Source organism: Bombina bombina, chromosome 11, assembly GCF_027579735.1.
Source record: "Bombina bombina isolate aBomBom1 chromosome 11, aBomBom1.pri, whole genome shotgun sequence".
NCBI lineage: Eukaryota > Metazoa > Chordata > Amphibia > Anura > Bombinatoridae > Bombina > Bombina bombina.
Window position 1 is genome coordinate 115,732,000 of NC_069509.1, and position 72,089 is coordinate 115,804,088.

Here is a 72,089-nt window from a genome sequence, read left to right on the forward strand (position 1 = left end):
CATGTAGAGCTCGCTAAAGTAAGTACTATTAGTGCCTTAAAAAATAAAGTAAATAAATGAATACTGATAATTTTCTTCAGTATTTTTTTGTTTTCTTGCATTTTTGTTGCGCATATTTGTTAAAACAAAAAAAAAAATTTGATTTTCGGGATGATTGTGCATTCGCACAAAAACAAATGCACATCTCTACTACTCAAAATATTATTTTTCCTACTTGACTATATCTCTCTTAATTTAACCCATTATCGAATACAGGGCTAGATTACAAGTGGCGTGCTAACGTTAACGCGTGCGATATATAAGAATATCATGAGCGTGGTAATTTTTGCTCGTATTACAAGATGAAAGTAAACTTGAATGCGAGAGCACAATCGTATTTTATACTCGCTGGGTTAGTGTGAATGAACGCCTTGCGAAAAGGGTAGTAAGTTAAAAAAACATAACATAAATACAAATTACAGTTAGACTCAAATAAACACTATCTGATAAAAATTATTCAATTAACTATTTTTTTTAAAAAGTTTAAAGGGTATATGGTATATGGCCATGTATTTGACTGCAAAGGGCTATAATATATTTATATATATATATATATATATATATATATATATATATATACACAGTATATATAATGTGTGTGTGTCGGTTTAAATAATAATTCAAAATAATATTTAATGTGTTTTGCTGTGTAATTACTGTAAATATTTATGGACCCACAGTTGTCATTCAGGGATATTTTTTACTGAATAGTTGGACTGTTCATCTCAGGTTTATTGCTCTTGTGCCCCCATCAGAGCAATTTTTTTTAAGCCGACGTTCCCTTCTTTCGAGAGATGCTCACGAGTGAGATAAATAGCTTTTAAATCAGGCCTCCATAGCGGTGAGAAACATATCTACATGGAAGATATACTCCCCTTCTTAAATGATGTTCCTGTGGGGCTATGGAGACTCTCCAAAGATATGTACTTCCTGGCTTTATTATTACTCTTTTAGATAACTTGCTGTTTGCATTTTAGTTTTTGTAATAGTCTAGAGCCATGATTGCTATGCTGGTGGCTTTTTAGTATGTGTTTCTATACCTATACCTTTTTTAATTTAGCTTGCTCTTCTGATTATTTATATTACATAGATATGAAACAACAGTTAAGCAACCTATTGTGCTAGTTTGCTCCTTTATGAGTTTTGGTATTCTATTTGTGATGGGGGCTCTACATTTAAGCTTTCCTAACATGTTCTTACATAATGTGTTATTGTTTCTCTCCGGGCTGCCCCTTTTAGATATTTTCTTAATGTTTTTAGGTTAACTCAGTAGCTGCACTGCAACCCTGGTTAAATTTAGACTTAATCACTTTATGAATAAGGTTATTTTAAGTTATTGTAAGTTGCACATGCTTCATCAACTGTTATCCTAACAGATCAATAGGACTTTACAGTTTGACTCACACACCAGGATAGCTCACTAAACTGCTTGCATGTTGTAGAACTTTTTATTTTTTATGCTAAATCTATAACTTATTATAGGAGCTTTTCTAGCTGAGACATAGATACTCGCCATGTTGTATTTATTAGATATGTGCATGGCAAAAAAATTCGGTTTGGTTCGGATCGATTCAGAAGTTTTCGAATTTAAGTTCGAATGGATTCGAATTCGGAGAAATTTGAATCGATTCGGTTCGGATTCGTTTCAGATTCATTTGGATTCGAAGAATTTGGCTGGATTCGGTTCGATTCGTTTCAAAAATTCAGAATTTCGGTAAGTGTTAGGTGGGATTACACTAGTATTATGTACAGTATATTAGGTGTAACCCATAGCAGAGTGATATAACCTAATATACTGTACAATACTCGTGTAATCCATGGCCATCCGAATCTACCGAATAAATCCAAACTAATTCAGATTTATTCGGTAGATTCGGCAGTATTTTAATTCAGAAATTCGGATCGATCTGAATCCCGAATTTTACGAATTCAGTCGAATTTCCGAATCGATCCGAAATGAATCGCACATGTCTAGTATTTATTGTAAGGGCTCCATGTACAAAGCAGATTAAACTGCTTTGGAGCCCTTGCAGGGCAGACTCACACATTTGAGCCTGCTTCCCACAATGTAAGAAGCAGCGGTCATTAGACCGCTGCTTCTTCCACTCTTTGCCACCTCAGTGATTGATTGTCAATCGGTCTCAGTGATTGACAGTCCCTTCTCTCTTGCGATTGGTCACGCGAGTGAAGGGGCAGCCATTAAACACCCATCGGAGTGTGTAATTATGCATACAGGCTAGCGGAGGAACAGATTTGCTGCTTGCTTTCAGCAAAGGCGTGCGGACAGCTTCTTAAAGGGACATGAAACCCCAAAATTTTATTCCATGATTCAGATAAAGAATACAATTTTAAACAACTTTCCAATTAACTTCTATTATTTAATTTAAATCCTTCTTTTGTTATCCTTTGCTGAAATGTTTATCTAGACAAGCCTAGGAGCAGCATAGAACCTAGTTGATTGGTGGCTGCATATATATGTCGATTGTGATTGGCTCACACATGTGTTCAGTTAAAAACCATTAGTGCATTGTTGCTCCTTCAACAAATTATACTAAGATAATTAAACAAATTAGATAATAGAAGTCAATTAGAAAGTTGTTTAAAATTATATTCTCTATCTGAATCATTAAAGAAAAATGTGGGTTTCATGTCCCTTTAAGTTAAGAAGCTGACTGCACACTTTTTAGTAAATTGGGGCATCAATGTCATATCTCCATTTCAATTATGCAGCCCATATGGGTTATGTTAGTTTGTTTGCTATGGGCAGACACTTAGTACCAGATTACAAGTGGAGGGGTATAAAATGCTTCAGTTTGCGTGCTAACTCCGGTAAAAGTAAGTTTTTTGCAAACATCGGGTAGCTTTCGTATTACAAGAGAAACTTAGAATATTGCATTCATGTTAACGTATTCCTCCATAGAAGTCAATGGAGCAAAAAAAGTGGAAAAAAACCTTGCTACCTACTAGCTCGCAAACACCATTGCATGTTCTTAAAGGGACATTATACACTAGATTTTTCTTTGGATAAATGTTTTGTAGATGATCTATTTATATAGCCTATACAGCTTTTCTTTTTTTAAAAATGTATAGTTTTGCTTATTTTTAAATAACATTGCACTGATATTCAGACTTCTAACCAAGCCTCAAAGTTTTAGGAGAATACTGATGTATTCCTACTCCAGCTTGTTCCTGTTTGTGTAAAGAGTCTTTTCATATGCAGATAAAGGGGAAGGGGGAGTGTCTATAGAACCACTTTCAGTGGGTGTTTCAGCTAACCCTTTCAAAAGAGCTAAACTGAGAGCTTCTAAGTAAGTTTTTAAATGGTTTTATACTGGATTTTTAGATTTTTAGATCAGTATCTGTGCATATTATTCTTTAAAGCAGTGTCTATTACATGCAGTTAAATGAAAATTGGTGTATACTGTCCCTTTAAGTGCGATAACCTGACATAAAAATATTACTACATACAGATAGAAGTGCACTCACAGGAACAAACTACCATTGTTAGCCTGTAGTATATCAATCTGATCCTGCCTATTACAGTCAGTCCATCGCCAAAATACCAGGCAAATCTTATCTGAACATGGAACACAGCAACCCCAGGCGATCGTTTCAACCTTCATTGGGCCTCACCAGTGAGTTGTAGCCATATTCCTCTATGCACACTGAGCAAGGAGTCCACGTCTGTTTGCCCCTTTTTCCCATAGGGAGACTGAATACATACAGATAAAAATACACTAACAGGAATGAACAACCAGCTCAATACCATTGCTAGCCTGATCTATGGTGATTGAAAATATTAATATGTTCTATTTATTTATAAATACATATTCCTAAATATATCTGATGGTATTTTGCTAAAATATACATCTATACCTGTATATATATATATATATATATATATATATATATATATATATATATATATATATATATATAAATAGTAGATAGGCCTGCCCTCACAGTTCAAGTTCATCCACCCAGGGTGCTTCCAAGAAATTGAGCAGAAAGAAAGGAAGCACTCTCCAGGATTTTCAAAGTTAGCCGTTTAATGTAACGGGTAACATTAAAAATCCTGGAGAGTGCATCCTTTCTTTCTGCATGCATATATATATATATAATCCACTAAAATAAGTGCACTCCCATGAACAGTAAATTTCAATTCTGCCAGGGTGCTATAGAAAGTTCAAATATCCAAGTTATAACACAAGCACTCACTGGACTTGATACAGGTGAAATAAAAAGTGTTTTATTCCATTTAAACTTGTGACGTTTCGGGGTGTTCACCCCTTCATCAGATCTGAAAAGACCCCGAAACGTCACCAGTTTATATGGAATAAAACACTTTTTATTTCACCTGTATCAAGTCCAGTGAGTGCTTGTGTTATAACTTGGATATATATATATACAGACAGAAGAGGGAAAGGGCGCACAGCAGAACTGGATCTGGGTGTAGTATGGTTGAATTTCACAAAGACAGGAACAACAAGCAAAATTTGTACTCACTTCTAATACCCTCAAATGTTATGAGGTATATAAACAGCACTGAAGCTCATCACAGCCAAGGCAAAACCGTGTGTTGAAATGTATCCACTGTTTAGTCCCACCTATATAATCACCAGCCCAGAGGATTCTTTCTTGAAGGTGCACCAGTCAAGATGCTAAAAACTCATGCACAGAGTTCTCTAAGGGCTTATAAGAGATTTAAACTTACAGCAGGTCTAAGGGACAGGTACAAAGTCTTTTAAAAAACTGATTTATTGAGGTGTCACAGCACACTCATAAATGCAAACACTCGCACAGCAAATAAAACAAACAGTGTGAAATACTGCAAGCTACTTAAAACTATAAAAAAACTGTCAACTTAATAGCACAAGCCGGTCTGCCTGTTATGCAGAAGCTGAACCACAAAACCAAGCAGCTGATCGGCTATTTTGACCGAGTTAGCGTGTGATGCCGGGGGGGTGGAGCCTGACGCGTTTCACAACTCTATTGGTTGCTTCTTCAGAGGTGGGTGCCGCCCCCCCCCACAACTCTTAATTTATGCATCAATACTCATGGGCTAAGGAACGCCCAACTATTAAATATGAATAAATGGTTAAGCATAGTTATTAGACAGCCAATCTAAAAAAGCATCTACACATTACCAAAATAATGTTAAAAGGTTGTTTCTACAACCTCCTATGAGCTAAAGTGAAGGTAAAGGTATCCGGTATTTCAGCTAACCAACCATTTCTCAATAGTACCTTAAGTTATTCACCAAGTTTTTTTTATTACTGGTATATTTATCCGTAAAAATATATTTCACATTCCCTTACCATTTGGCCGCTGATTCCTCCCAAGCCCTACTTCCCTGTTCTGCAAGTTGTGACGACTTGAGCGGTCCCACCCTCTCTCAACAGCTCGTTCATGATTTGGAATTGAACTGCGCATGCGCTACTCTACAATGCTGCCTACCTGTAACATACTCTGTTCCTTTAACAGCCGTTCATCCTAGCCTTCTTTTCACTCACCTTCCCCCTTATAAGGCACACCCACATAACCTTCATTGCTTGGTATTGAAGGTAATACTGCTCCGTCAAGCCTCTTTGTTATCATAGCAGAATCCTGTCTAAGGTATCTCTCTGTCCCTTTCCCTCCTGCACAATAACAACTTAACTTTGGATCCTGAACCCTGAAGCTGCAAAGAAGCACTTCTCCTCAGCAAACCCAGTTTCTTCACGAAGACGCTGCTCCGCTCTGACTTCCAGCTGATTGGCGGTGACGTCACCTCAGCTGCTGCCTGACACTTCCGTGTTCGCCAGGCACACGCTACCAGCCACAGATCTTTCAGCTGCATTGTCAAAAGGTACCATCGAAACTTACCATATTATTCTTACCTTTCATAAATACTTGCCACTCATATCCTTTGCCAACGCTTGGTAAGGTTTAACATTTCAATTCAGATAATCTTACATTTTTTCATCTATATGCGCACCGTATTTTTTCTCATGCTAGCTATCTTGAGAGTCATATTTCATGTTTTCTGATCTATAATGTTAAAGTGTGGATAACATTAGCATCAAGTCAATGTTAATGTGTTTGCAAAAAACTATATTGTTTTTTTCCTACATTCAAGCAGTATAGAGTTAAGCCTGCCTCTAGACTGCTAGATATAGGAAACACACCTATTTTTATAACTAGCAATATAGTAGCTAGTCAATGCGCTCTTGAATAAGTGGGCGGATGACGTCTAGTGATGGTCGTCTAATGGCCTACATTTCAATAGGACAATAAAAAAACGTGATCAATAGTTAAAAAAAATATATATATTTTCGGGTTGACTAAAAATGTTTAATAAATTGCCTTAAAACAGTTTATAACTTGGTTATTACGGAGAAAAGAATGATGAATGAAACCTATATTTATTTGACTCCATAAACGGAATACTGGATAGAGACTAAGGTAACTTTACCTTCACTTTAATGAATGCTGTCTAGTAATTGATGTCTTTTACAATTAGAATTCCTATACAGAGTTCCCAATAAAAGATGTATATATAAAATGTATATAAAAGTGTATGTAAAAATATGTATAAAAGTGGAGGGAGGTGAGAGAGGGGTCAAAAATCTTCAATCTGTATATATGCGTGTGAACCAAGTACATAGTTAAAAAATATCCCATACCCTAAAAACAGTAATGAATTAATTAAAGATTTTTGCCCCTACAAGCGGTCTTTTACTTTATCTGTGTATTAAAGAGATCCTTAAATCTACAAAAATCTGCAAAAAAGCTGCAAGATCAATGTCCTTGTTCAGACCTAATGGACCCAGGCTATCTAGAGCGTGGATCCAAAAGGTCTCCCTTTTTCTAAGGGACAGTGATCTACTACCCCCCCCCCCCAGGACCTACTTGCACTTGTTTGATAGCCTTAAAGGGACACTAACCCACATTTTTTCTTTTTTTTCTTTCCTGATTCAGGTAGAGAGTACAATTTTAAGCAACATTCTCATTTACTTCTATTATCTAATTTGCTTCTTTCTTTAGATATCCTTTGCTGAAGAAATAGCAATGCACATGGGTGAGCCAATCACACCAGGCATCTATGTGCAGCCACCAATCAGCAGCTACTAAGCCTATCTAGAATAGATATGCTTTTCAGCAAAGTATATCAAGAGAATGAAGCAAAATAGATAATAGAAGTAAATTAGAAAGTTGTTTAAAATTGCATGCTCTTTCTCAAGTATGAAAAAAATGTTTGGGTTTCATGTCCCTTTAAAGTGAAAGTGTGTGGGATCACTATTATGAAAATCTTTAAAATGTCTAACTAATGGATTTTTTAGGACTCCTGCCTCAATGTTTTTAAACATTGCTTGTGCAATGTTAAATGCAGACAGACATTGATAAACCGTCCCCTTACTGTTTGTTTCTAGATAAGGGTAAGGGCCTATCTGCCAGTTCTCTGAAGAGGCAGATTTCTGCTCTTTCAGTTTTGCTTAACAGAAATATTGCTAATATTTCTGATGTTCATACTTTTGTTCAGGCTCTGGTTCGTATTAAACCTGTTATCAAGCCTATTTATCCCCATGGAATCTTAACCTGGGGTTAAGGGTGTTGCAGACCCCTCCTTTTGAACCTATGCATTAAACTGGAAATTAAAATACTTTCTTGGAAATTGTTATTTAATTTGGCTATTTCTTCTGCTAAAATAGTTTCTGAGTTATCTGCTCTTTCTTGTGAACCTCTGTATCTGATTTTTCATCAGGATAAGGCTGTTTTTTAGACGTCTTAATTTTTGCTTAAAATGTTTTTTTCTGATATCATTAGCAGAGAGATAGTTGTTCCTTCTTTGTGTCCTAATCTTAAGAATTATTATGAGAGATCTTTGCATTAATTGGATGTTGTTAGGGCATTTAAGTATTTCATTGATGCTACTAAGGATTTTAGGAAAACTTCCAGTTTGTTTGTTCTTTTTACTGGTCCTAGGAAGGGTCAGAAGGCTTCTGCTGTTTCTTTAGCCTTTTGGTTAAAACTTTTGATTCACAAAGCTTATTTGGACGCAGGTCATTCTACTAGGTCAGTTGCAACTTCTTGGGCTTTCAAGAATAAGTATTCTGTTGATCACATTTGCAAGGCAGTTACTTGGTCTTCTTTGCATACTTTTACTAAATTCTACTATTTTGATGTTTTGGCTTCTTCTGAAGCAGCCTTTGGTAGAAAGGTTCTTCAGGCAATTGTCTCAGTATGATTTTTTGCCTATTTGCTTATTTTAAGTGCATATATAAAAACTATATATATATATATATATATATATATATATATATATATATATATATATATATATATATATATATATATATATATATATATATATATATTATAATATGTAATATAACAAGAGAACTCATCCTGGAAAGTAACCAGGTTGAAAAAAAGACAGGGAAACAGCACTCTTTTGAAAATAGTCAATATTTACTAGCACAATTTGTATACATAAGTAGTAGAGGAGATGGCATTCTGGAGTCCTGCCTCCACCCTTGCACCGCAAGGATAGGAAAAATACACTGTGTGTGAAGTACAAAATCGGTTTGCAACAGTAATATTCATCAAAAGGAAACAAATACTATGGGACCTTTCGAGTCCAATAGACAGAACCTGACCGGTCAGGGGATGTGCGGAGCAAGTTGCCAAATATAAAAATACAGCACAATACAAAGCTGACTTTAAGTAAAGCCTGTCACACTTCCTACACCCAGCTGCTCACAGCACCTCTGTGAAGAGGTAGTTGCTGGGCAGGTGAAAGCGTAAAAAGGGATCTAAGAAAGTGATGACAGCTTTATTACATGCGGGATATACTAGTCAAACGTACCTTGCAATCTGTACATTGAAGAAATTATATTCAGAGGGGAAGTGTATACCAGAGATCAACTACACCCTGCTGCATCCGACACCTCACTCAGGAGGTATAGCAGTCGGGCAGGTAGAGTAATGGGATCTAAGTGATCAAGTGGAGACACGCCCTCAGGATATGTACAAAAATAGATAAACAAGACATTTCAATCTTCATGTATGGATAACATGTTTTGCAGACAAGGTATTAATAAGCACATTTAAGCAGACAGCGTAATAGCATGCTATGCAGGGAAGCAGATGAGTGTGTTAGTATTAAGCATGTATCTGTCCATTTGTTTATTCGATAAACTGTGATCCTAGTAAGTTCCTAGAAAAAGCTGCGCCCCCTCTCGACAGAGTGGCGTTTGCCAAGTGCGAAATTCATGCACATAAGCCAGGGCTGATTAATGCGGTTAGCGGCAAGGAATCTAGTAACAATATGGAACCATACGACCTGATAGCTTCAGTGACAAATCGGCCGTGCCGAATAGCTGTGAGTCAATGACCATGGAAGCCAAAAGATGCCGAGTATAGGTCCTGACTTTGCTTTAAATGTGCCTGGTAGAAAACCGCAGGACTTGTTTGCAGGTTCTTTGCTTTGAGATCCTCATACGCACATCACGTGATCCGGTCGGCTGGACCTATGCCGACGCGCGTTTCACCCGTGCGTCCAAATTGCTTAACGGGCTTCGTCAGGGCGTGATATCCAGGGTGCACCTGTCACCCTATTTATACGCAGTATCGTTATGCGCCTCTACTGACGGGTGAAAATATTGCAGGTATATACAAAGTATCAACAATTGGAAAAAAGACACAAAGTGTCGATATTCAAACAAAAAGTATTAAAGGGACATATCCTACTTTACATTGCATGTTTTAAGAAATGTAAAAGAGAAAAATATAAATATATTAATGTTGCAAACATCTATTGATTTATGATTAACCGAATTTATCTAGCTATAATACAAGACGCAAGAGAATGTATCCAATTATAAAAAGCAGGCCATATCCAATTTATCATTGAGGCCTGCAGGAAGCTGTGTACCCAAAACTGAGATCCACCTGCATTCCTTTTGGAGGAGAATTTTGTCGTTATCCCCCCCTCTATTATTGGTTATACCCCTATCTATACCGATAAAGGAGAGAGAGTCAGGATTACTGTCATGCATGTGTTCGTAATGTTTAGCAACATTACTTTTCTGGTTCTTATATTTCACATCGTCCCGGTGCTCTGTTATCCGGTCTTTTATGGCCCTTCTCGTTTTTCCCACGTAATAACGCGGACAGCTACATGAAAGAAGGTAGATAACCCCTTCCGTGTTGCAGTTCACAAAGTGTTTAAGAGTATATGTTTTTCCTGTGTGTGTTGCAAATTGTTTGGTTTTAACCATATACTTGCATGCAACACATTTACCACAGGGGTGGTTGCCATAGGATCTATGTTTGGACAGCCAGTTCTGTTGTTTAGGAGTCGACAAATATTGGCTCCTCACCAATTTGTCTTTTAGATTCGGTGCCCTTTTGGCTGTGATGTTTGGAAAATCCCCAACATCACGTGAAACAGCTTCATCACTAATCAAAGTGTGCCAATTGTGTGCCAAGATCTGTTTTAATGATGTCCAGTGGCAGTTATACTCAGTCACCAATCTAATTTTTGATTCACCAGTCTTGTCTTTGGGTACCAGAAGGCTATCTCTATTCAGATGAGCCGCACCGGTTAGGGCCTGTTTCACTATCCTCTTTGAATATCCCCTATTCAAAACCTTTTTTCCATCTCAGCCGCATGTTGATAGTACTTCCCTTTTGTGGAACAATTTCGGCGTAGCCTAAGAAATTGGCCCTTGGGGATGCCTCTTTTAAGGTGACTAGGGTGATGACTGGAAGCGTGAAGAAGGCTATTGGTGGCCGTACTTTTGCGGTAGTTTTCTGTCATTAAACAGCCATCTTTAATCTTCACATTTATATCCAAAAAGGATATTTCTTCCTTACTAAACTGTAAGGTAAGTGAGATATTGCTCTTGTTCATATTTAAAGAATTCACAAATTCTTTCAGGTTCTGCTCCGAGCCTTCCCAGACGAGGAAAACATCATCCACATATCGTAGCCATATGTGAATGTTCTCGTCGAAGAGGGGATTCTGGTACACTTCTTCCATTTCCCAGATGCCTAGATGGAGACACGCATAAGTGGGAGCACATGTCTACTACTTATGTATACAAATTGTGCTAGTAAATATTGACTATTTTCAAAAGAGTGCTGTTTCCCTGTCTTTTTTTCAACCTGGTTACTTTCCAGGATGAGTTCTCTTGTTATATTACATATTATAATACTATATAAGGGCCTGCACCATAAGTATTTATGAATTAAACAAGGACCGATTTGAGGTAACCTTGTACACTAGCCTATATATATAGCATTTGCTTCTCTCCCGTATCTATTTCTCGATAATATATATATATAATATATATATATATATATATATATATATATATTTATTATTATTTTTATTGAGGTTGTGAATTTAATTTCTCAGTGAAAGAAGATATTTTAAAATCTCTCCCTTACTTTAATTACTTGTGGACTCCACAGCTTGGGTATTGGTTCCAAAGAGTAAAGGATTTTGGACTCTCACCACCTGTATGATAGAAAACATAATTTATGCTTGCCCGATAAATTAATCATTTAATATAAGACAAATACTGAGCAGCACATATGCTAAATATTCAAAGTATTTTGAATATTCGGAACAAAAGATTCAGCCCAACAAAAAAAATTCACGTCTACTGAGTTTCTTCACAAATGCAAATTTGAGACAAAACATTGATTTTCATTTAGTTTTCGCAAAAGGAATAACCAAACTAAAGCATCAACTAATCCTCAGAGGTTAAAATATTTACCTCTAGCGTGCTGAATTGCTGTTCTAATGCCGGCACTTCTGCACAGGCTGCCCTAATAGGAAGCTTGGTGAGGTGGATCTCAGGGTCTTGGTTAAAGGAGACGGTCCTTAAGCTAAGGCCCTGGGATCCAACTCTCTAAGCCTCTTATTAGCAAGGCTTGTGGCTCTGTGAACTTTTACCTGTAGTAAAGGAACATTTACATTTGTTTACTGAAAACAAATGTAAATGTTCCACAACTATTCATTTTAAATGAAATTTAAATGAAAATTAATTGTGAATAGCACGGTATCCAAATATTAAGAAAACTAATATTTCTGAATATTCAGTCCGAAAAGATTCGGCCAAACCAATTTTGTGCCTGTGCACATGTCTAATGCTGAGTAATAACCGTGCTACTTTAATTGTGCCCAGCAGTTTAATGTCCCTTAAATGGTTGTTGTAGGTTCAAAGTGCAACCACAGTGTCCGTATTACTGCTTTTCAGTGAAGCACATTTAAATGGATTAGTTATAGACTTTCCAGTGGTGTTTGTCTCAATGTCGGCAAGTGAGCTTACATGTTTAGCCTAAATACAGAACTAAAAATACATTTTATATATAAGTTTACATATTCAACCACTTCTTATAAACATCTTTTCCACTTCTCTTCTAGCCTTGCTGCTGTTCACTCACTATAGCTACCACCCTAATCAACACAAAACACATCAAGCCCCAACCTTAGAATTCCAAATAAATTCCAAATAAACTTGCTACCTCTAACAATTGATGAATTATGCTTGCAAGTTAAAGGGACATAATACTCATATGCTAAATCACTTGAAAATGATGCAGTATAACTGTTAAAAGCTGACAGGAAAATATAACCTGAGCATCTATATGTAAAAAAAGAAGATATTTTACCTCACAACTTCCTCAGCTCAGCAGAGTAAGTTCTGTGCAAAAAGTTATACTCAGCTGCAGGTGAACAATAACAATAAATGAAGAAATAAACTGCAGCCAATCAGCATCAGCAGTGCTGAGGTCATGAACTCTTTTACTGTGATCTCATGAGATTTGACTTAACTCTCATGAGATTTCATTGTTACACTGAATAGGGAAATAACATGAGAGTGCATGAGGCTCATCCTTTCAGCTGTCCCGGGACAGACATACTAATATGCTGCTTAGAAATCCTTTACAATGGGATGTGGCTACTGAGGAACTTTTGAGGTAAAATATCTTTCTTTTTTACATAGAGATGTTCACTTTCAAGTGTTTAAACATTTGGGTATTATGGCCCTTTAACTTTCTCCATTACAAATTTATGTTATGTCATACTTTACTATCTTTACCCTATCTAAGCAAATCTATTTCTATATAATTGCTCCCAATTCTGAAAACCAAACGCCTCTACATTTAAGACTGTCCTCTGCCCACTGGTGTCCCTTCTCCACTTGACAAAGCTCTTGCCTCACACTTTCAGACAAAAATATACTGCTTCCAACTTTTGACAGAAGATGAGATGCCCACTCTTTTTGCCATCCTCTAAAATCACAAATAGTTCCCTTAATCGTGTTCCATTATACCTCATTTCCTCTCTCTCTGCCTCTCTTACTTGGGTTCTTATCTATCTATTTAACCTCTATTATAATTTCACCGCAGTTCAAACATACACTCATAACACTATCTTGAGAAAACCCTTCCTCGACCTAGCTTCTCTTTTACTTTTGTCTGATGTTTCTATTTCTTCTTGCCTCTAAAATTCCATAATAACTATTCTAAAGCCTTCTTACCGACAACTGTCTTCCAACATCTGGCTACACCATCTACAATGTGCCTTTTGACTACAACACTTTACTGAGATGGCCCTCTCTAAAGTTTTAAATTATTTTCTCACTGCCAATACCAACATATAATTCTCAGTACTTATTCTCCTTTACCTATCTGCTGCCTTTGATATTGTTAATCACCCTATCCTACTGGACATTCACTCTCTTGGCCTGTGTGACACTGCCATTTCATGGATCAAATCTTACCTGTCCAACCATTCCTCCAGCGTCTCCTCTAAAACAAAATCTCAGCACAGCAGAAATTCTTTACAAACATTAAAAATTAAAATTGAGGCTGCAACCAAAGTTTTAATGTGGTTAATTTGTTTGTCATATATTTTTAATTTGTCATTAACAAATTGTGGGCATTTGTTTTTGTTGTTGTTATATAATGTCCTTTATTTAGTCTCTTGGCCTACAAAGTCTAAAATATTTACCAACTATGCCTTACCAGATAAAGCTTGACAACCCCTGTTCCAGAATATGACTTAATGAATATATCTAAGACTAAAATTGTACTTATTTTCCCTTCTCTTAATTCCCCAACAGCTGAAAATGCCATCAATGTCAACAAAGCATTTCTAAAATTTGGGCTAAATAATGCTTCTCCCAGGTGGTGAACCACCAAAGTACAAGCTACTCTGCAATCGTTTGTTACTGGTTGAGCACTTCTCTCTCTCTCTCTCTCTGAATATTTATATTATGACCCTGGGGAAAGTCTCTTTAAGGGTGGTGGGGGAAATTGATCATCTGGGGTTGCCATTTTCCGAGTTTGGAGAAGGACTGCCTGATATTTTGTTGCTGGATTATCCTTTTTATGTGGGCAAGATTTATATACTTCTCCAATGTTCTCCTAATTGAAAGGCACAATTGGGCTTCTCCCAGGTGGTGCCCCCCAAAGAATAAGATATTGAGATTGTTTCTGATTAAGCACTTTCTTTGTGTAGATTGCTAAAATATGTCTATTCATCACTGGACACACAACAAAATTCTGCTCCACTAACGTATCATGTCTTTTCTACTGAAACACCCTTCTAATTGGTTCATCTCCTCAACAGACTCCCTCCACTTAAAGCTAACCTAAATTATACTGCTCAAAGTTCTTACTCTGCTACTCCTCTATGACAGTCAATACACTGTCTTCCACTATTCTAACCATAGCCTACAAACTTCTCTAAAAACAAATCACTCTGTTATATCTCTAACGACATCTCTAGATACTATTATAGATGCATATTTTGCTCTACTTTTGACCTACTCCTCTCAGTTTCTCTTATCTTCCATCTTGTGGAAATGTCATTGTTTTTAAAGCTTAAATCCTCCTAACTTTATTGCTCATCCCGGACAAATTCTCCTAATCATACTACTCATCATCCCCTAAGGACCATGACCTACAGGGAGTGCAGAATTATTAGGCAAATGAGTATTTTGACCACATCATCCTCTTTATGCATGTTGTCTTACTCCAAGCTGTATAGGCTCGAAAGCCTACTACCAATTAAGCATATTAGGTGATGTGCATCTCTGTAATGAGAAGGGGTGTGGTCTAATGACATCAACACCCTATATCAGGTGTGCATAATTATTAGGCAACTTCCTTTCCTTTGGCAAAATGGGTCAAAAGAAGGACTTGACAGGCTCAGAAAAGTCAAAAATAGTGAGATATCTTGCAGAGGGATGCAGCACTCTTAATATTGCAAAGCTTCTGAAGCGTGATCATCGAACAATCAAGCGTTTCATTCAAAATAGTCAACAGGGTCGCAAGAAGCGTGTGGAAAAACCAAGGCGCAAAATAACTGCCCATGAACTGAGAAAAGTCAAGCGTGCAGCTGCCAAGATGCCACTTGCCACCAGTTTGGCCATATTTCAGAGCTGCAACATCACTGGAGTGCCCAAAAGCACAAGGTGTGCAATACTCAGAGACATGGCCAAGGTAAGAAAGGCTGAAAGACGACCACCACTGAACAAGACACACAAGCTGAAACGTCAAGACTGGGCCAAGAAATATCTCAAGACTGATTTTTCTAAGGTTTTATGGACTGATGAAATGAGAGTGAGTCTTGATGGGCCAGATGGATGGGCCCGTGGCTGGATTGGTAAAGGGCAGAGAGCTCCAGTCCGACTCAGACGCCAGCAAGGTGGAGGTGGAGTACTGGTTTGGGCTGGTATCATCAAAGATGAGCTTGTGGGGCCTTTTCGGGTTGAGGATGGAGTCAAGCTCAACTCCCAGTCCTACTGTCAGTTTCTGGAAGACACCTTCTTCAAGCAGTGGTACAGGAAGAAGTCTGCATCCTTCAAGAAAAACATGATTTTCATGCAGGACAATGCTCCATCACATGCGACCAAGTACTCCACAGCGTGGCTGGCAAGAAAGGGTATAAAAGAAGAAAATCTAATGACATGGCCTCCTTGTTCACCTGATCTGAACCCCATTGAGAACCTGTGGTCCATCATCAAATGTGAGATTTACAAGGAGGGAAAACAGTACACCTCTCTGAACAGTGTCTGGGAGGCTGTGGTTGCTGCTGCACGCAATGTTGATGGTGAACAGATCAAAACACTGACAGAATCCATGGATGGCAGGCTTTTGAGTGTCCTTGCAAAGAAAGGTGGCTATATTGGTCACTGATTTGTTTTTGTTTTGTTTTGAATGTCAGAAATGTATATTTGTGAATGTTGAGATGTTATATTGGTTTCACTGGTAAAAATAAATAATCGAAATGGGTATATATTTGTTTTTTGTTAAGTTGCCTAATAATTATGCACAGTAATAGTCACCTGCACACACAGATATCCCCCTAAAATAGCTATAACTAAAAACAAACTAAAAACTACTTCCAAAACTATTCAGCTTTGATATTAATGAGTTTTTTGGGGTTCATTGAGAACATGGTTGTTGTTCAATAATAAAATGAATCCTCAAAAATACAACTTGCCTAATAATTCTGCACTCCCTGTACAATCACAAACTACATACCACCTTTTTTTCTCTATTACTTAGATTATGAACCCTTTGGGCAGCTGGACCCTGTAATCCTTCAATCACAGTCTGCCTTTACTATCTTTATGTATTGTACCTCCTGAATAGGACTGCAAACTATGTAGGTGCATTACAACTACTACTACTATAATAATAATATCAACAAATAATAAATATCAATAATTATTGTGTGGCGATCGTACTGGTTTTTCTGTTATCTGTAAAATATAACTGAATGGGCCCTTGCATCCATTCTTTCAGATTAGGATTGTTTAGATTTGTAGACAACTAAAAGCATATTAATGTCCATGTATGATTGCAATTCAATATTCTAATATTTATATTTAAAAAAGGATAGTTGTAAGATTATGGAAATTACATGAAAAGTAAATTGCATATCTTAATTTGACATCATCGGTTAAATGAAAAACCTGTTATAAAACATATTAGGAAGTCATCATAGTATATCACTTAGCCACCATATGTTTTCTTTGGTTTTGTCTTGAGTGTTTTACTTCAGTAAATGTCTGCAGAAAAAATTTGTGAGAGACCACTGTAAAAGCCCTGTTTGAGATGAGGTTTGAACCCAATCAGCAATGCTCCTGATCAGTGCTTGAATTATGTGTCTAGCACTTTTTGGGCACATAAACCTGAGGATCGTATAGCTTTATGCTGGTTCTACGTGCAAGTGGTGGAATGTTACTCTTGTGTTCTTTACATTATGATTTGAACACTGTATGGCGGTGATCATATGAAGAGGACCCTCCACGCAGGATGTCATCGCCGTCCAGGATAGCTCCGCTCCGCACCGCCGGATGAATATAGAAGACGTCCTTGAGATGACCGGACTTCAGGAACCGTGAGTAGATTTTCTGGGGTTAGTGTTAGGTTTATTTTTTATTTTTTTTGTGGTGTTTTTTTTTTTTAGATTAGAGCTTTAATGGGCAGTTTAAAAGAGCTTAATGCCCTTTTAAGGGCAATGTAAAAGAGCTGAATGCCCATACAAATGCCCCTTTAGGGGCAATGGGTAGCTTAGGATTTTTTTAAGACAGGTTTTTTATTTTGGGGGTTGGTTGGGTGGTAGGTATTACTGTTATGGGGACTTTGTTTTTTTTTCTAGATAAACGAGCTGTTAAACTTAGGGCAATGCCATACAAAAGGGCCTTTTAAGGGCCATTGGTAGTTTTATGTAGGTTAGGGGGTGTTTTTATTTTGGGGGGCTTTTTATTTTTTTTCGTAGTATTAGTTGTTTTTTAAATTTGTAATTTAGGTTTTAATTTTTTTGTAGTGTTAGTTTTTTTCATGTAATTTAGGATTTTTAATTAGTAGTTTTTTTAATTTTATTAGAATAGTTATGTTAGGTTAATTTATAGTTTAAACTTAGTTTTTTTTATTTCACAGGTAAGTTTTTATTTAAGGATAGTTATATTGTAATTTTAATTTAAAGTTATGGGGGTGTTAGGTTTAGGGGTTATAGTTTAAATTTAGCGTTTTGCGGTGTGGGGGGCCAGTGGATTAGGGGTTAATAGGCTTAGTTTAGTAGTTACGATGTGTGGGTCTGGCTGTTTAGGGGTTAATAGGTTTATTTAGTGTCCACTATGTCGGGTGCGGCGGATTAGGGGTTAATAGGTTTATTTAATAGTCGCGATGTGGGTGGGTGGCAGATTAGGGGTTAATAAATTTAATATAGTATTTGTGATACAGGGGCATGGCAGTTTATGGGTTAATAGGTAGTTTATGGGTGTTAGTGTACCTTGTAACATTTTAGTTATGAGTTTTGTGAAACATTTTTGTTTCACAAAATCCTTAACTACTGGTCTCAGATGGCGGTATGGATCGTGTCGGTATAGGCTGTAATGCAAGCATTTTAGCCGGACCACACAACTTGTAATACAAGCGCTATGAAAATCATGCACTCAAACATCATTTTTTTGAGTGCAGATGAACGTTGCGTTACAGACTAAGATGCTTGCAGTATAGCTATACCGCCGCAACTTATAATATGCGTTACTGGCCATTCCAGCGCAATTACCCATTTTTCAGAGGTATAGCCATACCGCACCATAATGCAAAACTCGTAATCTAGGCCTGTTACTTAAAAAAGAAGCTGAATTTATCTATAGGATGAAAACACTCTTCCCAGCAGGTCTGAACTCGGAACTTGATGTAAAACCATTTATGTATGGATAAAAAAAAAAATCTTAAAATAAATAATTGCAGGATTGTTTATTTAAAGGGACAGTAAACACCAGAATTTTTGTTGTTTTAAAAGATAGATAATCCCTTAATTACCCATTCCAAAGTTTTGCATAACCAACACAGTTATAATAATATACTTTTTACCTCTGTAACTACCCTGTATCTAAGACTCTGCAAACTGCCCCCTTATTTCAATGCTTTTGACAGACTTTGCATTTTTAGCCAATCAGTGCTGACTCCTAGGAGCTTCACGTGTCTGAGCTCAATGTTATGTATATGAAACACATGAACTAATGCCTTCTAGTGGTGAAAAACTGTCAAAATGCTTTCAGATTTGAGGTGGCCTTCAAGGTCTAAGAAACTAGCATATATACATCCTAGGTTTAGCTTTTAACTAAGAATACCAAGAGAACAAAGCAAAATTGGTAATAAAGTAAATTGGAAAGTTGATTAAAATCACATGCCCTATCTCAATCATGATTTTTTTCTTTGCTTTACTGTCCCTTTAAGGTATTTGTATCTTTCTCTATTTTCTCTGTTGACCTTGATTTTTTAGAATTTCTTTTCTTCCCTTTTTGGAATTCTGATAAAAATTCTGATAAGTGACGTCAATTGTTTTACTGAGTAAAGATTGAATGTGCTAATAAAATTATTAAATATGGATATATAGAGAGTGAAAACACTTTTTTTAATGAGATTGTGCCCACATCAATATTTCTTTTATTTCTTTTATTGTGGCTTATGTTCGTCTGTTGGTGAAACCTAATTAGATCTTATTTTTTAGACATATGGGGGACAATTTATCAATGTCTGCATTTAACATTGTCAAGATTATCTTAGAAGACTTGTAAGTACTGTGAGGTTCCTTAAATAATTTTAGAATAACAAATTTTAGCTTAAACGTTGCCAATCTTACTATACAAGGCTCTGGATGTAAACTGGAGAATATAACATACAAGAATGATGTTGCATGTTTCTTTCTATTCCAGTGTGTTTTTGTCATTATGCCCAACATAATTTCCCTTTTGTAACAAAAATAGACACAGACACCTAAAGCCTAAGTTATCAGTGATCTTGGATAATATAAACATCCCTGGTATAGATAAAGAAACATTTAAAAAAATATATATGTTTCCAAATATTAGGCACAATACAAATATGGGCAGCTAGATGAATATATTAATTCCATCAAAAATATTTATATGAATTGTGTATGTTTGTTTATATGGACTGCATGTTCCAAAACAGATCAATGAATTCTTTGCACTATGTCATAAAAATAAGATCTTCAGCACAATTTAAAATGAGGTTTACCGTTTGAAAAGAATGAAAAAGTGTAATCCAAGATTTGTTCTGGAAGAATGCACAGCTTCTCAATTTTCGACTAACATGGTGAGTATTTTCAGAAAGATAATAGGCATAATACAGTAAACATATTATACCTTAATACTCTTTCACTAGCATCTGTAAATGCGTATGCTCCTGTGGATGGAAATGAACATACATCAAAAATAAAAAATGTCAAAAGTGTAAAAAAAAACACCATCACCACTCATAAAGAGGTATCATAATTATCTTAATTTATGATCATACTAAATTATGCAGTTGTTTAATCTCCAACGCTAAATAAATGCTATATAGAATAATGCATAACAAAAAAATATTAGTCTGACAATAACATGTAGATGTATTTTTTAAAGTTTCATTAACTGTTTAAATATTGACAAAATGGGCTCTATTTATAAAGCAGCGGATTCTGCTTCTGAGGCCCATTGTTTCAGGCTTGTCTGAAATGGAAATTAAGAAGCAGCGGTCGTAAGATCAGGATGATTGATGATTGGCCCGCCAATGAGACCTAGAAATGCTTGTGTAATGATAAATGCGAACAGCGTATGCTGTCTGCATTTAGCAATGTCGAGCAGACACGATTCGCTATAGCAAATCATGTCTGCTGGACAAATGATAAATCAACCCCAATAAGTTTTAATGTCTATAAAACAATGGGAGCTGCCATGTTGTAACTTAGGTTACCTTCTCTGCTGTGGCCAATTAGGGACAGTTATAAATAGGTCACTATAGTGTGCAGCCAATGGCTGTGTGGAATATAACAGTGTTCTGCACTTCTATTTGTAACATGAACTGAAAATCTTACAATTTCATAATGAATTACAGGAAAATGGGACAAAATAAATAATGAAAGTATATTGTAGAGTTTTAATCTATATATACAATTAGTCATTTTATATTACCATCTCAAAGAAAGAAAATATCTGTCCAGGTGTTTGAGCCATTTCAAGTTATCCATTAATGGAGTTTTTGAAATGCTGGATGTGTTGATAAAAAAATAAGGTTTAAGAGCCTTTAATGTTTTTCTAGAACTATAGGAACAGTAATATTAATTATCTGATGTTTATTATGGCTAGGCGGCACCTGAAGAGTGTTGATAATGCCACTTGTCGTACTGATTGCACAGTATTTTAAAAGAAAATATAGTAGTAACACAGTGGAAGAAATAAATTTATAGATAAATGCATACTCTCCTCCAAAGCTGTGACTGCAGCCGTCCCTCAGGTTTTCTCCAGGACTGATTTGAAAAATGTGCAAAGGTTTGGAGGCGCTGATTCACAGAGAAGGGCCTCACATTCAGGCTCAACCGGTTGTTCAACGTGGAAAGATTCACAGTCATGCAGTAACCACCAACTTATGTGGAAAGAGTAATATATACTCACAGGATAGAGTTGAGTGTTCAGTTGCTTAGTAAAAAACCAAGCATTTCCCTTGTAAGTTAAAAAAAGGTTTCTTTATTTCTCAATGCGTTTCAACGGCAAACAGTCCGTCTTTCTCAAGAGTGATTAAAATCAATAAAAGTATGCTGACAAAGTGCATACACATTTCCGCTAAAACAGTCGGTTTAAATAACATTAATTTCCGCGCTATCCATGATGTCCCTGGATTTACACCCACATCCTCTATCCCTAAATTTTCTGGTAGACAGCACAGTAAATGTATTAACAATATATAGCATGGAAAATGAGCATAAAACGATTGTATTTATACAAAAGATCAATTGATGAACAGCATTCAATATATAGTGACATTTTGACCAATCAGATCATCGACAGGGAGCTCCTCCTCATGCAATCTCCAGCTGCACACTGAAGATTGAATGCAAGGTACCCCTTTTATATAGGGGTACACTTGCATTCCTATTGGCTGATCAAATTCAAATCATCCAATAGGATGAAAGCTGAGTTCATCCTATTGGCTGATTTGAATTTGAAGAATCAAATCAGCCAATAGGAATGCAAGGGTACCAGAAGACTTTATAGCCACCACCAGGATGAAGATAGAAGATGGACCATGGCCTGATGAACAATGAAGAAGATGGTCCCGCGATGGATGAAGATGGAGTGCCGCCGGTATGAAGATGGAGCACCACCCTTCATTATTGGTGAGTACCAATTTTGGGGTTAGTGTAAGTTTTTTGGGGGTTAGGTTTTTTTTTTTTTTTTAATGGGCAGCAAAAGAGCTGATGCCCATCCAAATGCCCTTTTTGTGGCAATGGGTAGATTTTTTTTTTTTTTTTTTAGTAAGGATTATTTTATTTTGGGGGATTGGGAGGTGAGGGGTTGTAATGTTAGGGGGTAATTGTTTAATTTTGTTGCAAAAGAGCTGCTAGCTTTAGGGCAATACCATTTTTCTGTAATGGTAGGATTTTTTATTTTATTGTAATGGAGTTTTTTTAAATTTTTGTAATGTGGGATTTTTTTTTTTGTTTAAGCTTAGGTTTTAATTTTCTTTTACAGGTAAGTTTTTTTTTTCTTTTTAAGGTAGTATATGTTTAATTTATGTGTATTTAAATTGGGGTTAAGTTAGGGGGTGTTAGATTAGGGGTTTAGTTATTAGTTTAATACTTTGCATTGTGGGGGATAATAAATGTATTTATTGTTTGTGATGTGGGAGGATGGCAGTTTAAGGGTTAATAGATTTATTTATTGTTTTAATGTGGAATGCGAAAATGTGATGGTGATTTCGCAGTTGCGTTTGTAATGTTTCTTTTCAACATTTTTTCTCTATTGATCTCTAAGGGGAACACTTCCACGCCAAGCTCGAACTTGTTTTTTGTGTGGTATGCGGCATAATGTGCGCATTAAGTTTTTTTCTAACTTGTGATGGCAGCTCTATGCAAAATGCGAAAAAAGCCATATCGCACGCTGGGTTTTTGCAAAGCGATTTAGACATAGGTCTATGTGTATTATGTCTCCCTAAGGGAAAAAAAGGGCAACCAGTACAGAAAAGTTCTACTTTGTGAAAAGCATTACTGGACTTTTTTTTGGGACTTTTTTTTTATTAAAGTCCTTTTTTTTGTGGGATGGAAGTTGTTTAATGGATCACAATGTTTTAGGTAGGTTTTAATAGGAGGATTAGGGGGTTACTGATTTTAAGATTGTGAAGGAGAAACTAAACTTCAGGGGGTTATGGTTAATAAACAGACGAGGAGGTCATTTTGTTACAGGGCAGTACCACATGTACCTAGTATGCTATCTGTGTGTTATTGCAACAGAAGTAATTAACTCCTTCCAAATACCAACAAACATTATTATGTAGAGACCACAAACTGGGTTGATGCAATTGGGTTTTTATATAATAACTTCTGCAAAAGGATTAAATTGTAGCCCAATGAAAGCTATTAATCCTCCTCACTTCCACTGCGAAGTCACAGCCCAAGATTCCTAGACCACTACCTGCCTTTCCATTGCCCTTTCAATAGCTCCATATTTAACTAAAAATGAAATTGTATTCATGCAGAAAAGAGAACTACCATGTTAGCCAGTGTATTCAAAGAATATGCTTCTATCACTTTACTATGCTTTATTTAAAAAGTATTGCAGCAAACACAGTGTTAATATAATCAAAAATGTTTCATACTCAGATAGTATGTACATTTATTCAAATACTATAGAAAAGTTTTTAATTAAGACGTAGTTACCTCTATCTTTGTATCAAACACTACCTCTTAATAAAAATTATACTGAAGGCTGTTCCCTGCTTTCTAACACATTGTAAGACATTTGTGAAATAACTCCAATAAACAAAATTAAGTTCTTCCTAGTTCTGTTTAATATGTTGAAATCTTAATATACCTGTTTGAACCGCTACCTTTTTGGGTAACATAGGTTTAAGATAATTAAAAAGGGAAATCCTTGAGTTCGAATAGAAATGGTCTTCATATTCAATGTTATCTCATAATAAACTTATTCTTAAAACCAAAATGATTTTGATAACAGTTTCCCCCTGATTTTACATACATATTAGATATGTGCATGGCGAAAAAATTCAGTTCGGAATTTTTCGAATTTCGGTTCGGATTTGATTCAAATTCGGAAAATTTTGAATCGATTCGGTTCGGATTTAATTTCGGATTCATTCGGATTCGAAGAAATTCAGCTGGATTCGGTTTCAATTTGGTTCGGTTCGGTTCGGAAATTTGGAATTTCGGTATGTGTGCTGTGTATTAGACTAGTATTATGTACTGTATATTAGGTGTAACCCATAGCAGAGTGATATAACCTAAAATACTGTACAATACTAGTGTAATCCATGGCCATCCGAATCTTACCAAATAAATCCGAACTAATTCAAATTTATTCGGTAAATTCAGCAGTATTTTTAATTTGGTTCGATCCGAATCTCTGAATTAGCCGAATTTGCAGAATTTCCGAATCGATCCGAAACAAATTGCATATATCTAATAAATATATTCCTACCCCTAAATACATAATGATGATGAACAGAACATGGGTTTCTACATACACGTTACAAATCCTGTAGACAATTTGCTATTTTCTGGGGGGGGGGGGGTAGTTCATTTAGCATCGTTAACTTGGTATCATTTGTTGATGGAGCAGCAATGCACTACTGGTTTCTAACTGGACACATTGGTGAGCCAATGTCAATTGGTATATATATGCAGCCACCAATCGCAGCTAGAACCTAGGTTATTTGCTGCTCCTGAGCATACCTAGATAAACCTTTCAGCAAAGAATAACAGGAGAAGGAAGCAAATTGGAAAGTTGCTTAAAATTGTATGCTCTACGTCTAAATCATGAATGTCTAATTATGACTTTACTGTCCATTTAAATTTACTTCCATGATATTTCAACCCAATCTGGAGAAATCTCTCCTAAAAAGATACCTCACTAAAATCTAGGAATTATATTAATTTATTTTGTCCATGCCAGCCCCACTGTTAGATGACATTGGTATTTCCTTTGTCCCACCAATATAACTGTGAACCTGATGGTAAAAGGATCACCGTATCAATGAAAAATGGTAATTCTTGTCTTGCCAGTCTTAAAATATTATAGGAAGGGGTGGAGCCTACAGCTGTAGCAGCAGGACATGTCTTGTGGGAGCTCCTGGTTCTATTATAGAGCTTTATGTGATAGTTTATTGTTTTCCATCGAAAAAATATATAATTCTATGATCAGGGACCAGCAGAATGCTATAGGATTCAAGAAATTGATAATCCTGGGGGAAACTCTCTGGATTAACATCTTTGCCTATGCTGTGCAGTTAGGCCACGCGGCTGTTGCATCCATATAGTGTCTGGCAGTTTGTAGAACTGGGGCTATTGCATATTCCCCCCCCCCTAGGAGACTGGGGTTACGAGTGGTACTATTTACTACTACTACTGCAAATCATTCATACAACTACCCGTGTATATGAGGGCGCCTAGAAATGCCTGTTACTGCCCAGGACATGCAACGTATACTACACGAACATTGTTTGAGACTCTCTAAGAGTATGAATGAAGCCTGGAAAGAGTACTGCAAGGAACGATTTGGAAAAGGCTATGACTACTGAAGCATATACAGCACCCGAGAGCCCGAGGGAGACTAAGTGGATAACTGCAGTGCCGGGAACAAACAGAATGCTTTGCCGCACCTCCAGGGGTTGAAGTGATGAGACGACCTGTTTCTGTGAAGATGGCTGATCTGTTGGATGCAACAAGCCAAGCACCCGCAGGTATACCGGTAAATTACTGTAAGAAGGCTTGTTAAGCAACTCCAGCCCAGCATGGCTACAGCAACAGTGATGGGCCTATCTAAAACACTGACCAGAAATAGAAATACCGAACCTCAATTGAAGAGACTTCCTTCTTCTATTCCAAGACATCAAGGGAACCACTGTCTGGCGATTATAAAGAAAGGACATTTAACTGACCGATACATACTTACCACGTGGGCCCTCTGCAACAAGGTGTTGGGTAGGCTGTTCTTTCCATGGAAGATCAGATAATAGTCGAGCCTGGGTTACACTTATATTACTCAGATGGCTACACGGCAGGTACTAGCCCTTACAGTGACTCTATAAGAGAACTTTATTTAAAAACCACATTGGGACCTATTTCTCTTCTGCTTCACGTAACGTTACCCCTTGAGTGTAATTCTCCTGTCTCTAGAGATTTACTCTACACTAATGATGGCATTTTCGCCTGATGTTTGGGGGAATCTATACTCACTTTCTTGTTATATGGGTTTGTTTATTTACATGTTTGTTCAAATGGTTAATAGATTATAAGTATGTGTGTTGAAATATCATTTAGACCTTCCAGCTGTGCTAGGTCTTGCTTTTATATAGTTTACTATAAGAGATCGTTTGTAGTCTTATTTATATTTAATATGCTTACAGGACCATATCTGCAGCCCATAGTTCTGTTACTTCAATCATGCTAGGCCTAGCCTTTGTATATTTTACTATTGGAGATTACCTGTGTCTTTATTTGTGTATATTATGCTTAGAGTATCATACATGTATGAGCAGCCCCAAGGCCCTGATGCTCCTACCCTGCTAGGTTTTGCCTTTATATATCTTGCCCTAAAAGCCAAATAAGTGTTTTGTTGCCTCAAGTAGGTGTTACTCTCACAGCTGCAGTCTGTTATTGTTTAACTAAAAGGTGTCCCTGTACTACTGTATTTATTTATATCAGCTTGATGACACTACAATATATAGGTGGACACCAGTATATATTCCCACATCAATTAACTCTGGCCCCCCTATAGCCCACATGCCATTCTCATCCTTTCTACGCCTTTTGTGCTACTTGGACACTAGGGTTATGCTCAAAATGGTGGTTTAGGAGTGTTCCTGCTGCTTCTAAATATGGATTTTGCCCATGCCCATAACAACATTAGGCGCCCTGACCTAATTTCACTCTTTGTAACACTTAAGTGTAATATCAGTCGCTAACATTTATTAACTTTTTGGTCCAAAAGCGACCACTCTACATGTCAAAATTTGAATAATTAAGTTCTAAGGTCCAAAAGTGATCGTATGTATCATTAATGCCCCCCTTATTGAATCACTTATGTTTACATGGGTCCATGAGTGGCCTTTTGAGGTTTTGGGGGCGCACATATATTGTTAAAACCATAAACGAGGTCCGTTACTAGCGTTCAGTAGCTCTGTGTGACGATGTTAGGTTGCCTTCTAATTATTATAGTAATTCATTGCTTTGCATTTGCATGTCATAATCGTGCAACTCAATGTATATATGCTGTTTTTTGCTATTGAACATCTACTTGAAGCTGTATTTTTGAACAACCTCAATAAAAAATTATTTAAAAAAAAAAAAAATATTATAGAAAAAATGTATCTAATAACTTACCTCTGCAGAATTAAACACAGTCCCCACACTTCGCATGGACTGAGGTACAACCACTTTGACGGCCTGGGCTATAACCCATACTTTTTTGTGTACCAATGTTGGGGTTCCAGTCACAGATCATGAAGGCTGAATCCAAAAACTTAGTTGGGTGTTCACTATCTATTAGTTGGCGCATCTATCTATTAGTTAGCACATCTATCTATTAGTTGGCGCATCTATCTATTAGTTGGCGCATCTATCTATTAGTTGGCGCATCTATCTATTACAAGCATATACCAAACTGAAGAAGAAAGCCTCTTCCATGTGTCACCCATGTGGGAAGCATATATGGTTGTCTACAGAGCAGCTCTATTTAAATTAACCCGCGCTTAAACTGAAGCAAAAATATTTTGAAGCTTCCCATGTGATCTGCTGGATAAACTCGGCTGCTTACCAGTTTGCCCTGCTTGTCTTATTGAAGATACATCCACTATTTTATGTTTCTCTCCTTAGACATGTTTTTTTTTCTTCTTGCAGTTGCTTTACTCATTCTATTCACTGACCTGATCTTTGCCTAAATATTCAGTCACTGTCTACTGCTACAAAGCTCTCAAAGCAGCTTGGAGACACCACCACCTAAAGAAACGCATAGCAGGCAGGAATTTCCGAGGGGAAAACCTAGCTGCCAGGTACAAAAGGGCATATTTATCAAGCTCTGTATGGTTATGAAGCAGCGGTCTACAGACACTAGGGTTATGTTTCATAACCTTTCGCCGCCTGCTGAGGCGCGGACAGAAATCAACCTGATTGAATATGATTGGTTTGATTGACACCCCCTGCTAGCAGACAATTGGCTGGGAATCTGCAGGAGCGGCATTACTGCTGGTGCAATAATAAATGCCAACAGGGTCTGCTGTCTGCATTTATCGATGTGCAGCGGACATGATCAGCAATATCGGATCATGTCCGCTCGCACCATATAAAATAGGCCCCTTACAGTCAAGCTGAGTACAAAATAGTACATTTGTTTTTTCCCAAAGATAATTCTAGTTCCATTTTCATAATAATATATATAAAAAAATAATAAAAACAATTAAAATAAAGATATGACCTAATAATGAAACATCTAATCCTACATAAACCTAATGTTTATTGAATGATGCTTGATTAAAAAATATGAAATCAACTTTTGCTAACTAGTAATTAAACATTATGACAAGTTGAACTGAAACTCACAAGAATGGCATTTTTAATAAAGTCAGTGATGAGAAAAAAAATATATAATATATATATAACAAAAGCTGACACAATCATAGCAGTTTATTCATTATAGATGTGTTTTTAATGCTTTGTATGAAAGGGTCTTTGCAGAATTGATTTAGGAAAGTAAGTGAGGCTTTTAATGTTTCTCGATTAATCCCTTTGATATATTCCCTGAGATTTCATGCTGAAAAAAAAAATCCCTGCATGGTACTAGAGAATATCTTCAGCTTAGTGAACGCAAAACTGCAAAGCAAACTTAATTCAATGCAAACAATTTACATCAAATAAATCAATTCATGGTGTTCTGGGATGTTATTTTTAGATTAAAAACAGCAATTTAAGCAAAAGGACAACTTTCAAGTCTAAAAAAATAAATGACTTAGAATTTAATTGTGAAATACAAATCATGTAAGTATGTACAGGGAATTTACATAGTTAGCCGAAGAAATTGCTAAAAAGTATACATATTTCAGCACCAATAATTGCCATCGTGAAACTAGTAATTTTAAATAAAACGAAAAGGACCATTAAAAAAAAAAAAAAAAAAATAGAAAAATAAAATATTTAGGGCTAGTTTACAAGTGGGGTGTTAACTAAATTTTGAAAGTAAAGCTAGCACGGGAAAGTTCAATGCACAACAATTTCAGAACTTAGATATAGCAAGCAGCACTAACTTCTTCTATGGGGGTACGCTGTTAAAAAAACAAACTAACATCAATCGCTCGCGTGGTAACCATACACCACGTGAGACCAACTGAGCTATACTTGAAGATAGTTATGAATACTTTAAATTACAATTTTGTCATAGATAAAAAAATATTTCTAATTTTAAAAGATATAAATATATGTATATACATATATATATATATATATATATATATATATATATATATATATATATATATATATATATATATATATTTTATTTATTTTATTTATTTATAAAATATTTTACCAGGAAGGATACATCGAGATTTCTCTCGTTTTCAAGTATGTCCTGGTATATATGATTTATTTGTAAAAAATACATATCTATACCTATATACCTATACAGGACAGAAATATATTGTTTGTAACTGATGGGCACTAGTACCTGGTTGTAAGTTGGGGTACAGGCTAACCTTAGCATTAACAGGTCCCCCCCCCTCCCCGAGCAAGATATATTTGTGGGGCCCCTCAGCCCCAGGGTCCTTATTCCCCCCAACTTTATGCCCTGCTCCTTATATATCACCCACCCTTGTGCCAACATTAAGTGTTACCTATATAATGAATAACACAAAACAACATTAAACATTTCACGTAAACTAAATACAAAATATACTTTGCATCATCTCATAACCTCCACCTCTGACCTGAGGGCCCCCCGAAGAGCGGTGCCATGAGGGGTTCTCCTCTCGCCCTGCCCAAAGGACAGGCCTGGTCGGGTATTTGTGGCTTTAGTTAGTGCTACTTTTAATTTTTTTCCAGCAAGATGTGGATATTTCTATCTGTATTAATTTACTGTGTATACTTGACCAATGTAAAAGGATGGTTGATGATAATACAATTGAGACCTTTGTCTGTTAGCCAGAGTACATTGTAATATGATTTACACTTGCAAAGAAGTGGTTGCTTTATATACGTGGTCTATTAACACTGGCAAGTACTGATTGGCACTTATACATGATCACGATGGTCAATGATAAAATAATTGAGTCTATTTCAAAAGAGGACTGCACTCGCTGGGTTTAGTTTCAAAAAATGATAAATATTTATTAAGGTGACGTTTCAGGGTTCACAGACCCATTCCTCAGACCAGGTATCTAAACCCAGCGAGTGCAGTCTCTTTTGAAATAGACTGTTTGTATCATCAACTCAGCACCATGGTTGCGACCCTATTGCATTGAGAGTGCAGACAAACCACGGAGGTTTTATATATATATATATATATATATATATATTTATATATATATATATATATTATATATATATATATACTCACAGCTAGTTATAGAAATACCTATAAAGTTAAAGGAAATTATTTCTATGTGACGAACATTGGAATGTACATATTTACTATCCAAAACACAATATAGCACATTACAATTGAATACAAATTATATTGCATGTGTCAAGGTATTTGATTGGAAAGGTTCAAAAGTGTATGAATAATATATATATATATATATATATATACTGTATGGTGTGTGTATATATATAATATGTATAGTATATATATAATATATGTGTGTATGTGTATACATGTATTCTTATGTGTTTTTATGTATTTGTGGCAAATACATATTTGCACCTATAAACACATCAGTACACATGTATACACTGTGGTAAGGCCCTTTCAGGAATAGTTACTTCAGCGCAAAATATGGTTTCTTTAGGCTTTTATTTTTATAATGAATTTACATATGGGGGTACTCTTCCCTTTAAAGCAAACATAAAACAAACACAAAATCCTTCCTCTATAGGAGACTAACTAAACATTCAGTGGTTTTCTAACTAACCAGAAGTGGGCAGCTAATCTGGGACCCAGTCAACCAAACAAATTAAAAGAAGCAAAGTAAATGAGTATTTACTCAACAGTCTCTCTGTCTGTTATACAGCAAGGTTTCAGTTCTAGCGTAAGCCTGCACAATGAAACCCCAGATTGCCTCCACATAGCTGCATATAAAGGCGCAAGCTGGCCTAACAAGTATCAGTAGCAGGGAAAAAGTGACCTTGCCAATTTTGCTATTATCACTACTTCTCTCACCCTGTCACTCATTTCCTTCTCATCACCAGTGTGTGATGCAACAGCAGCGGTAAGCCAATGAAAGTGGATCAGCATTACCTTGGAACGAACCAGCTCCGTGCTTCACTACAGTGTTAATTGACTGTAAAAAGACAAAAACATCTATTTGTTGAACGTTTTTGTCTTTGTTGGTGTGCATCCATTTCAAAGGATCATGTTCTATACAAAGGGGGAAGCGCCTACCCAGCAAATAATACTGTACTACTATAAAAGTTTCCCATAGCCGACCTTAGGGATAGATTACAAGTGGTGCGCTAACTGTTGCGCACAAGCAAAAGGGGTTTATTGTGACTCTTTGCTTTCATCGGAAGTAAATGTCCGTATTGTGGGGTCGTTTATTAATGTGCGGACGGACATGCTCATATATATCGGATCATGTCCGCCGCATATCGATAAATGCCGAACAGCATATGCTGTCTGAATTTATCATTGCACCAGCAGTTCTTGTGAACTGCCTGGTGCAATACCACCCCCTGCAGATTGGCTGCTGCAGGGGGTGTTAATCAGCCCCAATCGAATTCGATCGGGGCGGATTGCTGTTCAGCCCGCCACCTCAAAGGTGGTGACCGAGGTTAAGGAGCAGCGGCCTTAGGACCGCTGCTCTTAACTTCAGCTTCAGCCGGAACATGAAGCGGAGTTGGGTCGGAGGCAGAATCTTAAATAGACCCCCATTAAGTGAAAGTTAATGTGTTCGTTTAAGCGCAATTCAATTTAACAGGCAGCAGGATAGCGCAACTTCAGTGCTCTAGTTAACTGTTTCGCTAGCCTAAAAAGTTGCAAAGAACACATCAAAAATAAATTGCACAGTACAGTTTACACTCAAATAACACTGTCTAATAAAAATATTTTAAAAACATATTCCTTAATAAGTTAAGGGCTCAGAAAGAAATGAGGGGGCTGATTTTCAAATATTGGGCATACATGATTCGCTGTAGCGAATTCTGTACGCCCCGACATCGATAACAATGCCGACAGCATACACTGGTCAGCATTTATCTTTGCCACAGCATTTCACAAGAACTGCTTGTGCAATGCCGCCCCCCCTGCACATTTGGTGGTGTCAATCATCCCGATAGTATTTGATCGGGATGATTGCAGTCCGCTGCAGCAGTCTAAGACCCGCTGCTTCTTAAGTCCTGTTTCCAGCGAACCAGAAAGTCTTGCGCAAGAATAAGCAGCATCCGCTGCTTGGTAAATATACCCAAGGTCTGAGGGTGTTAGAAGAAAACAAAACTGCAAAGAACGTTAACACTGAGATACACACACACAACACACCAATTATATATATTGTAGTATATATAAATATATATATAATATATATCAACACACATACTATATGTATTTATGTATTAATATGGTTATATATGTATTTACATATATGCACATATAAAAACATGAATATACATATATAGACATATATATAAGTGCATTGGAGCCCTTTGCTGTCAAGTAGCTGAAAACATGAATCATAATCATAATTATGCAATATAAATTTTTAATAAAGTGTATAACTGTGTATGTACTGTAAATATTTCACATTTACATTTACATTTTCTTCACATAGGTGAATATGTGCTAAGTATTTTTAAATAGATATTCATATACTGTGTGCATGTATGTATGTATATATATTTATATATATATATATATATATATTATAATATATTATATATTATAATAATATATATACAGTATATATATATTCCTTACCAGCTCTAATACTCAATATCATAATATATCGGAGAAACCTAGGAAAACCCTAAAATGTGTGTATCCTAGGGTGCATGGAAAGACACATAATTTACTCATATATCCAAAAGAAAGTGTGTTCTAGCCACAACATCTCATCAAAAAGCAAATAAAATTGCATTTTTTATATTAGGGGAGCGTTGGAGCAACCCACTAACCACAAAAAAAAACAAGTTTATTGATATAGTACTAATTTATTGTAATTAAGAATTTACCAATATCAGAAACAGTATAAACCTTAAAATTTACCAGCTAAAAAAACATTTTATATTTGGGATGTATGCTTGCATAGTTATAACTAACAACTCGCTAACATACAATTCTATTGTTGAACTTTACCTATCGCTTACTCCTAGTCTACAGCTGCCACATTTTTCTCCATATTCATCTATATTGCTATAATGACTTTTATCTATGTGCTTATGAGCTTCAATATCAAATGAATGGATGATACACATTTACTAATCTGGATGACTGTAGCTTTGCTAACGGGTGCTATTGCTTGCAATAATATCTGCAGAGACTTTTTTTCTTTCAGTGGCCATTGGCCATACTTTTAATCTTTATGTTTTTTAGGCAATAAATTTTAAGGTTAACACTGTTTTTGATATCGGTGTATTCTTTGATTACAATAAATTATTACTATATTAATGCACTTGTTTTTCTGTGGTTGGTGTGTTGTTCCAATGCTGCCCTAATGTAAAAAACACTTTTTTATTTGCTTTTTAATGAGATGTGCAGGCTAGGACACACTTCTTTTCTACTTTCTTTTATTTCTTTTCTTCTTTTTGGATATATATATATATATTTCATGTAATTGGCAAGAGTCCATGAGCTAGTGACGTATGGGATATATAATCCTACCAGGAGGGGCAAAGTTCCAAAAACCTCAAAATGCCTATAAATACACCCCTCACCACACCCACAATTCAGTTTTTACAAACTTTGCCTCCTATGAAGGTGGTGAAGTAAGTTTGTGCTAAGATTTCTACATTGATATGCGCTTCTCAGCATTTTGAAGCCCGATTCCTCTCAGAGTACAGTGAATGTAAGAGGGATGTGAAGGGAGTATCACCTATTGAATGCAATGGTTTTCCTCACGGGAGATCTCTTTCATAGGTTCTCTGTTATCGGTCATAGTGATTCATCTCCTACCTCCCTTTTCAGATCGACGATATACTCTCATATTCCATTACCTCTACTGATTACCGTTTAAGTACTGGTTTGGCTAGCTGCTATATGTGATGGGTGTCTTTTGGTAAGTATGTTTTCATTACTTAAGACACTCTCAGCTATGGTTTGGCACTTTATATATTTATAAAGATCTAAATATATGTATTGTACTTATATTTGCCATGATTCAGATTTTCAGTATATTTCCTTTTTGCAGACTGTCAGTTTCATATCTGGGAAATGCATTTTTTAGGAAAATTTATTTCTTACCTGGGGTTTAGTCTCTTTTTTCAAATTGACTGCAAAATTAGGCTCGCAAGGGTGCAAAATGCCAAGGTTTATTGCGTTATTCTTGGCGCGAGATTTTTTAGCGCAAAGTTACGTTCATGATGCAAATTCGTTATTTCCGGCATCTTAGTTGACGCTGAGTCTTTCACAAGGTTGCGTCATCTGTGTCATTTCCAGATGTTTTTTGGCCAAATATTTTCATTATTTAAGACCCCATTCCTATATGCCTCTTGCCTTTTCTCTATCAGAGGGCTATGCTGTTTGCATTTTTTCCCATTCCTGAAACTGCCATATAAGGAAATAGATCATTTTGCTTTATATGTTGTTTTTTTTTTTTTCTTACATTTGCAAGATGTCTCAATCTGATCCTGTCTCAGAAATCACTGTTGGAACTCTGCTGCATGATAACAGTTCTACCAAAGCTAAGTGCATTTGTTGTAAATTTGTGGAGGTTATACCTCCAGCTGTGGTTTGTAATAGTTGTCATGATAAATTTTTACATGCAGAGAATGTATCCATCAGTTATAGTTCATTACCTGTTGCTGTTCCCTCAACATCTAATGCACAAGATATACCTGTAAATTTAAAATAATTTATTTCTGATTCTATTCAGAAGGCTTTGTCTGCCATCCCACCTTCTAATAAACGTAAAAGGTCTTTTAAAACTTCTCATAAAGTTGATGAAATTTCAAATGACCGGCAACATGACTGCAGCCACTTCCAGCCTGCTCTCCTTCATGCTTGTCTCTCCCATGCCACAGCCACTGCCCTCCCCCCGCCTACCAGCACAGCACAGGTAACTCCCTTTGTTTAACTTTCTTCCTACAGCCACTGACCTGCCCCCCCCCCCCCCCCGGTACATGACTAAGATCCACATTGGCTTGAAACGTTGTATGTTTGGACCAGGATAAGAAAATAAAGGTCTTTTAACTGATATGGTGGCTGGAGTTTTTTTAAGTTTGTGATTGTGCTGTGGACCTGGCAAGTCTGCTGCTCCGTGCCCATAAGAGAAAAATTCAGGTGTGCTGTTTTCCACTTTTTGGATTTTGCTGCCCCCGCCTCCCAACCCTCCCACCTCCCAGCACATATTTAATGGAAGTTGCTGCGCGTCTTCACAGCGGGCGCGGCGGTGGGTGCGGCGCTGCTCGCCAAAAGCAAGCCCGTCTGTGCCCGTCCGTGCCTGGACCGCGTCCAGCGGCACTAACCCTGGCTCCCACACCACCGCCACTATGACGCCAGCTCCTCCATCTCAACACTAGTAGATCATCTGCCTGCCACCAGCATCCCCAACAAACACCATCGGACCCTTCACCTTCCGCAACTGCACCTTTCCTCCCTCTGAATCACTAACCTGCCAGTCACCTCTCACGCCTTCTCCTCCCTCCGAACCACTAACCTGCCAGTCACCTCATGCAAAAACAACCGCAACCACCTCAACTGCATCCTCCTCAACACCCGCTTCGTCCGCAAGCACGCCGTCGAAATCTGGAACCTGCTCAACTCCACCTCCCCGGACATTGCCTTCCTAACTGAAACCTGGCTGAACCCCACATCAATGCCGACATCGCCATCGCCATCCCCGATGGATACAAGATCTCCCACAAGGACTCGCAGCAACCAACCGGGAGGAGGCATCGCCATCGTCCACAAACATCCCTCCACGTCACAACCAGCTACGACTACACTCACCAGGCTTGGAACACCTACACTTCAAGATCCAGGTCAGCCTCAACACTACCCTCTGTGGCACCCTCATCTACAGAACTCCCGGACCTCATCCTGCCTTCTGTGACTCCATCACCGACCTCATTGCACCCCACGCCCTCCCCTCAACAGACTACATCCTCCTCGGTGACCTCAACTTCCACCTAGATAACCCCAATGACCACAACACTGCCAACCTCTTAGAAAACCTTGGAACAATCGGTCTAAAGCAACTCGTCAACTCCCCAACCCACTCAGCCGGACACACACTCAACCCTATCTTCTCTGCAGGCAACCACATCTCAGTCAACCACATCACCGAACTCCATTGGACCGACCACCATTGCATACATTTTTCCTTCAACAAACCCACCGCACACCTCCGGCAGCACCACCCACCCCGCAGAAACTGGAACAACATCACCGAAGACCAACTGCACTCCACCCTGAACAAGTGCCCCCAGCCACCTCCACAGATGCCAACTCCTCCACCCGCAACCTCCACCACTGGCTCACAGACTGCGCCAACACCCTCTACCCTCTCAAGAAACCGTCCAACCAACAAGGCTAGTTGGTTCACCCCTGCCCTCCAGGAATCCAAAAAGCCACTGCAGGCGATTGGAAAGGACCTGGAGATCCAGCAAGACCCCCTCAAATAAAACAGCCTACAAAGAAGCCATCACTACCCACCACCACCTCATCAAAACCACCAAGAAGACAGCCATCCAAGATAGAATCAATGCCAACGTCCACAACAGCAAGAAGCTGTTCACAGTAATCAAGGAATTCTCCAATCCCCACAGCAACCCCAATGACATCCCGCCCTCCCAGGACCTCTGCGATAACCTCGCAATGTACTTCCACCGCAAGATTGTCGACATCTATGACAGCTTCGTGCCCCAGAACTCACCCACCACCGCCTACCCATCAACTCCCACCGATACCTCACCCAAATACACCACCGCCTACCCCCCACTGACCATCTGGAGCCCCCTCACCACAGAGGACACCATCAGGATCATGAGATCGATTCACTCCGGAGCACCCTCGGACCCATGCCCGCATCACATTTTCAACAAAGCAGTTGACACCATCGCCCCCGAGCTCTGCAGCACCATCAACTGCTCCATCAAAACCGGCACCTTCCCGGATGACTAGAAGCACGCAGAATTAAAACCCTACTGAAAAAACCCACGGCTGACCCCAATGATCTGAAGAACTACCGCCAAATCTCTTTGCTCCCCTTTGCAGCCAAAGTCATCGAGAAGTCCATCAACGCGCAACTCGTTGACTACATTGAAGCCAACCACACCCTGGACCCATCCCAATCCAGTTTCAGGAGCAACCACAGCACTGAGACCGCCCTCCTCGCCGCCACAGACAACATCCTCGCCCTACTCGACCGAGGAGAGATCGCCGCCCTCATTCTCCTAGACCTCTCAGCAGCATTCGACACTGTCTCCCACCTCACCCTCCTCAACCGACTACACCATGCCGGCATACACGACAAAGCCCTGGAATGCAGCACCTCCTTCCTCACCGGCAGAACCCAGAAAGTTAGATTCCCACCCTTCACCGCCAAGCACACAGAAATCAGCTGAGGTGTACACCAAGGCTCTTCTCTGATCCCCACACTATTCAACATCTACATGGCCCCTCTCTCCGCCATTGCCCGATGACACAACCTCAACATCGTCTCCTATGCCGACGACACCCAGCTAATCATCTCACTCACCAGTGACCTCACCACCACCAAGAGAAACGTCCACGAAGGGCTGACAGCAGTCACCACCTGGATGAACTACAACTGTCTAAAGCTGAACGCAGACAAGACCGAAGTCCTCCTCCTCGGTCCCACCACATCCACGTGGAATAACTCCTGGTGGCCCACAGCCCTCGGACACCCTCCAACCCCCACCGACCATGCACAAAATCTAGGCGTCATCCTGGACTCATCGCTCTCCATGGACCGGCAAATCAACGCTGTCTCTTCTGCATACTTCCACACACTTCACCTGCTGCGAAAGATCTTCAAATGGATCCCAACCGAGACCAGGAAGACTGTCACTCACGCCCTCGTAAGCAGCCGACTGGACTATGGTAACGCACTCTACGCCGGCACCACCATCAAGCTCCAAAAGAGACTACAGCGCATCCAGAACTCCTCGGCCAGACTAATCCTTGACATCCCTCATCAATGCCACATCACCAAATACCAGCGGGACCTGCACTGGCTCCCCATCAACAAAAGAATAACCTTCAAGCTTCTCACCCATGCATTCAAGGCCCTCCACAACATCGGTCCCGAATACTTGAACCACCGCGTTACCTTCTACACCCCTGCTAGACAACTTCGATCGGCCGACCAAGCCCTCGCTGTCATCCCCGCATCAGGAAAACCACAGAGGGAAACAGATCCTTCTCTCACCTGGCTGCCAAGACTTGGAACACCCTCCCATTGCACCTTAGACAAGCTACTGCCCTAACTAAGTTCAGAAAGGACCTCAAGACCTGGCTCTTCGACTGAACTGCAACCCTCAGCGCCTTGAGACCCTTATGGGTGAATAGCCGCGCTTTACAAGAACCCAAGAGATAGATAGAATAGATAGATGGATAGAACATGCTGAATTATCCTGCTCTGATGAGGATCTATCTGGTTCAGAAAATTCTACCTCAGATATTGACACTGACATATCTTCTTATTTATTTAAAATGGAGTATATTCATTCTTTGTTAAAAGAAGTGTTGATTACTTTGGATATGGAGGAAACTAGTCCTCTTGATATTAAAACTAGTAAACGTTTAAATTCTGTTTATAAACCTCCTGTGGTTACTCCAGAGGTTTTTCCAGTTCCTGATGCTATTTCTGATATGATTTCTAAGTAATGGAATAGGCCTGGTACTTCTTTTATTCCTTCTTCGATATTTAACAATTTGTATCCTTTGCCAGCAGTTACTTTAGAGTTTTTGGAAAAGATCCCCAAAGTTGAGGCTATCTCTACTCTTGCTAAACGTACTACTACTCCTACAGAAGATAGTACTTCTTTTAAAGATCTTGAATCTTATCTAAGGAAAGCCTATTTATATTCAGGTCATCTTCTCAGGCCTGCAATTTCTTTGGCTGATGTTGCAGCTGCTTCAACATTTTGGTTAGAGACTTTAGCGCAATAAGTATTGGATCCTGAATTGTCTAGCATTGATAACTTGATTCAACATGCTAATAATTTTATTTGTGATGCCATTTTTGATATCATCAAAATTGATGCTAAATCTATGTCTTTAACTATTTTAGCAAGCTTTGTGGCTTAAATCTTGGAATGCTGACATGACTTCTAAGTCCAGATTGCTATCTCTTTCTTTTCAAGGTAATAAGTTATTTGGTTCTCCGTTGGATTCAATAATTTCAACTGTAACTGGGGGGAAGGAAGTTTTTTTGCCTCAGGATAAAAGACCTAAGGGTAAATCTAAAGCTTCTAACCGTTTTTGTTCCTTTCAACAAAATAAGGAACAGAAACCTAATCCTTCCCCCAAGGAATCTGTTTCCAATTGGAAGCCTTCCTCAAATTGGAATAAATCCAAGCCATTAAAGAGATCAAAGCCAGCCCCCCCGTCCGCATGAAGGTGCGGCCCTCATTCCAGCTCAGCTGGTAGGGGGCAGATTAAGATTTTTCAAAGATGTTTGGACCAATTTGGTTCAAAATCAATGGATTCAGAGTATTGTCTCTCAGGGGTACAGAATAGGATTCAGAGTAAGACCGCCTGTGAGAAGATTTTTTCTCTCACCAATTTCAGCAAACCCAGTAAGGCTTTCCTGAAGTGTGTTTCAGACCTGGAGTAATCATTGGTAATCATGCCAGTTCCTTTTCAGGAACAGGGTCTGGGGTTTTATTCAAATCTATTCATTGTCCCTAAGAAAGAAAATTCATTCAGACCAGTTCTGTATCTGAAAATTTTGAATCGTTATGTAAGAGTACCAACTTTCAAAATGGTGACTATAAGGACTATTCTGCCTTTTGTTCAGCAAGGGCATTATATGTCCACTATCACAACTAATATCCTTAAATCCCAATGTTCGACTATCTCTGACTTGGTGGTTAGATCACCATCGTATAGTTCTAGGGGCCTCTTTGGTTCATCCAACCTGGACTGTGATCACAACAGATGCGAGTCTTTCAGGTTGGGAAGCTGTTTGGGGATCTCTGACAGCACAAGGGGTTTGGAAATTTTAAGAGGTGAGATTACCAATCAATATTTTGGAACTCCGTGCAATTTTCAGGGCTCTTCAAGTTTGGCCTCTGTTGAAGAGAGAACAGTTCATTTGCTTTAAGACAGACATTATCACAGCGTTGGCATATGTCAATCATCAGGGTGGGACTTATAGTCCCCTAGCTATGAAAGAAGTATCTTGAATACTTTCCTGGGCAGAATCCAGCTCTTGTCTAATTTCTGCGGTACATATCCCAGGTGAAGACAATTGGGAAGCAGATTATCTCAGCCATCAGACTTTACATCCGGGGGAGTGATCCCTCCATCCAGATGTGTTTTCTCAGATTGTTCAGATGTGGGGTCTTCCAGAAATAGATCTGATGGCTTCTCATCTAAACAAGAAACTTCCCAGGTACCTGTCCAGGTCCAGGGATCTTCAGACAGAAGCAGTGGATGCATTGACACTTCCTTGGTGTTACCAACCTGCTTATATTTTCCCGCCTCTAGTTCTTCTTCCAAGAGTGATCTCCAAAATCATCATGGAACAATCGTTTTCTTGTTCAGATGTCCAGTTGCCAACCTTGGCCTCTTCCATTAAGGCTGGACCTTCTGTCTCAAGGTCCGTTTTTTTCATCAGGATCTCAAATCATTAACTTTGAAGGTATGGTAATTGAACGCCTAATGCTTAGTCATAGAGGTTTCTCTGACTCAGTGATTAATACTATGTTACAGGCTCGTAAATCTGTTTCTAGAAAGATTTATTATCGAGTTTGGAAGACTTATATTTCTTGGTGTTCTTCTCATAAATTCCCTTGGCATTCTTTCAGAATTCCTAGAATTTTACAGTTTCTTCAGGATGGTTTGGATAAGGGATTGTCTGCAAGTTCCTTGAAGGGACAAATCTCTGCTCCTTCTGTCTTATTTCACAGAAAGATTGCTAAGCTTCCTGATATTCACTTTTTTGTACAGGATTTGGTTCGTATCAAGCCTGTCATTAAATCAATCTCTCCTCCTTGGAGTCTTAATTTGGTTTTGAAGGCTTTACAGGCTCCTCCATTTGAGCCTATGCATTCTTTGGAAATTAAACTACTTTCTTGGAAAGTGTTGTTCCTTTTGGCCATCTCTTCTGCTAGAAGAGTTTCTGAATTATATGCTCTTTTTTGTGAATCTCCTTTTCTGATTTTTCATCAGGATAAGGTGGTTTTGCGGACTTAATTTAAATTCTTACCTAAGGTTGTGAATTCTAACAACATTAATAGAGAAATTGTTGTCCCTTCCTTGTGTCCTAATCCTAAGAATTCTTTGGAGAAATCCTTACATTCTTTGGATGTGGTAAGAGCTTTGAAATATTATGTTGAAGCTACTAAACATTTCAGGAAGACTTCTAGTCTATTTGTTATCTTTTCTGGTTCTAGGAAAGGTCAGAAGGCTTCTGCCGTTTCCTTGGCATTGTGGTTAAAACTTTTGATTCATCAAGCTTATTTGGAGTCGGGTCAGGCCCCGCCTAAGAGAATTACAGCGCATTCTACTAGATCAGTCTCCACTTCGTGGGCTTTTAAGAATGACGCTTCAATTGATCAGATTTGCAAAGCAGCAACTTGGTCTTCTTTGCATACATTTACTAAATTCTACCGTTTTGATGTATTCGCTTTTCTGAAGAAGTTTTTGCTAGAAAAGTTCTTCAGGCAGCTGTTTCAGTTTAATTCTTCTGCTTATGTTTTAAGTTTTCTCTTTTCATTTCATGAGAATTAACTTATATTTTGGGTTGTGGATTATTTTGTTCAGCGAAAAATGGCTGTTTTTATATTATCCCTCCCTCTCTAGTGACTCTTGTGTCGAGTTCAACATCTTGGGTATTGCTAGCCCATACGTCACTAGCTCATAGACTCTTGCCAATTACATGAAAGAAAACATAATTTATGTACGAACTTACCTGATAAATTCATTTCTTTCATATTGGCAAGAGTCCATGAGGCCCACCCTTTTTTATGGTGGTTATGATTTTTTTTGTATAAAGCACAATTATTTCCAAATTCCTTTGTTGATGCTTTTTACTCCTTTCTTTATCATCCCACGTCTTGGCTATTTGTTAAACTGAATTGTGGGTGTGGTAAGGGGTGTATTTATAGGCATTTTGAGGTTTGGGAAACTTTGTCCCTCCTGGTAGTATTGTATATCCCATTTTAAAAAGTAAGTTTTAATAAAAGTTAAAGGCCATTATAGAGCAGTAATGACATGCACACGCTCTATTTTGTTAGAGAATGAAATTGTAGTATTAGAGGCCCTGTAATTGTATGTGTGTAACTCCTGCAAAAACAAAGTTAAAGGGATATCAAACCCAGCATTTTTCTTCCATGATTCAGATAGAGCATGCAATTTTAAACAGCTTTCCAGTTTACCTCTATTATTTAAATTGTTTTATTCTTTAGGTGTTCATTTTTTAAAAGCATACCTAGGTAGGCACAGGAGGAGCAATACACTAGTGGGAGCTAGCTGTTGATTGGTGGTTTAACATAACTTCATCTTCTTATTGGCTCATCAGGTGTGTTCTGGCAGTTCCCAGTAGTTTATTGCTGCTGCTTCAATAAAGAATACAGAGAGAATGAAGCAAATTTGATAACAGTAGTAAATTGGAAAGTTGTTATTGTTTAAAATGTTATCTTCTGTCTAAATCATGAAAAAAAGATATTGGGGTTTTATGTCCCTTTAAAGTTCCACTCTGAAGCCACACAGAGAATCGTTGGAGCCAGAGCCGGATTGGGCCGCCGGGATACCAGGAAAAATCCTGGTGGGCCGCCGGCAGGCAGAGGACACTTAGCTGCAGTAGAGAGCAGCAATTTGCCAGCCCAGCAAGCAAGTAGAGTTGTGTAAGGGGGGCAGAGCGCAGAGTGCAATGGCAGCAGAGCCATAGGATAAGTGTACCTGAGTCCTGAAGTCAGTAATCCAGGTGCTGAGATGGCACAGAGAGGAGACCAGGGGACAGCCAGCTCATTACTGCTTGTCACTGTCACTAGCCAATTGGAGGAGCCATCCCCTATGACCAGCCCAAAGGAGGCCCAGCACACGTTGCTATTAGAGGGAAATGCAGAAGTTAGCCTGTAGCACAGAGAACGGAAGGCACTCATTCACATTTATTAATTGTGTTCCTGTTTTTGCCAGTGGTGAGAACCCCCAGATTTATTGTCCTGGTCCTGAAGCAGAAGGGATCCCTCAGCTCAGACATGAGTAAGTGCCATTGCAAGAAGGGGGGAGCTGATCCTGAAGAGCTGTCAGTGCAGAAGACTTCCCATGCATGTCCTATCTAGGCTATTTACTTTGCTCCTGTTCTTACAAGCCAGCAGCAAACAGGTTAAGGATCATTAACAAGCAAGGGAGTGATGATCTAATTTCATTTGCATGAGTCTTTATAAAAGCTGCTGTCTAAAGAATGTCACTAATTCCTGAACATAGGAGTCAGCATTGAGTAATAAACAACATATATTCTGCAAAGCGTTCCTTCTTTGCATTATGCATTAGGATATCTATGGCTGATGCTGTTTGTGCAATAAAGTGACTCATGGGCAGACATGTAGGTGTGTGATATAGAATGCATAATGCCCCTTCATGGCATCATTATATAGATCTCATATGGCACATGACTCTGTACAGCATATTAATGTGATCTACATTCCTATTCATTTCCCATGCAGCATTATTTCTTGCAAGTTTCAGAATTTGTATGGGCTGGGCTGGAGGGGGCGTGGTTGGGCTGGAGGGGGCAGGACTGGGCTGGTCTATACAAATTTCCAGAGCCGGTCAGATTTTCCAGTCCGGCCCTGGTTGGAGCTGACCAGAAACAACAGATCATCTACAATGATTTTCTTGGGGTGTGATTTGGAAGTAAAATTTCAAGTACTACTTTTCAGGAAGGTATAAAGATACATGCAAAATTCTTCCTGTTGAGGTTGTAATGAGAAATACAACAGATTAATTTATATGTAGGCTATCAATGAAAGGACATTAAACACTTTGAGATGGAAATAAAATGATAAATCATATATATATAGAAAAGAAAACTCTGCAATATACTGTAATAATTAATTTTGTCCCCTTTTCCTGTAATTCCATTCTGAAATTGTGAGCTTTTCAGTTCCTGTTAGAAATGAAAGTGCAGAACACTGTTATATTAAACACAGTCATTGGCTGCACACTCTAGTGACCTATTTATAGCTGTCCCTAATTGGCCACAGTAAAGAAGGTAGCCTAAGTTACAACATGGCAGCTCCCAGTGTTTTATAGACACTAAAACTTTACACTTATTTTGTCAATATTTAAACAGCTAATGAAACTTTAAAAACTACATCTACATGTTATTCTCAGACTAATATTTTCTTTGAATGCGCCATTCTATCTAACATCTATTTTGTAGTTAATGACCCTTTAAATATGATAATTAGTTTGGCTTAAAGGGATACTGAACCCAATTTTTTTCTTTCATGATTCAGATAGAGCATTAATTTTTAAGCAACTTTCTAATTTACTCCTATTATCAATTTTTCTTCGTTCTCTTGTTATCTTTACTTGAAAAAGAAGGCATCTAAGCTAAGGAGTCAGCAAATGTTTGGTTCAGACCATGGACAGCACTTGTTTATTAGTGTTGTCCAATCAGCAAGGACAACCCAGGATGTTACCAAAAATGGTCCAGCATCTAAACTTACATTCTTGCTTTTCAAATAAATATACCAAGAGAATAAAGAAAATTTGATAATAGGAGTAAATTAGAAAGATGCTTAAAATTGCATGCTCTGTCTGAATCATGAAAGAAAAAAATTGGGTTCAGTGTCCCTTTAAAGTTTTCTTCATCTGCTGTCAGAATATATTCAATATTTTTCGTGACTATCTAATTTATTTGCTAGGGTTTTTTTTTTCCTTCTAAATTTTCTACATGCTAATATTTAAGCCAGTCTTATTAGTTTGGCATTTTATACAGGTTTATAGAAATGTCAAAGTAATATTAGTCATTACTGTATATTTTAGCTAAAGGCTTAATTTTAACAACACAAAGTCTTGATTGGACATTTTTAGGCTAGACTATTCCTTACAGTATTCAAGGTCAAATGTATCACCGTTGTTCAGTGTTGCAATAAATAAATTTGACTGAAGCTTAGCCACCCGGGGCAAAGATTGCCATGTCTTTTTTGTACATTGCTTACCAGCATGGCTGGAAGGGAGTGCACATCTAGAAATTACTAATGAAGGCAAATAATGAGGCCGTGGTAAAAAAAAACAAACAGGGAATTAACAAAGTTTTGAAAGTCAGACCCAGAAGATTAAACAGAAAATGACACAAGTAATAATTACTGTGAATTTCAGTTCTGCACACATATTCTTAAATTATCTTAAACATCTACTGTTCTTGTTTCCATTGCTAGTCTGGTGAACATCAGAAAAATGACAAGTTTCATGTGTCAATATTATGGTCAACGAACAATGACTAGCCTTGGTGAGGACCTATATGTCCATATGAACAAAAAGCTCTAATATAATGTCAGTTATGTAGCTGCTCTACTAAGAAGAACCCCAATTGAGATGTTCTGCAGCCAGGTTCTAAATAGTGCAGTAGGTAGCATACTGAACTAAATAGCAGGAGACACGGGTTAAAGTCCAACATGTGTAGATGCCTTATACTTCTAAGACCAACTTTCAACTGGCTTAATTTAGGGTAAAAAAAAATCACTTTGGAAATTAGCTGAATTTCTTATAATTTAATGTATCAGGGATGCAAAGCCTCATTTGTGGTGTTTTAGTAGAGGTGGCAGGTGTTGAAGTGGAGCTCACCTGTACATTCTACGTGTGCTCACATACAAAAAGTGTAATGTTGCAGGACTTCATAAGCAGTTGTGGCTTAGTGATGTTTGCATGTGTATCATTATTATGACATCCTGACTACTTTTCTCAATTTAGCCCAGTTGTTTGTGAGAAAAGATGTCCTGGGTCTGCTTTGTAATTCTCTCTATTCATTGGGTTTGAAGACAGCTTCAGACTGACTACATTACTAACCTATGCCTGCTACATAACTACTCTCCTCCCATTGGAACAATATTCTCAGCCTCTAGGAACATGCCCTCTTCTGGAAGATCTGTATTACTTTGGGTCTCTCTGGTTAGAGGCAAATATATATTGAGCTCTTCTCTGTCAACCTATTACTACTTGCTAACAGGTAGTCCAGTGCACATTCCTAGATTGACCAGAGAAACAATCTTTACAATATGTAATAACCACACTAGGTTTTGTATGTTTGCCTGGTGTAGCTGTTGTCTAGAGTTTCTAAGTTGGACTTGAACCCATGTCTCCTGGTCTTTAGTTCAGTGTGCTACTTACTGAGCTATTCAGATACTGGCTTCAAAACAGCTCATTTGGGTGTCTGCTTAGTAAAGCATCTGATTGTTGTCTGCACAAACTTGTTTTTTACCAGGTGCATCTCATTACCATTAGGTTGCTATTTAAGGCAGCCAAACCCAGTAATCTGTAATTTGACATTGGATGTGTTTCCTACAAGAGATCTTTGCTGTTTGTGTCCTCCTGTATTTTGGACTTCAAATTTGTTTCTGGACTCCTTGGATTATCATTGCTGCTTAGGTGTGACTCTTCACATTTCTGATATTGCTGCTCGCTTGTTAACTGGGTATTATCATAGTTTTCCTGAGCTGGTTTGTATTTCACCTGCAGTGCTACAACAGTAATCTTGAGTTAAAGGGATACTGAACCCAATTTTTTTCTTTATTGATTCAGATAGAGCATGCAATTTTAAGCAACTTTCTATTTTACTACATTTATAATTTTTTCTTTGTTCTCTTGCTATCTTTATTTGAAAAGCAGGAATGTAACGCTTAGGAGCTGGTCAATTTTAGGTTCTGCACCCTGGATAGCTCTTGCTTATTGGTGGCTACATTTAGCCACCAATCAGCAAGTGCTACCCAGGTGCTGAGCAAAAAATGGGCCGGTTCCTATGATTTGCATTCCAGCTTTTCAAATAAAGATAGCAATAGAACAAAGAAAAATTGAAAATAGGAGTAAATTAAAAAGTTGCTAAAAATTGCGTATTCTTTCTGAATCATTAAAAAAAATGGGTTTAGTGTCCCTTTAAGCTTGTACCTCAAAACTGTATTTGTATCCAGTACCTGTATCCTGTTGGTACCTTTTGGCTGTGGTGTCCCTGTATCTTATCTGCATTACTGAACTGCTTCCCAAATCTGGGCATGTATCTTGCTGGCATCGCTGACCCTAGTACTCAGAAGTAAGTACAGATGTATTATGCCTAAGGGGTTTAAAGGGCCACTGTAAGTAAATATTTTCTATGCCTGTTACTAACTAACTACCCCAAATACGCTTTTTATCAATAGCATTTCATTAACATATCTCTACCGTATATCAGAAATCTTGTCTGCAAATTGTATTGTTTTCCAAACCCACTCCGTGCATATCCTTTGCTCTGTACCAATCCGTTTACAATACCTAGGTTTCAAAATGGTGCTTTAAACACAAAGTTATTGGTTTAAGTATTTTGAACACTGAGTGCTGAAAATAGTGGGCAGGATAACGTGACATCATCAGCGAATAAAAGATATAACTTTTAGAACGTTATGAAACTTCGTTTTGGAGAAAATATAGGTCAGTAGGTTTTAATTAATGTTTATTAACTTTAATATGTTAGTTGTTTACCTTAAAAATTATAACAGAAAGTAATCCTTTAAGGCCAGAAAGGAAGCTTCTGTGCCTATTGACACTGCAAACGAGCTCCTATCTCAAAAATACTAATACTAACCTTACACAATCATCTCCCTATTCTAATGTATTCTGCTTTCTGCATCATTGGATTCTCAGTACTTTCTTTCACAATCTATATATGGGAATGTATAGCTTTACCATAAAAAAATATGTTTTAGAATAAAAATAGTGAGTGTAGGTGCTAGTGTCAAATAAAATATTTAGCAGACATATGTTGTCCTATCTACCATTGTATGTGTTGCTGCTGAGTATTTTGATATTAAAGGGACACTCAGGTTAAATTAAATTGTCATGATTCAGATACAGCATGTAATTTTAAACAACTTTCCATTTTACTTCCATTAAAAAAATGTGCAGTCGTTAATATTTACTCTTTTTGAGTCACCAGATCCTACTGAGCATGTGAAAGAATTAACAGACTATATGTATATGCATTTGTGATTGGCTAATTGCTATCACATGGTACAAGGGGACTGGAAATATACATAACTTTGAAATTTGTTATAAAAAAATCTACTCATTTGAAGTTCAGACTAAGTGCTATTGCATTGCCTTGTTATCTTGCATTTGTTGATTATGCAAATCTAATTAGACATGTGCGGTTCGTTTCGGATTAATTCGGAAATTCGGTAAATTCGGTAAATTCGGAGATTCGGATCGATTCGGATTTCCGAATTAAAATACTTCCGAATCTACCGAATGAATCCGAAATAGCTGCCGTATCTCCGAATAAATCCGAATTAGCTCGTTAAGATTCGGCATTTCCCCATAGGAAACAATGGGAGTTTCGGCTGAAAAAAAACTAACACCGCAGCCCCATTGTTTCCTATGGGGAAACACTAAGTCTGCACCTAACACCCTAACATGTACCCCGAATCTCTAAACACCCCTAATCTGACACTTATTAACCCTAATCTGCTGCCTCCGCTATCGCTGACACCTGCATTATTTTATTAACCCCTAATCTGCCGACCGAATATCGCCGCCACCTACATTATAGCTATTAACGCCTAATCTGCTGTCCCTAACACCGCCGACCCCTACATTATAGTTATTAACCCCTAATCTGCCTCCCCCCAACGTCGCCGCAATCTAACTACAAGTATTAACCCCTAATCTGCCGACCCGATATCGCCGCCTACATTATAACTATTAACCCCTAATCTGCTGTCCCTAACATCGCCGACCCCTACATTATAGTTATTAACCCCTAATCTGCCGCCCCCAACGTCGCCGCAATCTAACTATAAGTATTAACCCCTAATCTGCCGACCCGATATCGCCGCCGCCTACATTATAACTATTAACCCCTAATCTGCTGTCCCTAACACCGCCGACCCCTACATTATAGTTATTAACCCCTAATCTGCCTCCCCCCAACGTCGCCGCAATCTAACTACAAGTATTAACCCCTAATCTGCCAACCCGATATCGCCGCCTACATTATAACTATTAACCCCTAATCTGCTGTCCCTAACACCGCCGACCCCTACATTATAGTTATTAACCCCTAATCTGCCTCCCCCAACGTCGCCGCAATCTAACTATAAGTATTAACCCCTAATCTGCCGACCCGATATCGCCGCAGGCTACATTATAGCTATTAACCCCTAATCTGCTGTCCCTAACACCGCCGACCCCTACATTATAGTTATTAACCCCTAATCTGCCCCCCCCAACGTCGCCACAATCTAACTACAAGTATTAACCCCTAATCTGCCGACCGCAAATCGCCGCCACTATAATAAATGTATTAACCCCTAAACTGCCGCACTCCCGCCTCGCAAACACTATAATACATTTTATTAACCCCTAATCTGCCCTCCCTAACATCGCCGCCACCTACCTACAATTATTAACCCCTAATCTCCCGCCCCCATCGTCGCCGCTACTATAATAAGGTTATTAACCCCTAAACCTAAATCTAACCCTAACCCTAACACCCCCTAACTTAAATATAATTTAAATAAAACGAAATAAATTTACTATAGTTAAATAAATGAATCCTATTTAAAACTAAAGACTTACCTGTAAAATAAACCCTAAGATAGCTGCAATATAACTAATAGTTACTTTGTAGCTATTTTAGGATTTATATTTATTTTACAGGCAACTTTGTATTTATTTAACTAGGTACAATAGCTATTAAATAGTTAATAACTATTTAATAACTACCTAGCTAAAATAAATACAAATTTACCTGTAAAATAAATCCTAACCTAAGTTACACTAACACCTAACACTACACTGTCATTAAATTAACTAAATAAATGAATCCTATATAAAACTAAATACTTACCTGTAAAATAAACCCTAATATAGCTGCAATATAACTAATAGTTACATTGTAGCTATTTTAGCATTTATATTTATTTTACAGACAACTTTGTATTTATTTTAACTAGGTACAAAAGCTATTAAATAGTTATTGACTAATTAATAGCTACCTAGTTAAAATAATTACAAAATTACCTGTAAAATAAATCCTAACCTAAGTTACAATTAAACCTAACACTACACTGTCATTAAATAAATTAACTACAAGTACCTACAATTATCTACAATTAAATAAACTAAAGTACAAAACCCCCCCACTAAATTACAAAAAAAAACCAAACACTAAATTACAAAAATAAAAAAATATTACAAGAATTTTAAACTAATTACACCTAATCTAAGCCCCCTAATAAAATAACAAAGCCCCCCAAAATAAAAAAAAATGCCCTACCCTATACTAAATTACAAAAGTTAACAGCTCTATTACCTTACCAGCCCTGAACAGGGCCTTTTGCGGGGCATGCCCCAAAGAAAACAGCTCTTTTGCCTGTAAAAAAAAACACAATCCCCCCCCCACATTACAACCCACCACCCACATACCCCTACTCTAACCCAAACCCCCCTTAAATAAACCTAACACTACCCCCCTGAAGATCTCCCTACCTTGAGTCGTGTTCACCCAGCCGGGCCGAAGTCTTCATCCGATGGGGCAGAAGAGGACATCCAGACCGGCAGAAGTCTTCATCCAAGCGGGGCAAGAAGAGGTCTTCCATCCATCATACAAGTACCAAAATAAAAACAAACACTAAATTACCAAAAATAATAAAATATTACAATAATTTTAAACTAATTACACCTAATCTAAGCCCCCTACTAGCTATTAATATAGCTTCAATATAACTAATAGTTACATTGTAGCTATTTTAGGATTTATATGTATTTTACAGGCAACTTTGTATTTATTTTAACTAGGTACAATAGTTATTAAATAGTTAATAACTATTTAATAACTACCTAGCTAAAATAAATACAAATTTACCTGTAAAATAAATCATAACCTAAGTTACAATTACACCTAACACTACACTATCATTAAATTAACTAAATAAATGAATCCTATATAAAACTAAAGACTTACCTGTAAAATAAACCCTAATATAGCTGCAATATAACTAATAGTTACATTGTAGCTATTTTAGCATTTATATTTATTGTACAGGCAACTTTGTATTCATTTTAACTAGGTTCAATAGCTATTAAATAGATATTGACTATTTAATAGTTACCTAGTTAAAATAATTACAAAATTACCTGTAAAATAAATCCTAACCTAAGTTACAATTAAACCTAACACTACACTATCATTAAATAAATTAACTACAAGTACCTACAATTAAATGCAATTAAAAAAACTAAACTAAAGTACAAACCCCCCCCCACTAAATTACAAAAAATAAAAAAATATTACAAGAATTTTAAACTAATTACACCTAATCTAAGCCCCCTACTAGCTATTAATATAGCTACAATATAACTAATAGTTACATTGTAGCTATTTTAGGATTTATATTTATTTTACAGGCAACTTTGTATTTATTTTAACTAGGTACAATAGCTATTAAATAGTTAATAACTACCTAGCTAAAATAAATACAAATTTACCTGTAAAATAAACCCTAACCTAAGTTACAATTACACCTAACACTACACTGTCATTAAATTAACTAAATAAATTAATCCTATATAAAACTAAATACTTACCTGTAAAATAAACCCTAATATAGCTACAATATAACTAATAGTTACATTGTAGCTATTTTAGCATTTATATTTATTTTACAGGCAACTTTGTATTTATTTTAACTAGGTACAATAGCTATTAAATAGTTATTTACTATTTAATAGCTACCTAGTTAAAATAATTACAAAATTACCTGTAAAATAAATCCTAACCTAAGTTACTATTAAACCTAACACTACACTATCATTAAATAAATTAACTACAAGTACCTACAATTAAATACAATGAAATAAACTAAACTAAAGTACAAAAAAAACAAACACTAAATTACAAAAAATAAAAAAAAATTACAAGAATTTTAAACTAATTACACCTAATCTAAGCCCCCTAATAAAATAACAAAGCCCCCCAAAATAAAAAAATGCCCTACCCTATACTAAATTACAAAAGTAATCAGCTCTATTACCTTACCAGCCCTTAAAAGGGCCTTTTGCGGGGCATGCCCCAAAGAAAACAGCTCTTTTGCCTGTAAAAAAAAACACAATACCCCCCCCCACATTACAACCCACCACCCACATACCCCTACTCTAACCCAAACCCCCTTTAAATAAACCTAACACTACCCCCCTGAAGATCTCTCTACCGTATCTTCACCCAGCGGGCCGAAGTCTTCATCCGATCGGGCAGAAGAGGACATCCAGACCGGCAGAAGTCTTCATCCAAGCGGGGCAAGAAGAGGTCTTCCATCCATCAGAAGTCTTGATCCAGGCGGCATCTTCTCTGTTCATCCATCCGGAGCGGAGCGTCAGCATCCTGAAGACATCCCACGCAGAGCATCCTCTTCTTTCTTGATCCGACGACTAAGTGACTGTACCTTTAAGTGACGTCATCCAAGATGGCGTCCCTTGAATTCCGATTGGCTGATAGGATTCTATCAGCCAATCGGAATTAAGGTAGGAAAAATCTGATTGGCTGATTCAATCAGCCAATCAGATTCAAGTTCAATCCGATTGGCTGATGGAATCAGCCAATCAGATTGACCTCGCATTCTATTGGCTGTTCCGATCAGCCAATAGAATGCGAGGTCAATCTGATTGGCTGATTCCATCAGCCAATCGGATTGAACTTGAATCTGATTGGCTGATTGAATCAGCCAATCAGATTTTTCCTACCTTAATTCCGATTGGCTGATAGAATCCTATCAGCCAATCGGAATTCAAGGGACGCCATCTTGGATAACGTCACTTAAAGGTACAGTCACTTAGTCGTCGGATCAAGAAAGAAGAGGATGCTCTGCGTGGGATGTCTTCAGGATGCTGCCGCTCCGCTCCGGATGGATGAACAGAGAAGATGCCGCCTGGATCAAGACTTCTGATGGATGGAAGACCTCTTCTTGCCCCGCTTGGATGAAGACTTCTGCCGGTCTGGATGTCCTCTTCTGCCCGATCGGATGAAGACTTCGGCCCGCTGGGTGAAGATACGGTAGAGAGATCTTCAGGGGGGTAGTGTTAGGTTTATTTAAGGGGGGTTTGGGTTAGAGTAGGGGTATGTGGGTGGTGGGTTGTAATGTGGGGGGGGGGGGTATTGTGTTTTTTTTTACAGGCAAAAGAGCTGTTTTCTTTGGGGCATGCCCCGCAAAAGGCCCTTTTAAGGGCTGGTAAGGTAATAGAGCTGATTACTTTTGTAATTTAGTATAGGGTAGGGCATTTTTTTATTTTGGGGGGCTTTGTTATTTTATTAGGGGGCTTAGATTAGGTGTAATTTGTTTAAAATTCTTGTAATTTTTTTTATTTTTTGTAATTTAGTGTTTGTTTTTTTTGTACTTTAGTTTAGTTTATTTCATTGTATTTAATTGTAGGTACTTGTAGTTAATTTATTTAATGATAGTGTAGTGTTAGGTTTAATAGTAACTTAGGTTAGGATTTATTTTACAGGTAATTTTGTAATTATTTTAACTAGGTAGCTATTAAATAGTAAATAACTATTTAATAGCTATTGTACCTAGTTAAAATAAATACAAAGTTGCCTGTAAAATAAATATAAATGCTAAAATAGCTACAATGTAACTATTAGTTATATTGTAGCTATATTAGGGTTTATTTTACAGGTAAGTATTTAGTTTTATATAGGATTAATTTATTTAGTTAATTTAATGACAGTGTAGTGTTAGGTGTAATTGTAACTTAGGTTAGGGTTTATTTTACAGGTAAATTTGTATTTATTTTAGCTAGGTAGTTATTAACTATTTAATAGCTATTGTACCTAGTTAAAATAAATACAAAGTTGCCTGTAAAATAAATATAAATCCTAAAATAGCTACAATGTAACTATTAGTTATATTGTAGCTATATTAATAGCTAGTAGGGGGCTTAGATTAGGTGTAATTAGTTTAAAATTATTGCAATATTTATTATTTTTGCTAATTTAGTGTTTGGTTTTTTTTTTGTACTTTTCTGATGGATGGAAGACCTCTTCTTGCCCCGCTTGGATGAAGACTTCTGCCAGTCTGGATGTCCTCTTCTGCCCCATCGGATGAAGACTTCGGCCCGGCTGGGTGAACACGACTCAAGGTAGGGAGATCTTCAGGGGGGTAGTGTTAGGTTTATTTAAGGGGGGTTTGGGTTAGAGTAGGGGTATGTGGGTGGTGGGTTGTAATGTGGGGGGGGGGTTGTGTTTTTTTTTACAGGCAAAAGAGCTGTTTTCTTTGGGGCATGCCCCGCAAAAGGCCCTGTTCAGGGCTGGTAAGGTAATAGAGCTGTTAACTTTTGTAATTTAGTATAGGGTAGGGCATTTTTTTTATTTTGGGGGGCTTTGTTATTTTATTAGGGGGCTTAGATTAGGTGTAATTAGTTTAAAATTCTTGTAATATTTTTTTATTTTTTGTAATTTAGTGGGGGGGGGTTGTACTTTAGTTTAGTTTTTTAATTGTATTTAATTGTAGGTACTTGTAGTTAATTTATTTAATGATAGTGTAGTGTTAGGTTTAATTGTAACTTAGGTTAGGATTTATTTTACAGGTAATTTTGTAATTATTTTAACTAGGTAGCTATTAAATAGTCAATATCTATTTAATAGCTATTGTACCTAGTTAAAATAAATACAAAGTTGCCCTTACAATAAATATAAATGCTAAAATAGCTACAATGTAACTATTAGTTATATTGCAGCTATATTAGGGTTTATTTTACAGGTAAGTCTTTAGTTTTATATAGGATTCATTTATTTAGTTAATTTAATGATAGTGTAGTGTTAGGTGTAATTGTAACTTAGGTTATGATTTATTTTACAGGTAAATTTGTATTTATTTTAGCTAGGTAGTTATTAAATAGTTATTAACTATTTAATAGCTATTGTACCTAGTTAAAATAAATACAAATTTACCTGTAAAATAAATATAAATCCTAAAATAGCTACAATGTAACTATTAGTTATATTGTAGCTATATTAATAGCTAGTAGGGGGCTTAGATTAGGTGTAATTAGTTTAAAATTATTGTAATATTTTATTATTTTTTGTAATTTAGTGTTTGTTTGTATTTTGGTACTTGTATGATGGATGGAAGACCTCTTCTTGCCCCGCTTGGATGAAGACTTCTGCCGGTCTGGATGTCCTCTTCTGCCCCATCGGATGAAGACTTCGGCCCGGCTGGGTGAACACGACTCAAGGTAGGGAGATCTTCAGGGGGGTAGTGTTAGGTTTATTTAAGGGGGGTTTGGGTTAGAGTAGGGGTATGTGGGTGGTGGGTTGTAATGTGGGGGGGGGGATTGTGTTTTTTTTTTTACAGGCAAAAGAGCTGTTTTCTTTGGGGCATGCCCCGCAAAGGGCCCTGTTCAGGGCTGGTAAGGTAATAGAGCTGTTAACTTTTGTAATTTAGTATAGGGTAGGGCATTTTTTTTATTTTGGGGGGCTTTGTTATTTTATTAGGGGGCTTAGATTAGGTGTAATTAGTTTAAAATTCTTGTAATATTTTTTTATTTTTTGTAATTTAGTGTTTGTTTTTTTTTGTAATTTAGTGGGGGGGTTTTGTACTTTAGTTTATTTAATTGTAGATAATTGTAGGTACTTGTAGTTAATTTATTTAATTATAGTGTAGTGTTAGGTTTAATAGTAACTTAGGTTAGGATTTATTTTACAGGTAATTTTGTAATTATTTTAACTAGGTAGCTATTAATTAGTCAATAAATATTTAATAGCTTTTGTACCTAGTTAAAATAAATACAAAGTTGCCTGTAAAATAAATATAAATGCTAAAATAGCTACAATGTAACTATTAGTTATATTGCAGCTATATTAGGGTTTATTTTACAGGTAAGTATTTTGTTTTAAATATGATTCATTTATTTAGTTAATTTAATGACAGTGTAGTGTTAGGTGTTAGTGTAACTTAGGTTAGGATTTATTTTACAGGTAAATTTGTATTTATTTTAGCTAGGTAGTTATTAAATAGTTATTAACTATTTAATAACTATTGTACCTAGTTAAAATAAATACAAAGTTGCCTGTAAAATAAATATAAATCCTAAAATAGCTACAAAGTAACTATTAGTTATATTGCAGCTATCTTAGGGTTTATTTTACAGGTAAGTCTTTAGTTTTAAATAGGATTCATTTATTTAACTATAGTAAACTTATTTCGTTTTATTTAAATTATATTTAAGTTAGGGGGTGTTAGGGTTAGGGTTAGATTTAGGTTTAGGGGTTAATAACCTTATTATAGTAGCGGCGACGATGGGGGCGGGAGATTAGGGGTTAATAATTGTAGGTAGGTGGCGGCGAGGTTAGGGAGGGCAGATTAGGGGTTAATAAAATGTATTATAGTGTTTGCGAGGCGGGAGTGCGGCGGGTTAGGGGTTAATACATTTATTATAGTGGCGGCGATTTGCGGTCGGCAGATTATGGGTTAATACTTGTAGTTAGATTGCGGCGACGTTGGGGGGAGGCAGATTAGGGGTTAATAACTATAATGTAGGGGTCGGCGGTGTTAGGGACAGCAGATTAGGGGTTAATAGCTATAATGTAGGCGGCGGCGATATCGGGTCGGCAGATTAGGGGTTAATACTTGTAGTTAGATTGCGGCGACGTTGGGGGAGGCAGATTAGGGGTTAATAACTATAATGTAGGGGTCGGCGGTGTTAGGGACAGCAGATTAGGGGTTAATAGCTATAATGTAGGCGGCGGCGATATCGGGTTGGCAGATTAGGGGTTAATACTTGTAGTTAGATTGCGGCGACGTTGGGGGAGGCAGATTAGGGGTTAATAACTATAATGTAGGGGTCGGCGGTGTTAGGGACAGCAGATTAGGGGTTAATAGCTATAATGTAGGCGGCGGCGATATCGGGTCGGCAGATTAGGGGTTAATAGCTATAGTTAGATTGCGGCGACGTTGGGGGAGGCAGTTTAGGGGTTAATAACTATAATGTAGGGGTCGGCGGTGTTAGGGACAGCAGATTAGGGGTTAATAGCTATAATGTAGGCGGCGGCGATATCGGGTCGGCAGATTAGGGGTTAATACTTATAGTTAGATTGCGGCGACGTTGGGGAGGCAGATTAGGGGTTAATAACTATAATGTAGGGGTCGGCGGTGTTAGGGACAGCAGATTAGGGGTTAATATAGCTATAATGTAGGCGGCGGCGATATCCGATCGGCAGATTAGGGGTTAAATAATGTTATTATAGGGTTTGCGATGTGGGGGGGCCTCGGTTTAGTGGTTCATAGGTAGTTTATGGGTGTTAGTGACTTAGTGTACTAAATGGGTGTTAGTGTAGTAAAAACATACCGAATTTCGGAACGGAATAGAACCGAATTCAGCCGAATCCGAATAAATCCGAAACGAATTTATTCGGATCCGAATAAATCCGAAACGAATTTATTCAAATTTTGCCGAATCAGATTCGATCCGAAACGAAATTCTAAAAGTCCGAATCGATCCGAACCGAAAACGAACCGAATTTTTTAGCGGTGCACATGTCTTAATCTAATGTGTTGACTGGTCCTTTAACTCCTTTCAAACAGTGACAGCCACACAATGCAGACCCACCTTCTACCATAGACACACACATTGCAGTCCTTAACCCTTTTGTTACTATTAAGATATGTTACATAGAAACATATATTTTGAATGCAGATAACCATGGGCCCAAGAAGTCTTCAACACCATTTTCCTATAAAATTGTAAGGTTAATTAGTTTAAAGGGACAGTCTACACCAGAATTTTTATTGTTTTAAAAGATAGATAATCCCTTTATTACCCATTCCCCAGTTTTGCATAACCAACACAGTTATAATAATATGCTTTTAACCTCTGTGATTATCTTGTATCTAAGCCTCTGCAAACTGCCCCTTTTTCAGTTCTTTTGACAGACTTGCAGTCTAGCCAATCAGTGTCTGCTCCCAGATAACTTCTCGTGCACAAGCACAGTGTTATCTATATGAAATACGTGAACTAACACCGTCTAGTGGTGAAAAGCTGTTAAAATGCAATCTGAAAGAGGTGGGCTTCAAGGTCTAAGAAATTAGCATATGAACCTCCTAGGTTAAGCTTTCAGCTAAGAATACCAAGAGAACAAAGCAAAATTGGTGATAAAAGTAATTTGGAAAATTGTTTAAAATTACATGCTCTATCTGAATCATGAAAGTTTATTTTGGCCTAGACTGTCCCTTTAGCTTAGTTAGTATTCTTGAAGTCCCCCATACTGTCCTCACCACACTAATGGAAGTTTATTCCATAAATAATCCACTCTTTATGTGAAGAAGTGCTTCCTTAAATTATTGTTGAACCTGACTTATTACAACTTCTGCTCTATTAAGTTTCTTGATATACTTGGAGGTTTATATCAAATCACTTATTTCCCATCTCTCCTATTAGTTATTTAGGTCACTAAACCCTTTTGAATACATTTTTTTTTTTAGACCATGCACTATGTAGTAGCCTTTGAAAATATTCCAGTTTATTTATAAACTAGGTCTAACTATTGATCTGTAAAGTGGCATAAGAACCTTACTGTTCTTGATGCAAATACATCTACTTATAAAAGCAAACATTCTTCCCTTACCTGCTGCAATACTGTATTGTTTTCCAAATTTCAAATAATCTTAAATAATAATACCCAAGCACTTTTCCTCTCTTGTACCTGCAGAAACCTGTCACAGAGGCCCTGATATTTAAAGCATCTATATATATTTAAATAAAAGGGGCGCATCCGCGAAGTGCCGGCAAGTGGCCACTTAATAGCACATTCTGCGTGTGGGGGGAGGCCATATTTCAAGTGTTCCTACACAGCACAGACAGTGGGCTCACTGTGTCAGAACACTTTAAATAATGCCTGTATGAATTTAAAGCAACTACACATACACTACCTGCCTCACACTGTAAAGTCTCACCACTGAAAAGGTGGCAAGACAAACATGGCTAACTAAAAAAGCAATGATCTGAGCACTCAGAGGGGGGAATAAAAAAAACTGTATTTAACAAAAGTTAAAAAGATGCATGGGTATGCAAGGATACAAGGAAGGCTGTCCTGACGCATTTCACACCCTAGTGGCGCTTAGTCATAGGAAACATGGCTAACTCCCTTCTCATAACCTGTACTTAAGAGATTGGAATATATTGCACTGCTTGGGATGTATCCCAATCAAAGTACAGGTTACTCTCCCTGGAAAATCTAGAACGTGAAATAGGAAAAGGCACCCCAAATGGTATAGTACTTCCAATAAATTGTGATACAGATGGTAATAAAAACTACTCACAAGGCAAGCACTAATAAAATGCTATATGCGCAGTCAGGACTTTATGTAACCCATCCAGTCAGCTCACTCCACAATATAAACTGTAGATGGTTTCAATAACTGTAGTAAATTGTCCCCATAAAGTATGGCAAAAGTAAGAGAAGTGCATACATGTCAATCACACAGTGGTTAAGTTGTAAGGTGTCACAGAGGTGCTTCCCAAGAATCCTCAAATCTTCATATAAAGGGATAATCACAACTCAAAACCTCAAAATACCAAGTTACCACAAACCAGAGATTACTTTAAAAGCACTGTATTAAAATGAGTAACAAACATTTAAATCACAACGCGTTTCTCAGTGATACATTGAGTTTCCTCAGGTGAATAAATTTACTATATAACATACCGAGCATTTAAATATTGTTGGCGTCCTCAAATCCTTAATGCGCATGCGTGTGTCAGATACCGCACCCATACACACCTTAATAGGGTCTATATTAGGACCAGTTATACGGTCCATAATAAAAGTAGTACGTATCAAAATATTGACACATGCATAGCGCACTGTGATTAAGGAATAACAATGTACATAGTTATAAAAAATTACATATATAGACAATTACATATATACAAATATGCAATTGCCAGAAGTAGCAAGGGTAAAAAAAAAGCTTCCTGTGGAGATATACGCATGCGTATGGGGTGATTCATAAAAAATAGAATATATTAACTGCCCTCCAATGAGATAGAACAATTCATAGTATAGGCCTCTAAATTGGCAAAAAATACTATGTTATTTGCAATTTTGTGTTATCGTTAAATCTTGAGTGATATAATAAAAAGTGCAATTTAGTCTGCAATGTATAGGCAAAACATTTACTATTATTGAGTAGTTTATATCACCCAACAAGCAGATCAGCATATAAGTGATTGTGTAACAATATAAAATAAAACTGTGTGTGCTTTAGCACGTCAAAATACATGTTAAATTCTATATTCAATATAATTTACCTAAATATATGTTACACCTTTAAGCTTATAAGGGATATGATAAAACAATTTTATACATCATGTCTAAACAAAAAAAAAAAAAAAAAACATTCATTTGGGTACAATTAATATAGTGCAAAAGAGATACAAATAAAAAAGAGAAAAAATTGGCTGCAGACTACAGACCAGTAGTTTTAAAAAAACAACTTGTATTAAATGAAAGTAAAAACAGAGTACATCGAGACAGCAAAGAGAGAAGCCCTTACGTGTTTCGTGCCTGTACTTGGCACTTAATCATAGGGATAATACAATAGTACTAGCCCTTCATTTAAAGGGGCAGTATCCAATCACAAGGTGAGTACAAAATAACACACATATATGAGTTATAAAATCAATCAATCATGTTGGAAATGTTCAAATCCGGAATTTCAGAGGGAAGAAGCCTAAGAAAGACCAAGTGTTAAAAATATATGAGTATAAAAAATATAATTTACCAGGATCGCTAAAAAAAGCTAAAAGTGATATTCTAATATTAAAGTGCCAAGTGGGAGTGCAAATGAGTATGTGCCAAAAATATTCTATCGAGTGAAAAAAAAAATTTTAAACCGTGAACACAATGTATTCAACCAGGGTTATATATCTTAATATAAGCCTAAGTATTATATAAGTAGTACAGATACGTCTGAAAAAAAAGAAACTTGTTTAAGTGTACAAATGTGATCCAGAAGGTCTATATATCTTAATATATGCCTATAAATACTAATGTCTCTAAAATTTCTTTTCTTAAAGTGCAAGAGTGTAAAAATGGTCCTCTGACCAAGCGTGTATAGAAACCAAAACAGTAATTGTCAAAATAATTCTATGAGTTAGTGCAAGTGTAGGATATACATAAAAATTTATTAATATATGGCCAAATATGCAAACATTATATGCAATAAAAACAGATATAGAAAATAGAATATAAAAAACGGACGTCTCCGTATAAAATCAGGTTGCCACCACACAAGATTTCCTAAATGCGTATAGTCATTTGAAAAAAAATTTAAGTCTTTGTGCAAAAGAGTCACTTTTAGAATCTTGTGTGGTGGCAACCTGATTTTATACGGAGACGTCCGTTTTTTATATTCTATTTTCTATATCTGTTTTTATTGCATATAATGTTTGCATATTTGGCCATATATTAATAAATTTTTATGTATATCCTACACTTGCACTAACTCATAGAATTATTTTGACAATTACTGTTTTGGTTTCTATACACGCTTGGTCAGAGGACCATTTTTACACTCTTGCACTTTAAGAAAATAAATTTTAGAGACATTAGTATTTATAGGCATATATTAAGATATAGACCTTCTGGATCACATTTGTACACTTAAACAAGTTTCTTTTTTTTCAGACGTATCTGTACTACTTATATAATACTTAGGCTTATATTAAGATATATAACCCTGGTTGAATACATTGTGTTCACGGTTTAAAAATTTTTTTTCACTCGATAGAATATTTTTGGCACATACTCATTTGCACTACCACTTGGCACTTTAATATTAGGATATCACTTTTAGCTTTTTTTAGCGATCCTGGTAAATTATATTTTTTATACTGATTTTATACACCTTTGATAGGGACCCTTAGGTTACTCAGGAGTTTAGTGATTACACTCTGTGCTTACTAGTCTTTTCTACATTAAAAATATATGAGACACAATATATACTGTATGTATAAATTCTACTCTAATCTGTAATAGTGAAAAAAATATATATTAATGTTTATATAAATCACAATTAGTGAGTATTGGTGCTTGAATATATATATATATATATATATATATATATGCACAGTATTTTATGGTGAACCCATTCATAGAAATTTAAATTTAAATGGCCTTACGACTACTAAGAGTACTGACGATATGGGCAAGTGTGGGGGTTGGCATAGTATGCATACATAATAAATATGCGTATATCCAATGAAGGATAAACATTTTTGGAATTTATGGAATGTAAAAATCCACATGATATCGTTGTATATTACATATGACAGCTAGGAACACATAATGCATAATACATGTTTGTTATAATGATTCAAGAAAGAATTCCAATTGTGCTCAATAATGGACATCCATCCTTAATAACTAAGCATTGGAAATGATTATAATTGTAAAAACCCAAAGAAAATAGGTAATTCAATCAACAAAGTAACACATGTCCCATTCCCTGTTAAGAGAGGTGATAGTTCTCGAATGATATATCCAATAAAGTTAACGTTTTTGTAATATTTTGGAACTATTACCACCCCTGATAGGGGAAATCACCTTGTCAATTACCTTAACACTAATATGGGATTTATTTGTCATATGTACTAGATTAAAATGTCTGGCAACTGCCAAATTCTTATTGTGATATTTAGTGTCACGGATGTGTTCCCTGACTCTGGATCTAAGCTCTCTAGTCGTTTGGCCTACATATTTTTGGGAGCAAAAGGTACATTCCAGGACTGTCCTGCAATTAGCGTAGAAATCTACATGGAAACTTTCCTGAGTAACAGAACTAGTAAATGATTTGTTCAGACTCACAACATCACAAGTCATGCAGGTCCCTGTGCCACACCTGTATGTACCCTTTTTCATAATCCAATCACTTCCAGAGGAGTGTGTGTTATGTATCATACTTATAGCTAACCTGGTTGCTAAAGTAGGAGGCTTCTTGGAAACAAATTTACAGCTTTGATGAATATTCTTTAGATGTTCATCATTGTTTAGAATATAAAGATTTTTTCACAGAATTTTAACAATGTCATTGAACTGTTTGGTATATTCGGTAGTGAACACCACCGTGTCCTTGGAAAAATCCCTTTCTTTTATCTTAGTATGGATAACATCATACTGAGTTTTGTTTTTTACACTATTAAATGAGTGACTGAGATCCTTATCAGTGTAACCTCTTTGTTTTAATCTGCTGGTCAATGCTTTAGACTGTGTTACAAAACTTTTATCAGAGTTTGTATTCCTTCTTATGTAAATTACTGTCCTTTGGGTATTGAACATATGAGGTGTGGAGGATGACAGGATTTTGCATGCAAAATGGTGTTACCAGCTGTTGGCTAACGGTATGTATCTATTAGTATTTTACCGGTTTCTATGTTGCCTGTGAGAGTTAAATCCAAGAAACATGTAGTGAACTATTGAAGTTCACCAGTGAATCTCAGATTGAGGTCATTGGTGCTTAGATACTGTAAAAAAATTGGACATATCCAAAGGCGCCTCAACAATAAACACTAGATCGTCAATGTATCTCATATATTTTACAATTTGATTAGCAAATGGGTTGGATCTAGTGCATATATAGTGATCCTCCCACCAGTCAACAAATAGATTGGCAAACAAGGGGGAAAACTTTGCCCCCATCGCTGTGCCACAAACTTGCAGGTAATACTCATTAAACATAAAAAAATTATGTTTGAGAAGGAACTCTATTATTTCACAGAAAAAGATCTTGAATTCAACAGAATCATTTGTAAGCATATTCAGAAAATAATGTATAGCTCTAATCCCCAATGAGTGAGGGATACTGGAGTACAATGTTGTGGCATCAATGACAACACATCTATAATTTGTATTCCATCTTACATTGCGTAGACAGTTCAAAAGGTGAGTAGAATCTCTAAGAAAACTGTTAAAGGGACACTGAACTCAAATATTTTCTTTTGTGATTCAGATAGAGCATGAAATTTTAAGCAACTTTCTAATTTACTCCTATTATCAAATTTTCTTTATTCTCTTGGTATCTTTATTTGAAATGCAAGAATGTAAGTTTAGATGCCAGCCCATTTTTTGTGAACAACCTGGGTTGTTCTTGCTGGTTGGTGGATAAATTCATCCACCAATAAAAAGTGCTGTCCAGATACTGAACCACAAAAAAGATTAGATGCCTTCTTTTTCAAATAAAGATAACAAGAGAATGAAGAAAAAATGATAATAGGAGTAAATTAGAAAGTTGCTTAAAATTGCATGCGCTATCTGAATCACGAAAGAAAACATTTGGGTTTAGTGTCCCTTTAAGGTTTTTAACCATTGGTTGAAGAACCAAATCTAACCATTCTGACAGTGGCTCAAATAACAAGCCAATGCCGGAGATAATAGGTCTACCTGGGGACATACCAAATCCTTGTGTTTTAGGCACATAATGGAATATAGGAAGTATAGGGAACAATGGAATCATAGATCTAACTTGCTCATCAGTAAAAATACCTAGGGCTACATCTTGCTCTACGATATTTTGGAGCATATTTTTAATTCCTGAAGTTGGATTTTTGCTATGTTTCCTATAGGTATTTGTATCTGAGAGTTGTCTATGTGCCTCTTTAATGTAGTCGTCTTTGTTAAGGACAACCATATTACCCCCTTGTCCGAAGCTCTTTTGACAATAGTGTCATTAGATTGTAAATGTAGTGATTTCTTTTCAGCCTGGGTAAGATTAGAATGTATGTATTGACTTTTAACTTTGGATTCTAATTCCATCAATTCTTTCTGGACCTGTTTATGAAAAACATTAATAGACTGGCCCCTAAAATTCGTAGGCTAAAAATCTGAGGATTTCTTATTTGGGGAAGGCACCTCTGTGTCACAAGGACCAAACTGATCTTCAATAGACTTCAGTTTATTAAGAGTGATAAAATCACTAAATTTGAAGTCCAGTGAGTCGTTATCAATTATGTTAAGATCAACATCTTCCTCTTCATTAACAGTGTAAACATAACTAGGTGTATCATTATGACCTTCATGCAATTTAAAGAATCTCTTTAGTGTCAGTTTCCTGACAAATCTATTGACATCTATTAGAGTCCTAAAGGCAGAGAAGGTGTTAGTTGAAGCAAACCCCAGTCCCTTGCACAGGAGAGAAACCTCTGCTTTGTTTAAGGGGACCCTAGATAGGTGTATGAACGATAGTCCCTTGCATTCTGTTTCTGCTTCCTTGTCAACTTTCTTGGTTTGTCTGCCTGCCCTCCTGGCCCATCTCCTAAAAGGATATATGTATAGCTTTTTCTTTAGAGTGTACCACTGGTTGCAACGAGAAGAGGGGGCAGGAGGAAAGAGAGGTAGAGGAAAGAGGTGAGGAAGGGGGCGAAAGAGAGTTGGTGGAATAAGGTAGCAAAGCTACACTGCCATCAGACACACATGAGTCTTGGTCTGAGGTGTCAGTAGAAAAAAAGGCCACCTTCCTTTTTGATTTATGTTTCAGAATAGATTTTGGAATATTCACCTTCGCCTCTTTGGGCAGTTGTTGAGCTTTTCTGGTTATACCTGCTTCTTGGTTTGACTTGGAATTTTGACTAGTTGTAAACTTTATTATTAGCGTAGTCCTCCAAGTCTTTGTTAAATGTATTGCCCTTTCTTGGTGCCAGTTCCTCATCAGACTTTGTATCCGGGATTTGAGATTGCTCTTGTAATCACTGTACTTTTATCCGTCTTTAGTGGTCTTAGGTCAGTTTCGATAATCGCAATTCTTTCTTTTAGTTTGTCCCATTTAAAAGTTTTGCTCCTATTAGCAATATCCATCAAGTTGAGGGATCATGTGGTTAAGGCCTCATTCCATTCCGTTTGCTGGGCAGAATATTCAACATCAAATGAGGGATATTTTTTCATTCTTAACCCTCTCGGGATTCTCTTAGCCTTAATGTAGTGGTTGAATGAGACGACATCCCACATAAGCCTCAAGTCTGTAAGCAAAAGTCTCTCTAGTTGTACAAATAGGCTCTTGAGATCACATGAGCCCCCACTGCTTTCGGCAGTATTAAACACTTTTTCAAAATAACCTGTCTGTCTTCATTGAAAAATGACTTAAACCTATCTTTCTCCATGATTGAACAATAGAAAGGTGATAAAACAAATAGAAATGCTAGAGTCTCGTACCGTTAACATATAAATACAATCTCTAGAACCCATTTTAAAAGAATACACAGCTGTACAACACCAAGCCCCACATATTCATCTCTGTTATTCACCAAACTCAAAGCTTGCAATGTTACAATTACGTGAGGTTGTTTCAACTATACGGAATCCATTCCACTCAAAGACCAAAAAAAGGACACTGTTATGCAAACCAATTAATATAGTGATGTGTATAGAACTAAGATAATGTGGTCAATTTATCAAGCTCCATATGGAGCTTGATGCCCCGTGTTTCCGGCGAGCCTTCAGGCTCACTGAAAACAGAAGTTATGGAACAGCGGTCTAAAGACCGCTACTTCATAACCTGTCTGCCTGCTCTGAGTTGGCGGACAGAAATCAACCCGATCAAATACGATTGAGTTGATTGACACCCCAAATCTGCAGGGGGCGGCATTGCACCAGCAGTACACCACCACAAACCCCCAACTCAATAAGCTCCCTATCCTATTAACCCCTAATCCGCCACAACCCCCAATCCAAACTACTTTTACACTACTTCAACCTAACTCCTAACCCCCCAAGATCCATAACCTAACACCCATAAGTTACAATAAAAAAGAAACACTAAATTTACAAAAAACAAAACCTAACATTACAGAAAAAAACACTACCCCCCAGTTATGCTATACTAAAAGGCCCACTTTAAAAAATAATGTCTTAGCTCTTTTTCACATAAAAACTGCATACCCATTCTACAATAAAAGTAACCCCACCCCCAAAAAGCCTAATCTAAAAAATAAAAAATAAAATAAAAAATAACCCTATCCTAAAAAAAAAGATTTCCCTGGAAAGGAAATTTGGTTGGGCATTTCCCTTAGAAAGGCATTTGGTAGGACAGTGCCCTAAATAAATTACAGCTCTTAGTGCAAATATTATCATTACCACGTTATCTTCTTCTCCCATAGAACTCAATGTAAACTCCCCCAAAAAAAAACCCCAAACAAGCCCGATAACCCAACTGCGTATAAGAACCATTTGTTCTTCAAATAGCAGAGTTTGTCCTTTTTATTCTTAAATACACACACATACAGTATATATAGTCCTATTTATATATAGGTATAGATATGTATTTTACATAACCAGTAACAGAAATATATAGTATATATAGAAATACTGTATATATTTAATAATTAAAAGTACATTATTTTCTAGGTGAAGAACATAGGAATGGAAAATATGTGTTTGCGCAATATGTTTCCCAATTTAGATTTAAACGTGATCGGGTTAGCGCACATGAAAACATAGTAATCTTAAGGCATGTTATTGAAATATTACATATAAAATGTTAAAAAATTAATTAAATTAATAGAAATTAATAAACATACTGTAAAATATTCTAAATAATCCATAGAATATATCTTTATATTTTACAGCATGTTTATTAATATTTAATATTTAAAATATTTTTATCTAAACTCCCACAGTGAAAATTAGTATACTTTAAACAAATAATTATCTTAATATATGAATACATATACCAAAACATGCGATCAGTTGACAGCCGGTGCTGAGTGTCAGTATATTTATAAGAATCTTAGCAGTACTCTCCAAACAATATGTGAGTATATGTCAGGGTTATAATTTATATATTTAACAATCTTTCTTTAAACTAAACCCACAATCAAATATGCATATACTAATACAATCAAATTAATATAAATACCCGAGTTCTTTTTATTAGTAAATATCTATGAGCATATTGAAATATATATATTTGTAAGAACTAGAATATGAGTCATCACTTGTGTGTTTAGAATAACTTTGCATACTACGTGGGGGGAGAGCTGAACATGAGTGCAGTCAATTTTTCTGAATGAATGAATCATTTGCTACTAACTAGCCAAATATAGGATTAATATATATATATAATCTTTACTTATACCTTGACATGAGACAGTCCTGTTTTTACAACTGAATGACAGCAGCTCACTAGTAGATATGTGCATGATCGAAAAATTTGTTTCGGTTCGGATTGATTCAGAGTTTTTCGAATTTCGGTTCGGATCGATTCGAATTCGGAAAACTTCGAATGAATTTGTTTCGGATTCATTCGGATTCGAAAAAATTCGGCTGGATTCGGTTCGGAAATTCGGAATTTCGGTATGTGTGCTGTGTATTAGACTAGTATTATGTACTGTATATTAGGTTTAACCCATAGCAGAGTGATATAACCTAATATACTGTACAATACTAGTGTAATCCATGGCCATCGGAATTTACTGAATAAATCCGAACTAATTCGGATTTATTCGGTAAATTCAGCAGTATTTTAATTCGGAAATTCAGATCGATCCGAATCTCCGAATTTCCGAATTCATCCGAAACGAATTGCACATGTCTACTAACTAGTTGCGTTTGGATTACAAGGGGAGTATCAGCTATATTTATATATTTCCCCATGTGGTGCTATTACCTGTTAGTTTTCTTGCTTGTTTATAGTAGACATGTGCACAGTGGAAAATTTTGTTTTGGTTCGTTTCGGACCAATTCGGATTTTTTCTAATTTCATTTTGGACTGATTCGAATTCGGATACATTTGAATGTATTTGCTTCGGATTCATTCAGATTTGAATACATTTGGATGTATTCATTTCGGATTCAATTAGTAAATTCAGAAATTCGGTATATGTTATGTTGATTCAGATGGTTCCAAGTTACACCTACGGAATTTGTTCACTGTTCTAGCTCACTAAATCTCACTAAATTTAATTTTTAAACTGAATTGTGATTAGTCCATGGCCATTCGAATCTAATGAATATATTCAAACTAATTTGGATTTATTCATTACAAATGCATTTGGATTAGTTTAGTTTCATTGCTAGGGTAATTCAGAAATTCAAATAGAATTTAATTCTCTGAATTTGGTGAATTCGTCCGAATTTCGATTCGGAACGAAACGCACATGTCCAGTTTATATCTCCGGTTCCAGTCTAACAACCGGTGCTGAGACAGCTTACTAGTTGCATATGGCTTGAAAATAAAGTATTGCCCCGTATTGATGTGCTCTAGTGCCAAGTTAGCGAGATCATCATTATGTTGTTATTAATAATATAATAGTGCAACACATTTAATTTTGATTATTATGTTTGTAAAGCCAATGATGTCACGGTCCTGCCCAGAAAGTGGTGGAGTCTGTTAACAACTCATAGGGCCAGATTACGAGTGGAGCGCAAATATTTGCACGCGAGCGATAAGGGATTTATTGCGGGTATTTGCACTCATCGAGCTTACCACTGGTATTACGTGTTAAAAAAAAAATGCAATCACTTAAAAGCAAAAAAGTTGAACAAAACACATAAAAAATACAATACAAAGTACAGTTACACTCATAATAACACTATTTAATAAAAAATATTAAAAAAAATATTACACACAAGTTATAAGGGCTCAAAAATAGGAGGTCTCAGGTGTTTGGAAAAAAAAAAGTTAGGCAAAGGGCTTTAACCTAGAAATACATACATACACATGTCTAAAGATGTACAGTATATGTATATATATTTATATGTGTTTACATCTGTTAACACATATAAACATATGTTTATATGTATTTTCAGACATATCTACACATATAAACACATAAATACATATGTACACAAATATAGACACACACACACACACACATACAAATATAAATATTTTTTTTTCTCCCATTTTGCCGGCCCCTTGTATCATGTGACAGACATCAGCCAATCACAGACTAGTATACGCATACCCTGAGAGCTTGTGCACATGCTCAGTAGGATCGTGTTCCCCAGAAAGTGTGAATATAAAAAAAATTGTGCAAAATTTGATCATGTAAGTAAATTCAAAAGTTTCTTAAAACTGCATGCTCTATCTGAATCATAAGTTTATTTTGACTTGAGTGTCCCTTTAAGTAGATGACAACCTGAAAAGGCGTATTTATACAATATTCAAACGTAATATAGTGTTATACTGTGTATTTACTGTAAATAGTTCGCAGAATATTTTATATATATTTCTAAATATATATTCCTATATATATCTGTATATATCTGTACCTATATATAATCGTACAAAAAATATCATCAGATATATGTAGAAATATTTATTTATGAATAAATAGAACATACTCTTCTATGTGAAGAACGTGTGAAATATTCCTATTTTCAAATCGGGTTAACGCCCACGAGAATATGCGATCGGGTTTGTGCCAGAGTGAGGTGTTTTTTCCACTTTTTTTCCCATTTAACTCTATGAGGGAATAGGTTATCGAGCATGTGATATTCTATGTTCAGCTTTTTGCCCGTCAGGTTATCGCGCACACAAAAAGCTTACGCACGCAAAAAGCTTACTTCTAACGCAATTAACGCCCGAGCGGGAGCATTCATTAGCACTCCACTTGTAATTTGGGCCACAAATTTTTTTCTCGCTAATACACTTTGTATCATTTACTAGGTGAAGGATGACTTTTTGATATAAAGTAACAATTGGTACTTAGAGGCCCATGTATCAAGCTCCGAATGGAGCTTGAGGGCCCGTGTTTCTGGAGAGTTTTCAGACTCGCCAGAAACGCAAGTTATGGAGCAGCAGTCTAAAGACCGCTGGTCAATAACCTGTCCGCCTGCTCTGATGAGGCAGACAGAGATCGCCCCAATTCAACTCGATAGAGTATGATCAGGTTGATTGACACCCCCCTGCTGGTGGCCGATTGGCCACAAATCTGCAGGGGGCGGCATTGCACCAGCAGTTCACAAGAGCTGCTGGTGCAATGTTGAATACGGAGAGTGTATTGCTCTCCGCATTCAGCGAGGTCTGTCAGACCTCTTTAAAAAAGCTTACCAGCTGAAACGCGTAGATGACCAATGACCCAATCTATTTAGCTGGCCAGCTTCTACAACGGAATCGGATTCCTCTAAACAGCTTCCTTAAGGTGCAAGTGTCACTGGAGTGACTGAACAGAAAGTAGGACCTCTTGAGACCCCATTAAATTGGATACTACAATTCTCAAAGAAATTTGTAACCTGAAAATCTCGATTGTAAGTTTGAAAATTTCCACCGGTAA